Genomic DNA, 69,529 nt, shown 5'->3' with positions numbered 1-69,529 from the left:
AAAATTGCATTTGAAGGGTGTTAGCCTGAGAAATGTGTGTTCAGTTGACAGGAGGGCCTTTGCAGAAGGCAGATTGGGAATTTACCTAAGAGAAAGCAACGTGTAATTTGAGGAATATTATAACTGCTGTCCTCAACTGCCACCTTATGTATTTGTCTCTTTTTGAAGGGTTTTGTATTTTACATTATGAAATCACTGATCCAAGAATGAATCTTACTTCAAGGCAGCACAAACACTCAGCCAAAGAGGAGGATGTTCTGAAGTCACTCTTGCGTGCTTTTGATGGAGAGTTTTTCTGAGGCTAGGTGTGATTCAGAGTAGGGGTTTGCAGTCAGCAAAATCTGAATGCATTTCAGGTAGGGGTCTAAGTTTGGTGGCTTCTCCTTGGTTTTCTGAGAGGGGAAAAAAGCAGAGGCAAGTGCTCCAGCTCTAATCCGGCTCCCTTCTAGCAGCAGTAGCTCTGGTCTGGCTCAGTGAGGGGGCCTGCTTCTCTTCTTTCCTCTGTTCTTCCCTTCCCTCCCCTGGGCTGTGTATCTGATGCCATCCAAGTGTCTGTCTCTCCTCCACTGCTGCTCACTTGAGAAGGAACGAGCTCATGGCAGGAACTCGCTGCTTTCTACACTCAGCTCGGGATTAACTTTTCGTTTCCCACAGTGCTCCTGCCCCGTAGCCTCCTTGGTTCACTGTCCCAGTGCTCACGGCCCAGCATCGTTCCAGTTGCCGTCACTTCCCGTGTTCGGTTTTTCAGAAGTGGGCACTTCCTGTCCACAGCCTTCCAGTCCCTTCTGCGGTTTCATAGGGAGGGGCTGAGGCTGCAAAGCGGATACAGGCATTGTGGTGCGGCTTATGCCTCTGCCTTCCTTTCTCACACCCTCTCCCAAACTACCCCAGCGTCCAGCTCCGGACAGGGGGTTATTCTGCGGGCTGCAGCGTGGCCTCGCAGATTGTCGGCATCGTACAGTGTAGCTCCGCTTCCAGCACACCATTTCTGCGCCTCGCACGGGCAGGCTTCTCGTGCTTCTGAAGAGCTCTTTGGAAAATAGTCTCCTGTCCTTTTGTTTCTCTTTTTTCTCCAGAGGTTTATAGCTTCTGTGAGCTGTGAATAGGGCTGGAGTAGGACTGAGGAATTGGAGACCGTGTAGTTATTCTGAGATTGTTTTCAGTGTTGGAATTTTGTCAGTGATGAGATGGGAGGTCATTAGCCTCTACCTTCCCTGGTTCTTAAAAGGATGTGTTGTCTGGTGTGTCGTGGGGGTGTTTTTTGGAGAACCTTCTCCTTTTTTGAGGCGTTTGTTCCATACTTTGTATAGATTGCCTGATGAGTTGTTTGAGCAATGAGAGGCTGCCTGAATAGACTGCGAGATTCAGCTCTGCTGGCATGAAACTCGTTCAGTAGCAAATTTAGTACCCATCTGTGGTACCGTATATACAGCTTGCTTTAGTTCTGTTTCTTGAATAAACCTTAAAATACTGTGAGAAAATCGATGTTCTAGAATGCAGATATTGCTTTCATAACCGTTCTTCGGTTTGCTACTGTAGATCACCTCTTGATCAAGTCACTGAATATAGTTGTGCTTTTGTAATTGAACCAAAAAACCACATGTATAACTGACACTGCATGCTTAGAACTCCATCAGCTGCAGACTTCAAAGCGTTTCACAAAGTAGCTGCATCTATACTGGGTCTAACATATAACTTGGGACTGATGTTTATGATCAGTGCCCCTGGAAGCAGGCTAACAGCTTATGTCTCTCAGCTACAACTTCCAGTTCTGTCACATACTTCTTAAGGGTGCTCTTTGGCTGCTTGTTGAAACATCTTCTTTTTCAGGGTGTAAAGTGAACCTCCTCAAAATAACATGCTGGCCTGAAAACAGTTGTCTGTCTTATGTTGTCTCTCTCTGTACAGCCTGTTTGTGTGTCCGGGTGAACACAGTCGCATCCAAGTGGTGTGGAAAGGTTGCCAAGTAGCTGTCTTGAAGTTGATGACCCTGCAGCTGTAAAAGTTACTGGCAGGTTTTGGCGCTGTTAGTGAAAACTGATTTAGATTTGGAAAGCAGAAGAAAAGAAAGAGATTAACTCCAGAGACCATGTCAGCTTGGGTTTGTTCTTCAGTGACAGGTTCTTTTCCTCAAAATTGCAGAGAAAGTAGGAGCAGACCCTGCTTATTTCCATCCCAGTTGTGCCTCTGTGCTGTTTGCTGCCTAAACCAGTGTGTGCTACAGCAAGGCTGTATGTCCTGTTTCAGGTGCAATATCAGTACGCGGTACCCAGTGGGAATGTTGAAAGGGCTGTGGGATGTTGCAGCTAATCCATAATGCTTGGCATTGCTCCTCAGGGGAGGTTTGCAATACGAGTTTTCTGAGTTGTGTATGATGAGATGTACAATGAGTCTTTCCTTTTGTGTTTGAAACTGCCGAGGTGGGTTTCTGTGAGCACGGTTCTGGTTAAGCAGTGGGAACTGGAAACTGATTTGGGCCTCACTTCTGCGGGTCCTGCCTTCAGATCAGTAATGAACACGTTTTTATTGCTGCCACCCCTATTATATGTGTCATCCAGTGGAGGAGGTTGTTTTCTGGAGTTCTCGATACAGCAGCTTTTGTATTTCCTTTTAAAAAGCTGTATATTTAATCTAGCTAAAATGTTACAAAAGACTTTCATCACAGGTGAATCTTCCTTCATGTTCTTGTGTGGTTTTATCCATCGACCATTAAGCAAACAGTTTTGTGGCATTCACATTTGTAAGCAGTGAAACCTGGTGTGCTGTCTGTAGGAAACTGAGAGAGATTACAGGCAGTTTCTTACATTGAGGTAAAATGAAGCTGGTTTTATAAATACTTGGTATCAAATATTTGGATTTTTGAGCTGTTTGAATTAGCTTTGTAGTACTGAGGCTTAATCATCTTTACTGTTAGGTGTAAACAGCAGCAGGAAAACTAACCCAGTTCTGCTGCAAGTATTATCTGTTCCTCTGTTTCCTACCACAGAAGTGGGTTTTTTACCCTCAGATTAATGTTCAGGTTGGAAGGGACCTCTAGAGATCATTTAGTTGGTCCAGGCGCCCTGCTCCCATCAGGGTCACCTAGACCAGCTCCAGGGATGGAAACGCCACAACCTGTCTGGGTAAGTTCCAGTGTTTGACCACCCTCACAGAAAAACAAAACAAACAGCAAGGAGCAGGGGGGAAGAAAGAAACCAAACCCACCCAAAACTTCCTTTTTAAGTTTCTTGTGTTTCCAGTTGTGCCTGTTGCCTCTTGTCCGTTCACTGGGCACCACTTGGGTGAGTCAGACCCACTCTTTTTTACTGCTTCCCATCAGGTTTTTATACGCATCGATAAGATTCTTTCCCGCCACCCCCTGTCCTTCTTGAGGCTACAAAATCCTGGCTCACACAGCCTTCCCTTGCATGTCCGATGCTCCAAGCCCTTCATCGGGCTCCAGTATGTCCGTGTTTGCCTTGTACTGGGGAGCCTAGACCTGGGCCCAGCACTCCAGATGTGTCTCACCAGTGCTGAGCAGAGGGAAAGGGTCACGTCCCTCGACCTGCTGGTGCTCTTCCTAATGCAGCCTGGGACACTGTTGGCCGCCTTTGTGGCCGAGGCACGTTGCTGGCTGCTTCACCCAGGACCCCGGGTCCTGTTCTGCAGAGCTGCTTTCCAGACAGTCTGCCTCCAGCCCGCAGTGAGGGACGGGGTTATTCCTCCCCGCGTGAGGACTTTGCATTTCCCCTTGTAGGGCTTCAGGAGATTCCTCTCTGCCCGTTTCTCCGGCCTGCCGAGGTCCTGCTGAATGTCAGCACAACCCTCTGGTGTGTAAGGCACTCCTCCAAATGTTATCATCTGCAGACCTGCTGAGGGTACACCTGTTCGCTGTCCAGGCCGTTAATGAAGGTGTTCAGCAATACTGGCCTCAGTGTTGACCTCTGGAGCACCACTAGTGACTGGCCTCTGTGTTGCATTACCACAAGGCTGCTTCTCCTCACTTCAGTTTCATTTCTCTCTCCGCTGCATAACAGCCAAATCTGGTTTAGAGCTCTCCAGGGTGTGTTTTGTTGTTACCTCTTCCTTTTTTTAACATGCCGTCCTCTGGGGTGAACGTGTACGCGCTGCATTTCATTTCTGATTACAGCAAGGCTTGTTTTGTAGCTTTTAGAAAACTTTTATGTAGATATCTTGGGTATGGTATGACTAAAGTAAAAGTGATAAATCCCGGGGCTGTATTTTCTGATTTTTGATGGTATGTGTTACCTGAACAGAAAACACAGGAATGATCTAAAATAACTGAATATAAGTCATCATTTGACTAAGAAGGTGTTCTGTACCAGAAATACAGTTTTAAATTGTCCCATGTTTTCTTTACTTCAGAAGAGTGGCATATGTTGTGCATAAAGTAATTTAACTTGCCATGGTAATTCAGGTCATTCTTTATTATGTTCTTTTTTAATGGATGCTTCTTAAGGAATTTGTGCATTCACATGTATGTTTGTGAACCTGCAATGCCCATGCAGAGATGGATTTAGTACCTTTACAGTCTAGATTTCTGTTTTGAGTCTGATGCCTGAAACACCCCCAAAACCCACCAACAAAACCGCCCACCATAGGATAGGTGGGAAGAACAGACTAAAGCTCTGCTAAGCATTTAGAGGTTGTGCCAGCATGTCAGGTTTTGGTGAGCTTGTGTTCTTATGCCAGCAGTTGGAAACCTAATCAAGGAAATACATAGTCGTTTTTAACCACGGCTATATTAAAGATGAAAGACTTAAGAACAGAAACCAGTTGTTTTAGACAGTGTAATGGTGGATAGTCCTCACTCCAAAAGAATTCTGTTCTCTATAAAAGGAGGAGTTAAAAGGTGTAGGAAGAGTGATATGTTACGAAGACAGATGGCGTGGCAATATTGTTAGTCGTCCTTTTGAAGTGGGATTTTGTAGGAGGGATTGCCCGAGTGGACAAACAGGAGGAGGGGAGGATGTGTTGAAAGGAAGGCTGGGAGCGGAAAGGGAGATGCAGAGCATGTGAGGTGAGGTGGGGAGGAGGGTGGGGGTGGCTGGAGGAAGAGAGTGCTGAGAGCCAGGGCTGCAGAAAATGCTGACGTGGGAGTTGCAACAACAGGGACCAGTGATCCAAGGTGCTCCCTTTTGGTTTCGCTTGCTTTGGTTCACGGGGCTGACTCATCCCCTGGAATTTCTTATCTCCAGACTTGTGGCTGGAAGTAGGTGAAGTGTTAGGTGAGGTTGATTGCTCTGTGCAGTGGGAGAGGAGAGAAGGAGAACAAAGTCCCCCTGGCTGAGAAGTGTCCAAGAGGTGTTGAACATAGTGAGCACTGTGCAGTTTGTGAGCACGTTTTGTGTTGCCTGCTTTCGTGAAAATTTGGGTGGTTATATTTAGGTTAAGGGATGTGAAAATGTAAATAAAATGGATTCCAAATATCTAGTGTTCATCTTCCCCGTGTATCAGCAGAAATAAACTAAAACCAGCCGGACTTCAAGCCTGACTGCAGGGTGATGCGTGCACAAGAAAATACTTTTGCTGGCGGAGAAAGCTTGGTGGAGCTGCCTAATCTAGGTGCCTATGTGGCAGACTTAAAAAACAGAACAAGACACAAACACAGTGAGAAACAGGTCACTTCTTCAACTGATCATCTCTTCTTTAGGCTCAGGGGGCTTTCTGTAGCCTGTTTGTTTGTCATGTTCTTCAGTTGCTTCCATAAATACCTTACTTGTTTTGTGGGAGCTTGAGTTGTTGAAAGAAAACCTTAGCAACATCTGATTCTTTCCAAGATAGTCTTCGGCTTTTTCAGAATGTCATTCTCTTGTGGAAACCACTAGCAATGTGATATTTTAATTTTATTAATAATCTGGTTTCTGTCAATAGTCATCTGTCTCGTAGTAAACCATTTAATTTCACTGGATGTTTGAATTCTGTAGTTTCTAAAGGTTGAGCGGTTCCATTTTTTCACTTGTAGTACCCTCATGACCAGGGACTTGGTATTTTGATAGCAGAACATTGACGGCGAGAGGCCGAAGCTTATACATTTGACAATAAAATTGTGGAGATAAAATGGTGATGGAAAAGTAACAGTAGATCAGAGTGGCGTTGGCCAAAGACCCTTTAGTAAGAAGTTGGTTTAGGAGAAACCTTGGCGACTAAGATTGCAGCGTAATGCTTTTATTATCTGAAGATAGATAATTTGGTGTAGAAGGGTCAGGAGAAGCACAAGTAATGCTTCAAACTGAGTAGTACAAAACTTTGGCCGTTTTTACAGCTGCTTTGCAGCAGCCATCAGTTGAAACTGGAAGCTTGATCATGCAGTTGAATCTGCACCTGCCTCGAAGGTGGATGGCTGAGTTTTCAAATCCAGTAGCTTGCATTATTTTTCTTTTATGTTTCGTTAATAATCCTAGATGTTTCGTGGTGTGCAATAGTGAACAGGAGTTTCCTAGTGCGAGGGTTTGATGCAGCAGCCGTCACACGGCGTAAATGTTGCTTTCTGAAGCCGTCTGATTTCATTGGGCTTGTTTGGACAAAGGCACGGTGTGGCTATTTGTGAGTGCCTTTAGACTAGAAAGTCACTTAGAATTGTGGGGCAGGGGGAAGCAGAGGGGAAAGCCTGATGTGATTTATTTGCTGAGCTGAGGAGGGCTGGGGGGTGTTTTGGTTCGGGTTTTTTCTTCTGGAGGTCGACTCAGTCTGTTGTCCTCAAATGACTGAGTTCTTTGTTAGCACTAATGGAGGTTTGAGCTGTTCTGGAGCTGAAAGTAGTTTACTGTTTCAGAGTATTTTGTGAGCTGCCTGTGGATGCTGCGATGAGTAACTAAAGAAGGGCAGGGGATTTTCTACCAGTTGTGTGTCCTGAAATACTGCACACACTGAAGCTCTGCAGAGGAATTCTGCTGTTTCAGCTCCTCAAACCAGGGTACTGCTAGCACTAGAGGTAGTGTATTCATGTGAGGATTATGTTCTGGAGTTGTCTGTGTTAACAGAGACCTTGATCCCTGGCTATTGACCAGTAGCAGCCACAATAATAGGATGAATGTGTCAAAAATGTCACATTTAAATATTTTTGTTAGCTTGCCGTTGTTGTAGGAAATCATGTATTAGATCTATCTTTTTGTTTTAAGACAGTTTCTTAATAGTTGAGACATGATTAAAATTTCAAGGGGCAATCCTTCCGTTGGGTGCAAGGAAGTTTGTCAGGAGATGATCTGCCTGGTCTGGCTCCATAACATCGAGAACGTGGTTTTTCAAAAGTATAGAATGATCACAATTCCTATAAAATCAGTGTATGTCTGGCTGCCTCCAGGAGTTCCACCCTTAATCCTTTTTTCCTAGAAATACGCTACAAATGTTTTTAGTTAGAAACAATAATTGGAGCCCTGCATTTTTCTAATGCATAATTGTCAAGGAGAGTTACTTATTTGTAGGAGAGAAGCAGCAGAACCCACGGTCTCATTTGTGAGTCGTGTATGGGCTTAAGTTTTTAGTTCTTCAGGATGGTAACTTTTAAGTGATTGCTGTTGTTCATGCAGTCATAACTTCAGGGTTTTGTCTCCCCCACAACTCCCCAGTTCATGTCCTGAACAGAGTTTTGTACCTCAAGACCTGAAAACCTCCTAATAGCAAGAGTAATCAAAAGGCTTGCCGTGTCAAACCCCTGCCCTTTTAAGCAATATCTCTGTTGTTGGGTGCTTTTACTGGAGTTATTTGAAATTGGATTAAACTCTCGCCAGAGGATGATTCCTTCACGTTGGCCTTTCCAGACTGTGTTCAGATTGAAAGCTGAGAATTGTGTGCAGAACCTTTGCAAAGGCTCTTGATGTTTTTCTTGCTTTTAATTCTACTCCTGCAAAGAAATTGTTTTCAGTGTTTATCGCACATACAGACTGCCTGACTGCATTTGTGTCTGAGTGCCACGTATGCAGTTAGCAAATGATTTTAAAAAATTTAAAATATTTGAGCAATTCTTAATTTGGTATTTTAGATGTGGAATATAGAGCAAGGGATTGGATGACCTGTACAGGGTCGCGAGGGATTTGAAGGGGGGTTCGTCCTCCTTTTCTTGCCTTTAGGTGCCTTAATCACAAGACCATCATTTAAGATAACAGTGTGCAGCAGTGCTTCTAAGAAACCCTCACCAGATCTGTGCCTTTGTGCTGTAACGCCGTGTGCAGATTTGTACAGCTAAACTGATGGGCAATAGACTGGAAACAGGCGCTGTAGAATTGCATTGAAAAGTCATCAAACCAAAGGTGTTATTAAAAGGTTGTATTTTGAGGGGAGCCAAAGATGTCTGTGTTCATCAATTTCAGCTTGATTTCGTTAAAGTTTATGCTTTTTTCATCATGTGTTAAGAACAACTTTGAGTATTCTGTACTGGTAAATGATTTCCAAGACTCACAGCATAGCATTTTGGTTTTTGAAGACTAAAGTTTTGACTGTGCTGTGTCTTGTAATGGTTTTGAACCGTATTCAGATACAAGTCTGCATACGTGCTGGTGCACTTCCACTTTCTGCAAGAACTGTTGGAAGGAGAGTCCCTGACACAGCTTAGCTCACACAGTTCCTTTCTTTTTTAAAAAAAAAAAAAAAAAAAAAGCCAAACAAAGCCAAGCCAAACCCTGGACAGGGAAACTTGGCAGACAGTCATACTGGAAAATAATAAACAGGCCTCTGCCAGGAGTGTTTGAATTTGTTACGTTTGTCTGGTCGGGACTCGTAGCTGCTTAGAAATCTCTGAATAGCAACAGAGGAGGCAGAGGAACAATTTTTCTACAGGCATAGGGTTGAAATGATTCTTATTTGGAAGTCTGCCTTTGTCATCAAAGAGCTAGAAATATAGTGGGGTTTTCTCTTAAAGGTTGTTTTTTGTTTTGGTTTGTTTTTTTTTTCTGAAGAAATGAATATGAAGTTTGCTGGAGCATTCATTTTAGAACAGGACAGTGCAGAAACACCCCGGTGACACTGCTGAATGAGTTTCTGACCAAAGCCACGACAAAATAAATAGCCTGACCTGTGGTTTTAGATCTCAAGGTCTTCTGGTGGTTTCGATGGCAATTCTTTTCTGCTTTTCCTAGAAATAAAGGAATTCTTTGTCTCTTAAAGGGCTAGAGCCCCAGGGATTTGAATGGCCAGCATCTCTGTAGAGTTGCACAAGCCTTAGTCTTACTTTCTGTCAATAGGAGGTTTTCAGGTGGTTGTCCCAGCCCCAACCATCGCTATTAATACTATGCTGTGGCGGTCACCTGTGTGAGAAGTTCCTGTTGGTTTGTGCTTTGCTCTCAATGCACTTTGTGTTTATTTTACTTTTGATATACTCAAGTTAATTGGCCAGGACTTGCAATAATCAGTCAAGTGTTGGCCTTAACTATGCAAAATACTTTTAAAGCACAGATTTTTATTCCTGGTTACAGTCTGTTTATTTCAGTTGTCCCAAGTGTTGGAATGACCACTGGAAGAGTAAGTGTTGACTGAAGAGCAGTCTGATGGTTAGGGTGTGAGAGTTCAGATTTTGGTTTTTCCATCAATTTCTACTGAGGCTTTGGAAAATGCTTCTAATATCGATAAAAATGTCAAATGAAGTAAAGTCCTAATTTATACTTTGGCGCAGTGCTGCACTCGTAATCTGATCTGAATGATTTGAATCTACTTTATAGCATTTTCCCTTCTTGGTCTAATTACAAATGAAAAATAGATCCTTTTCTTCATCGTCCTGAACTTTGCTCTCAACACTTCCAGGTTCTTTTGTTCTGGATGCCTGAACAAGTTTGTGTGTGTCAGTTCTTTCTTAAACTCATTGTTAGTAACCTCATCGTTATTGTTCAAAGGATTGAATGAAACCTTTCTCTCAAAAGGACCGGGAGCCAGGACAGCAAAATAATAAAATTGTCTAGAACAAAAGTGATGCCATTAGTACTGGAAATAAAATGCAAACACTTCCAAATCTGAAACACGAGAACGGGAATAGTTGTGCTCTGTGATACTGGTGTTCACAGAGAGTTTTCCAGTCTCAAACTAGAACCTCTAGTTAAGTAGTACTCTGACTGCTTTACAAAACTGAGTGCGTCCTGACAACCTTTTTATTTTGAGTGAGAGACAGTTGCAACTTTATAGTTCAACAGCCCCAAAACATTTTACTAGTTAGTGATCTTTGTGGACTGTGAGTTCACTGCAGCGATAACTGTCCAACCGACCTTGGGGACAAAAAACTTGGAGGTATGATTTGTCAGTGTACTTCTGAACTTGTACAACTTCTTGATCTGTCTCCTGACACTGGATGATTAGCATGAAGTTGTTGCACGGCTTCAGAAAGACAGCCTGTCTTTTCAGTTCTTGGAAATGTCAGTGATAGTTTCTGAGGAAGACTTAAGTGCTCTTTTGAGGTGTGTCTTCACTAAGCAATGAGCAGTAGGGCTGTTGCAAAGTGTATCACACCGTTGACGTTAACACCCTGCGTGCTTTCGGATCTGGTCACGTCCAGTGACTTTAGGAAAAGTCATAGCTTGGCGTTCAAGTGCATTCCTTACTCAAGCTTGTCATGACGGGGCACGTAAGCTGACATAATGTGCCGGTAAAAGCTCTTAGAGCATCTCACTACAAAAAGTAGAATATACCACTAGAGGCACATGGCTGAACAAAACCAGTATGGAAGGTGCAGAATCACTGAATGGTGTTTTACAAGGTTCACCTGGGTCTTCAGATTTGGTTGTTAATCTTTGGAGTTCTCCATAGGGTAACCAGCTGCAAGGGTATCTAAACACACGGGTATAAAGCAAAGTCTGTTTTGAAAGAGATCGAGACAGTCACTTCTCTGACAATGAACAGGAAAATATATTCAGTAGCTTCTAGTCCTCTCTTTTTTTCTTTTAGGGCTAGCTTCTACTATGCCAGTAGCTGTAGCATGGGAAAACAATGGTTTGGGCAGATTACCATGTGTGTATTCTGCCATCAGCGGAAAAAAAAGACCTAATTAATGCTTATTTCTGTAAGCCCTTGGGTAAAAAGCAATAAAACCACTACAGAAAACCAACTAGTAGGGAATAAACTGGCTTCAAATGTTTACTTTGTAATAGCTTCATCAAAAGTTATATTCATATGCATAAAATGCATAAAACTACCTCTCATGGCTAATCTATAGTGTTATCCCCAAGTTTTACCTGTTACTGTGATAAGGAGACTTTGTCCTGTTCACTTACAAAGTGTACAGTGTCCTGGGAGTTAAACGGATTGTATTTGGTTTAGTTTTATCCCCTCTCCATTGCACCTTCCTTTGGCGACTATTTAGTCCAAAAAGTCTCCAGTGTGTTTTATGGTTTTTGGTTTTTTCCAGATCTGTACTACACCGGCTTTTGTACAGAAACCCTTAGTCCCCATGGACCTTTGAGTAACACAGTGAGATGTCTGTGTTTTGTTTGGATGTTGTTATTTCAGGTGTCAGGTTGTACTGAGGAGCTTAATGAAGTCCTCTGGGTATCTTAAATGTGGGAAGTCCTCTGTTCTTTATTAAAGCTCTGTTATTAAATATGGAGCCTTTAAACAGATAACAGATAAAAAGCGAGGACTGACTTTGATCCGACTAAATGATGATGATGGTGGTTATTATTTTTTTTCTCAGTGCATTGGAAATGCAAGTTCTCTTCCATTCTTTAAGCAGTCCTGTTGCTTTTGATGATCCATTCCACTCAAAGGCTTAATACAGTAAGATTTGAAATATTTGTAGTGAACTTGTGTAGCTATTTGATTCCTTTTTCTGAACATGGTGATCAGTAGCCATAAATTTTCACAACCTGAATCAATGAAGTTCTGTTGGTGGAACTTTGTGTGCAGATTTGTGTAATATATGCTGTTCCTTGCCATCTTCAATTTAAGCAGGATTTTGTGTAAAGCCCAACTTCTTAGAATAATAGCAGCAATCCCAGGGGACATAAAAGAAAGTATCTTGGGAACAGAGGTAGACCTGTGTTTTTGATTTTGTTTTCAAATGAGAACCAGTTCTGTAGTTGTAGTTGCCAGGAAACATTCAACACCAAAACCAAGTCAATCCAGTAACACACTGTCTGCTTGAGCTGTCAGAGAGCTTAAAACAATAGCTCTGAGGTATGAACTGACCCATTCTTAAAATTGTGCCAGTAGTGATCATAGAATCATGGAATCATTAGGCTGGAGTAGACCTCTAAGATCATCAAGTCCAACCGTTGACCTAACACCACCATGCCCACTAAACCATGTCTAGAAGCACTACATCAACACGTTTTTTGAACACCTCCAAGGCTGGTGACTCCACCACTTCCCTGGGCAGCCTGTCCCAATGCTGGATAACCCTTTCGGTAAAGAAATTTATCCTGATGTCCAATCTAAACCTCCCTGGCGCAACATAGAAGAATCATTTTGGCTGGAAAAGACCTTTAAGATCATCAGGTCCAACCGTTATCCTAACACTACCAAGCCCGCCACTAAACCAGGACCCTGAGCACCACATGGGTGCGTCTTTGAACACCTCCAGGGATAGTGACTCCACCACCTCCCTGGGCAGCCTGTTCCAATGTCTGACCACTCTTTCAGTAAAGAAAATTTTCCTCATGTCCAACCTAAACCTCCCCTGGCACAACTTGAGGACATTTCCTCTTGTCCTATGGCTTGTCACTTGGGACAAGAGACCGACCCCACCTCACTCCAGCCTCCTTTCAGGCAGTTGCAGAGAGCAGTAAGGTCTCCCCTCAGCCTCCTCCAGACTAAACCACCCCAGTTCCCTCAGCTGCTCCCCATCAGACCCGCTCTCCAGAGCCCTCACCAGCTTCGCTGCCCTTCTCTGGACACGCTCCAGCACCTCCGTGTCTGTCTTGTCCTGAGGGGCCCAAAACCGCACCCAGCATTCGAGGGGTGGCCTCACCAGTGCCCAGTACAGGGGCACGATCACCTCCCTGCTCCTGCTGGCCACCCCGTGGCTGACACAGGCCAGGATGCTGTTGGCCGCCTTGCCCACCTGGGCACACTGCCGGCTCACGTTCAGCCGCCTGTCGACCAGCACCCCCAGGTCCCTCTCTGCCGGGCAGCTTCCCAGCCACTCCTCCCCAGCCTGTAGCGCTGCTGGGGGTTGTTGTGGCCGAAGTGCAGGACCCGGCACTTGACCTTGTTGCAACTCGTGGAACTGGCCTTGGCCCAGTGATCCAGCCTGTCCAGATCCCTCTGTAGAGCTTCCCTGCCCTCGAGCAGATCGACACTCCCACCCAACGTGGTGTCATCTGCAAGCTCCCTGCGGGAGCACTCGATCCCCTCATCCAGCTCATCCATCAAGATGTGACACCAGAGCGGTCCCAATGCTGAGCCCTGGGGGACACCCCTTGTGACCGGCCGCCAGCTGGATTGAACTCCCTTCACCACCACTCTCTGTGCTTGGCCATCCAGCCAGTTTTTAGCCCAGCTTGGAGCGATGATCGGAAATGTCCGAGTACTTTACTGTGTCACTGTTCATTGAGATAGAAAGTAGGACCATATCTATATACATCTTGCATTCTGAAAAATGTAGAGCCCTGACAGGCTGATAGAGTCAATAAAATGAGTAAAAGAACAGGTGTAGGTGGATATTAAACTAAACAGCTGCAAAGTCTTAGATTTGGAATTGTTTTTTCTGAAGTAAGTATTGTAAAACTTTAGACTTACTGCTATAATTATTGTCAATTCAGGATGCTTCAGTTGCAGGGCGTACACATGTTAATTGGTGATGTTTAATAATATTTATTGCCTTGAAGAAAAACTACCTTCACTTACCTTTTCTTTTGCTTCTTTGTTGTTGGGCTTAAGGTTAACTGTGATTGGATGGCTTGAACACTTGTCAGAATACCTTTGTGTAGAAACTGAAGTCAAATAAAAAAATCCAAAGCCAACTGAAAGACTAGACGAGGTCATAGGCTTTGAGCAGGGAGGTTGGACTAGATGGTCTCCAGAAGCTCCTTCCAACCTCGACTGTTCTGTCAATCTGTTCTGTGACAGAATAACTGCATTTAATAAACCTGCCTTAACATAGGTTTATCCCAGTAATTTGTATTTCAGACTTTGTTCCTTGTTTTGTTGAAATTTTTTAACTCATTCTGTTTGTGATAGGTAGAGACACGGACAATTTAAAGTGTCAAAATCCAATGCGAATTTTATTATATTAGCAAGCGAACAAGAGCAAAGGCAGCGCTGGGCGGCCGGGGAGTCTGCGCTCCGCCAACGGCTCGCGCCTTCCCGCCTCGTGTAAGCACATTATATACAGTCTCATTTCCTGCATTCGCGATGTTGCAATCAGGGCGATACTCTGCGCATGTTCCTTCTGTTGCTGGGGGGTCTTTCTCTGCCTCCTGGTGGTCGTAAGGATGAAGGCTGAAGGTCTTCCTCGTTGCCCTGTGGGTGAACTTATGCAAGAATGTGATTACTCAACCCCCTCAGCTGCGGGTCCTGTTTACTTTGCCAGATGTCCTTCAGTTGGGCTATCAAGCCTTGGGGGCACATAAATCTTCCCTCCATACCTTCCCATACAGGTTTAATGAACAAAACACAATATGCTACCTAGTACAATCCCCCCTTTGTCTTTTGTCCATTATTTTGTTCATTGAACCGTTGTAGCTCTTGAGCACTCAAAACAAGGGTTTCTGCCAAATTGGGCTCATCGGATACCGATTCGTACTTCGCTCGAACAAGCATCAGGTGAGCGGCTTCTAAACGGTTCTTAACTATCGCGATAACTTTATTAAAAATACAAGGTCCAAATGCAAGCGTTAAAGTGAGCAGTATTAATGGTCCCGCCAATGTTGACAATGAAGTAGTAAGCCAAGGAGAATGGTTAAACCGTGATTCGTACCAACTTTGTTGGGATTCTCGCTCTCTCCTTCGTTGTTCCAACCCCTTTCTTAGCTCAGCCATTGTGTCCCGTACTATTCTGGTATGATCTGCATATACACAGCACTCTTCCTTTAAAGCTGCACACAATCCCCCTTGCTGCAAGAATAATAAATCCAAGCCGCGTCTATTCTGAAGCACCACTTCTGATAGTGATCTTAGTGATTTTTCCAATGCGTCTATCGATTTTTCTATTCTGCTGAAATCCTCATCCACTGCTACTCTAAGTGACTTAAATTCAGCTTGTTGATTAATAGAGAGGTTATCCCTGTGGTCGCTCTGGTTCCTCCAATTGTAAGGAGAGCGGCTATGGTCAGAGCTGTAAACGGTTCCCTCCTAGCAAGATGGTGCTCGGGGGTGGTTTGATAATTGTAGACAAACTCATTTGAGTGATATACAATTTTTGGAATTATTGCTACTTGTATGCAATAATCTTTGCTTTTATTAACATTTCGGAGGCTCAAGCAAGGTGTTACTCCGATGCTTGAGCACACCCATTTTGTGTTTGCCGCTGGTATTAACCAATCCGCAGGAGCTTCCTTTTTGAGTGAAATACTTACATTACACAAATGTTGTTTTGTGGGTGGAATTGTCCCAACGCACCGTCCTTTTCCCGTTACTTGTTCCAAGGTGAGACCTTGGACCTGATCCTTTCCTTTTTCTCCATAAACATTGTGCAGGGTTTGTCCCATTTACCTGCCTAGCCTTGGATGTAATTCCTACAGCCTCGTAAAAGGGCAATTTAATGCTATAACATAGCCAGCAGGAGCTGGTTATTTGCGGGTTAGTCTTATTTAGTATTCGGTAGCTAGCTTGCATCACTTTCCATAGGGTATTTCCTTCTAAGTTTTCTTCTTCTGAGATAGTTATACCAGAGTGAGTATTATTACCAGTAAACTGGGTATCATTGCTAGTTTCAGTATCATTCGCGGGTCCCAGAGTTTGTTCATGTGTGAGCACGGGATTTGGTCCAATTGGTTCCGGATCATTTGGAATGGTCTCTTTTTTTATTAGTATCAGTCCTCCTCTATCAGTTCCCGGTTCTCAATAACGCATTCCCCAAGTTTTTCCCACAAACCATGTAGGGTTCTGGTCTTGAGAAATATTCATGTATACAAACTGGCAATTTCCAGACAATAGTATACCACCAGAACTATCACGCTGAGGGGGTGCACATCCCACTGGTCCCCATGTTACTGTAATAAACTTGTCATTCCCTCCCCTGGGAGCCCAGTTCGATGCTATGGTTTCACAACCCCAGTATGTGCAATAATAATGTCCTGGTGAATTACAATAGGTCCTTCCTGGATTTGAACTAGGGCAAAAATAAAACCCTTTTAGGTTTAAGCATGGTTATATTGGCACGAGTTGGCACAACGTGGGAGTAAAACTGGGAGGTCCAGAGACTATTTTTGTCTGTACTACAGCTTGGTCTTCCCATCTAAACAGGGTCCATTTAAAAGGTTCCTGCGCGTACGGCTCACAAACAGGGATGCATAATACTACCCAGATTGCCCCTATAAATACGTATCGGGAAAAGTGGTGGTTTTTGTAATATACCAATTGCTTATTCCTACCCCGATTTGATACCCGTCCCCGATTTTTGTCGTTTGCACTCCAGGGCTTCGCCTTTTCGCTACCATCCTTGAGGCAGGATCTCAAGCACTGCTTTACGGTCCCAATCGTTGGGTTCATTCCTCCACAGTTTTTTACTCCTCTGCCTCGCTCATCGACTCGGTTGCTTCGAGCCACGAGGGGTACCATCTTCTCGGCAGCAGGGGTATTCTTCAGGAGGACTCGGGCTTACTTTAGCCGCTTGCCTCAGGATGTATGAACTCCAGTTGGTATCTTTAACTTGGGGTGCGTTGCACTTCACCCCTTTCAGGAACTTCCGGCACTGCCCTCTTACTATTTCAGCGACAAAAGGAATTGGTTCATTCGAATGGTAACAATAATTTTCGGGCCGAATTCCTTTAGCAAATATCTCCCACCATTCCTCTGATTCAAGAATAATCTCTCCCTGTGATTCTTTTAATTTTAATGCCAATTCTGTGAGTTCCCTTTCCCACTCCCAGCAGATCCGGCAGACACTCTTTGGGGTCTGCCGTTTCGGCAATGGGCCCACCACCGTTCCCGACACACCTTACGCACAAAGCACACGAATGGGTAACAGTTAATATACCACACTTGATTTCAGCATCTACGTGCCCATCTTCAATCAGAATTGGATTCTCACTATATTCAATTTTAAAGGTGTTCATTCAGGTCCTTTGAAATTTTATTTTTAGGTCCCCGGGTACACTGGTCACTTGCCACTGTTGATTCTTTACGGGTCCTTTGATTCGGCTGGCGTGAGTCCACCCTCTTTCAGCTGTTCGTATGGAGGTTTCTGTAGTAAGTAAAACAGGATATCCCACTATGGGGTTAGTAAGGTCTCTTTACTTTCAGGTCCCAGCTGGCTCAGTAAAATATACGGATTTGCCACAACTGGGAACCTTGCAAGTGTTCTTTTGTTAATTTCCCGTAGGTCATGGACTAATCTATAGGACCCATCGATTTTCTTTACGGGTAAGATGGGTGTATTGAAGGGAGACATGCATGGTTCCAGTAGCCTTGGTTTAATTAATCTTTCAATCTCTGGTTTCAACCCCATCCTGCCTTCTCGTGAGATTGGGTATTGTTTTATTTTTATTGGAATTTCCAGATCCTTGATAGTTACAGTGAAGGGTGGGATATCTAATTTGCCCACTGTCTCCGGAGTGTACCAAACCTCGGGGTTAATTTTTACTTCATCCTCACTCCTAAGGGGACATAATTTTACTTGCAACTCATTATTTTTAACTTCCAAATTAATGCCCAGTGTGATGATCATATCTCGTCCCAATAGGTTATAATCTGCTTCTGGGACCAACAATAGGGATCCCACCACAAATTTAGATTCCATTTCAAAAAGAACGTCTTTTATTACTGGAACCCCGAAAGGCTCTCCTTTTGCTCCAATTACTTGCATTGTCTCCGGGGACAAGTGACATCCCCGGGGTAACTCTTGTACTGTGGACCTCTCGGCCCCGGAGTCCACAAGGAACTTGATTTCCTGTTGCTGGGGACTTACTTTAATTTTTATCAAGGGCTCGGTCTTACGTCTAGCCCCCAGCAAATAGAGCCCCTGACACCCCTAATCCTCCTTGAATATTTTCTCATCCTGCAGCCGCTTTCTGCATTCCCTTCTCATATGACCCTTCCTCCCACAATAATAACACCCTACGTCCTTTCTCCTTGTTCCTTCCACCCCGGGTCTTGGGTCCGTTTTGTGAGTCGATCTAATCCCACCTCCACATTGTCCTTCCCGAGCCACTGCTACCATCACCTTTGCCTGCTTCTTAAACCTCTCGTCTTTCCTTCTGACAAACACCTTCTGTGCCTCCCTCAATAGCCCGTCCAAACCTCTGTTCTGCCAATCATCTATCTTCTCAGTTTTTCTTTTAATATCTTCCCATGCGTTTGCTACAAATTGCATTTTCAGCAGGGCCTGCCCCTCCTGAGTGTCTACATTCAGACTGGAATACATTTGGAGACTCTTTCGTAGTCTCTCTAACCATTTAGTGGGCGACTCATCTGCTTCTTGATATTCCTTGAAAGCTTTATTAATTCTTCCTCTCTATTCTTCCTCCCTCGGTAGTCACCCCCCTTTTCTTTTAAAGGGTATAAATTTACCCTAGTGTCGGCCACCATCCACAGACTGGCATATTCACTTTCTTCCAAATTAAATGGTTCCTTTGAGTTAACATAAATGTTTAGCGCCTGACCTATCCAATCCTCAAATGATCCAAAAACAGGCCAATACAGATGGTCTCCTCGAATCTGTTTTCCGCCCCAGACCTCTATGCAATAATGGATCATTTTTACCTTATCCTTTCCCTGCCTAGAGGGAAAGTTATCCCAGTGTTTCAACATCAGCCCTAGGGGACTATCGGGCGGTATTTGGGGCAATTTCACATGGGGCCCCTCTCCCATGGGCTCAAAGGGCTTGCTTTTCCTTTGTCCCATCTTCTGAGGCACTCACACACACACCCCAACCGCTCCCCTCGTTTGTGGCTCGCTCCCTCGCGGGCTACGAGAAACGCACTACTAGAGGGTCCGCACTCACTTCGCCCTGGCAGGACGTCTCATACACCGTGCCCCAGGATACCCAACCCAAACCGAACGGATTCCCGGCCTATACTCACGCGTCCTGCGTCTTCGTTCGGAGCTTCGTGCACAAAGATTACAGGGTTACCGGTTCTCCTTTGCTCAGTGTTCAATTTAGGTTCGTCGGTCGAGACAGAAGCGACCTGAGGGCTGCAGGGGCCGCCGGATGGCGGGGCGCCTCCCCAATGCAGCTGCAGGCCACAATCTAGTCGCGATCCGAGTCACGGCACCAAATTGTGATAGGTAGAGACACGGACAATTTACAGTGTCAAAATCCAATGCGAATTTTATTATATTAGCAAGCGAACAAGAGCAAAGGCAGCGCTGGGCGGCCGGGGAGTCTGCGCTCCACCAACGGCTCGCGCCTTCCCGCCTCGTGTAAGCACATTATATACAGCCTCATTTCCTGCATTCGCGATGTCGCAATCAGGGCGATACTCTGCGCATGTTCCTTCTGTTGCTGGGGGGTCTTTCTCTGCCTCCTGGTGGTCGTAAGGATGAAGGCTGAAGGTCTTCCTCGTTGCCCTGTGGGTGAACTTATGCAAGAATGTGACTACTCAACCCCCTCAGCTGCGGGTCTTGTTTACTTTGCCGGATGTCCTTCGGTTGGGCTATCAAGCCTTGGGGGCACATAAATCTTCCCTCCATACCTTCCCATACAGGTTTAATGAGCAAAGCACAATATGTTACTTATTACACCGACCATCCACCTTCAGGTCTCTGCTGATAACAGCAAAGGAAGAGGTAGATACTGGGGCAATTTGAGAGAGGACCCCCTCCCCAAAAGGAAGGCAATCCTAAATACACCCCAAGCTTTAGGGAGCCAGCCCAGAACAGCCGAAAATAAAGTTAAAATGAACTCTTTCGCATTCCGCCAGCCCCCAGCCGGCAGCACACCGAGCGCCTCGGGGCTCCGGTGGGAAGGGAAGACAAAGAGCGGGATAAAAGAAAATGGATGCATCCCCGGGGTGCTGGGCAGCGTCCCGGGTGCCTCGTCCCCGCAGCTCCCCCCGCCCGGACTCCAGCCCTCGGCGCCGTTACCTGCTGCCCCGCACCGGGGCTGGCGCCGCCAGGGCGGCCGGGACGCCGCGGGCCCCCCCCGGGCCCGGCGGGCTGAGGTAGTGCGGGCCGAGCGCCCCCCCCACAGCCCCCCCCATCTCCACGAGCCGAGGTGGTGCGGCCCGCGTTCCCCCCCCCCCCCCCTCCACGGGCTGAGGTGGTGCGGCCCGGAGCGCTCACGTGACCGGGTGTTGCTGCGTCGCCTGGCAACGGGAACACGGGAACATGGCGCAGACGGCGGCGGGTGAGTGCGGGGCTGGGCCGCGGCCGGGCCTTGAACCGCCCGGCCCTCGGCTGCCCGGCCTCCCCGGCCCCGCGGGTGCCCGTGCCCAGCCCCGCGGCGGCCTGCAGCTGGCAGGCCCCGGGGAGCCGGGCTGGTTCTCACTCTTCCCTCCGCTCTGGTTGCAGGCACAGGCCATCCCCAGCCCAGCAATATGGAGGAGGCCGCCGGTGGCGCAGCAGAGGGCTCTGGGGTGGAATCCGGCTCCGCTGCGCGGGATATCGTCCGAGTTCCGTCGCCTCTTGCTGTGGAGGTGATTTCCTTCAGAACGTTCGCGGGGCAGCATGACGTTCCTACGCTCTCCTTGCAGAGTGATGGCTTCATGGAAGCAGTTTCAATAGGGAGAAGTAAAACAAGGGAGCGGTTGTTGAAGTCTTGCCCTGCCTATTAAAAAAACAAAGTTAAATGTAGTTGTAGTTCTGTGTGTCAGCAGCGTCCTGAAGCACGTGCTTCTCACTCAGCTCCCAGATGGCTGTAGGCATGTTAAACGGGAGGTTGCCCCCATCTCACAGACACACGTATGGGGGCTGTGTTCGAGGTTGGTGGTGATAAGTTTTCTTTGTCTGTTGGTACTGCACGATATTTGAATTTGGCAAATGATGGTACGGGATAAAACAGTGTCTCTTTAAAAAGAAGATAATAGTTTGGCTACGTGTAGCACCAGCTGGAGGACTAAAATCCCTAAGGGCATTTTTTTAAAAAATAGACGTGAGCCAGAGACACATCTGAAATTAAAAGTGGTGTGTAGAATTTTTGTCAGGATCTTTACCGTCTTCATGCTGCCTGGGTGACTGTTTTTGTGAACGAGATTAAACTTCAAAATTAAACTCCCATGACAAAAAGCAGTTGTTACAGCACCGTAGCATGAGCATTAAACCAAATGCACAACCTGCTGTAACGCTGCTATTCTGCTTTTTGCCTGTGTGTGTGCTAGGCAGTAGAGGCGGAGAATGGGAGCGACAGTGAAGAAGAAGGGTCCGTTCCTCTGCAGGACCAAAAAGAGACATTTCCCCCAGCAGAAAGAGGAGCTACAGAGCTGTTTGTTAGTTCTGCAGAGGTGAGACACTAACAACACACACAATCTTATTCACAGAAGGCATGGCCGGTATTTGTAACTTCAAATTCTCCTGGGGCGGTTTTGTTGCTGCCAACACAAACCCGACCAGAACTGAACAGAGAGAAGCTAACTGGTCAGGCACAAAGTCTACAAAAGCTGTGACAGAGCTGGAGAGGTTCCTCTGTTGTGCTGCATGTGGGTAAAGGTGGTTTTTTGATTGGCAGAGGCACAGCTTTGCCAGTGTATCTGTGGGCTGAGTTTAGAACAAGGCCCTCTTGCCTATTCTGTGTCTGCATCGTTCTTGTCTCGCGATGACAGAAATAAGCAGATTGTCAGGGCAGACTGAAAAGCTGTTTCAGGTGGTGGATTTTACGTTTCAGGAAAAATCCCCTGAGACTTTCTTGGACAAAGTCGAATTAGACAGTTGTCCTCCTGCGTTGAGTGACATGGAGCAGCCAGTAACCGAGAGAGAAAACCCTCCCCTTCCTTCAGGAGCTCCTCAGCAGGTGTCTGCGTGGTCAGCGGAGCGGAACAGCTGCACAGAGTCAGGTATCCTTCAGTCCCTTGCTAACAGTACAACACTCCATACCACCTGTCAAGCGCAGTTTCTAGTTTTCTCCCTTTCTCGTCATTGTTAGTCCAACTGGAGGCACAACGCTTTGAAATCTAAGCATTTTCTTTGTCTTCTTCTCTTTTTTTTTTTTTTTTTTCTTGGGGGGTGGGGTCCAGGTGACATTGGAGAACCCATTTCTCTCTGCTCAGAGACTGCCTTTGAGCAGTTGGATCAGCTCACCAGTGAGCATGGTGACCAAAGGCGGGAACAGGCATGCCAGCAGCGTGGAGCTGAGGGGCACAAAATGAGTGGAAGAAGTGAAGAAACCGTAGAAGAAACAGAGCTGGTTGTCTTGGATCTAGAACATGTGAGAAGTCCTCAAATCTTGTCGTTCTTCTTCGCAGACCTGCTGTTTTTATTTGTATGAAATACACAAGGTAGATTGTCAGCAGCGGCTCAGCCATAGGCTGAAACCACGTGTTTAAAACAGGCTTTTGCAGAAGTACTGACTCCTGAGCGTGTCTGCTCCCTCAGGGTTAACCCCAAACGGGAGGCTCAGGAGGGAGCCGTGTAGTGGGTAAATCTGGTACTCCTCAGTGCTCCTGAAAGAGAAGTACTGTCAGCAAGAGCGAGGGGATGGGCTCTCAGAGGCAGCTCTTCTGATGTGTTTCTGACTTTCAGATATCCTCAGTAGTGGCTTTCTGCTGTCAACAAATAGCCACTATGTAACTCCTCTCACTCGTTACAGTGAGCGTAGCTAAAGTAAGAATGCAAGGGTCTGTGGCAGAAAATACGCTGTGTTATTTAACAGCGGGGGTAGCAGTAAGGTTTCTTCATAATTTCTTTACACAAGTACGTTGACTTGTATCAATGTCATACTTCTTGACAGCCTCTGATGAGAAGATTCCAGGCTGCCCTGAAGAGTCACCTCACTAAGCAGATGGAAAAAGTGAGCCTAGAGCTTCAGGAACTGGTACGTGGCATTCTTACTTTGCCGTCCCGCAGCAGCCCACCCCTGCCCGAGCTGAAGCCAGGTAACTGGTTTCCTCTTGTGTTTGCAGAGGGCAGCAGCGAAGAAAGGGCAAGCAGAGAGGGAAGAGCTTGGGCTGGTTCTTTACGGAGCGCAGCAGCAGCTGGCCCGCCTGCAGCTGGAACTGGAGAAGAGCCACGACCGCCGTTCTCAGGTGGCCACAGCACGTCAGCAGCTGGAGGAGGAGCTGGGGGGCCTCAGGCTTACTTACAAGCAAATGTGTCAGAACACACACGATGAACGCCAGAAAGGTGACCGAGGCAGCCCTTGCCAGGTTTCCTGGCTCTAGTACTGTGTGGAGAAAGGGATTTATTTGAATCCAAGGCAAGCATTGGATTGAAAAATACAGTAACATTGATCAGGAATAAGGCACTCGCTGAAACCTTTCACAGGTATTCCTGGTTGTTTCTAAGACCGTGTGGCTACCTTGTACTTCTGAGAAGGTCTTTAGGACTAAAACTGTTCCGGGCAGATGGGCTGCTCTGTGACTTAGAAGGAGGAAGATCCTGTCGCTCTGTTACGTTTGCCTGTGTCTCTGTAAGGGTGTGACGAGATCGCAAAGGTCGTGGGTCGTGAGGGGCACCCGGGAGCCTGAGAGTGCCATCCGTGTGGGAACCCGTCCCAGCCAAAGAAATGGACTTGACTCATGCTGGTTGTGCTGCAGGCCTGTGGGTAGGGGACAGGGAAACAACTGTGATGGCGAGGGTAGCTCAGCGTAGGATAAACTGCCTAGAAAGGTTTGGCAGGTTGCTGAAAAAAATAGAGAAGCATTCAACAGACTGAGAAAGAGACAGTTCCGTTTTGGGGCAGAGGAGTGGAGTCACAGCCTCCTGAGGCCGCCCCTTCTTTGATCTCCTGGGCTTCTGAGTGCTGGGAAGCAATGAATTGCTTACCAAGATATTAGCTGTGCTTGTGGAGCTGTACTCCAAAGCTGATGCAAATTCACATTTCAGGGGGGCTGATTTGGCTGGTAAGTGTGCGAATTTAGCTTTGGGTGCTTCTGTGTTTCTTTCCCTTTTACCTCTGTTTAAAGTGTGTCTTACAAACATACTTTCCTGTAAATATTTTTCCCCCTGCCTCCCCAGTCTCTGCAATGCAGATCCAGCTTGAAAACCTGGCCTTGCCCCTCTTCTACATGCAGAACATGGCCCATATGCACCATAATATTTTACTAATGAAACGGTCGACAAAGAGGGCTGAGCTGGAGAAGGCCCAAGCTGACGTGGAAAAGAAAAAACAGGTATCAAGTAAAACTCTCTTCTTTCAAATAAATAAATGAATTCAGGTGACGGCTAGCGGCGAGTCTCGGAGGACGTGCTGCCTTGGCAGAAGGAAGGCTGTAGTGAATATACAGACACCATGGAAGGTGCGTGGGGATATTTTCCCCAAATAATTGAAAATGAGAAGAATCCCCACCACCAAGATAGTGGCATGTACTGAACAGAATTTTTTTATGAGCCTTATAATAGGAAGTAGTAATCAGTAGTGATCACTCTTCACGCAGGCAACGGGGGTGTGGGGGCAGAAAGATATTTAGCAAAGAAGTATCGTATGTTGAAGTCTGGAGAATTGCTCTGAGTCCCAAGGAAGAGCGAACTTGGAAGGTGAACTGAGCGGTCGGTGTGCTGGAGCTCCCTCTGCTGCCTCCTGCTTGCAGCAGGACACCAACTAATTACTGTTGATGCAGAATTGTGGGCAAACGGTTGAGATGGAATGGGTTTAGATGGTTTTTAACAAAGGATTTTAAACCATAAATTATCAAGATTCCCAGCTGCTGGAGAGGTGGCGCAATGTAACCCATGCTGGCAGGGATGAATGCTGCTTCAGATCTGAAGGACCAATTTCCTACTGTGGGTGGAACGATAAAAACCAGCAAAGAAGGTTTTGTTCTCTTCAAAATTGTCACTGCTGCATTCAGGAGTCATTTGGATAGGAATGGAAGAGTTTCAGTAGGAATCAAAGCTAACTGAATTCATTTTCAGCCCAAGTTATTGCTGTAGAATTTAGTTGGTTAAGCCTGAGATTATGTTACTCATCCTGAGCTGTTTGGCTCTGCCTCTCTAGGATCTTCTGGTAGACCGCTTGACCCGGAAAGCCTACGAGCTGCAGGAACAGATTGCTCTGTTCGAAGCTCAGTTTGTGGCTCAGGCAGAGGACACAAAAGTAACTCGGCAAGCAGCAAATGAGGTAGGAGAATGTGTTTTTTTTCGCTTCTGGTTAATATTTCCCTCTGGAAGGACCGACCCCGTTGGCTCATGCTCACGTGGTAGCTACAGTGTAGGACAGAGTTGTATGATCAGTTCCTGTTTGGAGGAATGAAGACTTTTTTGTTTTGTTTTGTTTTGTTTTGTTTTTCCCTTTGTCCTCAAGAATTGCCTATAAATCACTTCCTCCTCCACCCTCTCTGCATTTTTTTCCTTGCAGACCTATGCTCTGTGGTCGGGGGTGACCATAAACCAGAGGCACGTTAGCTGAAGCTGTTCCTGCCCAGCGTATTATGAACACACACCAAAAAAAGGCATTGTAACGTGAATTTGGTTTCCCAGCCTAGTATAGATTTATCCTGTCTACAAATCCTCTCTCCCCCAGGCTTGTATGGAGGTTCAGGCTATTAACATGGAGAAAAAGCGACTGATGAACCACTGGAATAGCAGCTTGGCGGGAATGAAGCAGAGAGATGAGGCCTATATCGCCACCCAAGCGCTGCTGAGGTACGGTATCTGAGAACAGTCCCAGGAGAGACCTCACACGGGTTGGACGAGAGGGATGCTGAAAGGGACAGTGCGTCTCCAGTTTATTGCTGCGCATGCAGGATATGTCAAGCAGAACAAGTTTGCTGCTCTGAAGCACGTAGTAAGGTTAAAGGATAGGAAGCACAGTTCTTTGTCACTATTCTGTATCCAAAACACAACTCTCCCCCAAAATGTGTGGGGTTTTTAAAACTGTTTAGAGTTTTTCTGTTCATATTTTAGTCCTTTAGAAGAGTTCCTTCACCTTTGCAACATCTCTCAATCCAAAGAGCTAGACTTCAAGAGGGATTTTACCTGTCGCTCTCAGTTAGGGTTTTGTGATGCCTTCAGAAATCATCAGGAAAACCGTCCTGTTGTTGCCAAAGGAAGCGCTTATTTGCTCTGGAGTCAGCCTGGCTGATTCCCTGCAATGTGCTTTTATGGTGGCATCCTGGTAAGAGTGGGGGGTGGGGACAGGACTGAAAGCGGGAATTAATTTTCCTACGTACGTTTGCTTTTCAGTCTTCTGTCTCCATCCATCTTCTGATGACTCTGCACTGTCACAGCAGGGTGGCCTTTGTAAAGATCTTCCTCCTTGGTCTGTTGTCGCTGCAGTAGCGTGTTTGAAAAGAGGAATTTGTAGATGACTGTTCAGCGCGTGAGTCTACCCCTGTGGTGATTTTCCATCCTCTTTGCCTCTCCAGCAAGTACAGACATGACCTCAAGTCCCTAGAAACGGACATCCATGGCTGTAGGAAGTCAATCAGGAAGGAGGAGGAGAAGAATGAGTTGCTTGTCGCCATCCTGAGCCGTTCACAGAACGATGCCAACATGACAAAGAAGCTGATTGCCCAGTGCCTTTCCAGGCAGGAGGCCTTGAAGGTGGAATCTGGCACCTACGCTCGCGTTCTCCACGAGACAGAGCAGGCCCTCAACAGGACCAGGATGGTGAGGAGAGTTACTTGGAAGAAGAACCTTTCAAATCAGACACAGATGTTTAATCCCCTTCCCCAAACAGTTGTAGTGACCCTGTCTCCTGTCTTTCCTGCGTTTAGGATCAAGCTGCTTGTCTGAATCAGTTGCTGTCCGTCAGTAAGGACATAGAGAAAGGAACTGATGCCAAAGTGCAGATGGAGAACGAAATCATGGCAAAGCTTCAGGACCAGATGGTGTCCAGCAAAGCCACAAAGCACTTCTCGCAGCTGGCTGCAAAGCTCCGTAGGAGAAAAACAGACCTGGTGTGTTATCTCTTCCGTTTGGGAGGGCGGGGGAAGGAAACCGCCCTGAGCGGTGTTTCTCAAGTGTGTTTCGTCCGCGCCTTCGTTCTGCTTTTCAGACCTGAAGTTGAAGGTCTGCTGAGTTTGTGACTTCAGTTTGGTTCTTCCAGTGCTCTTAGTGCGGGATTCTGGTGTACGCGAGAGGGTTTGGCCAAAAAGGCCTTGACACATAATGTACTATTCTTTCTTTGCTTAAAAAATGGGACAGAACGATGAATTCTGGGAGTTTTTACCATAAAGTAGTACCAGTTCTTATGTATTGGAGGAAGACAGTGGATGTGTAGTACTGCTGTACTCCACATTGAACTAACCTGTATCTCTGTCCGGCATCATGGAATGCGATACAGGCCTGCTCTCGTTCCTGAGTGAGGATTACAGCCCAAGGAACAATCGAACCAGACCCACAGTTCTTTGTGGCACGATCAGTTGCTCTCTTTGGGAGTGTGTAACTGGAACAGATAGAAAAACTAGAAGATCCAGCGTAGTGTTTGTGGTGTTGAGTTGTGTGGGCTGGCACTAACAAGGCACCCACACCTCTGTATTTCTGCGGGTTACTTCAGCCTGGCCCTGGGATTTTTAAATCGGGGGCATTATCTTGAGCAAGAGGAAGAGTTCCAGGGCTGGCTTCCGTTGTGAGAGAGGGGCCCCCCGCCCCCTTCCCACAGGCACACCAACAAGTGGACACTCGCGTTGTCTCCCATCAGCACCTGCGGTGCACGGCTGGATGTAGCCAGAGAGTCGTGGCTGCTGGCGGCGCGGGGGCAGCAGAAGTCATCCGGCTGCATTCGCGCTGCGCTCAACAGGCACCCGCCTTTCTGGCTGCTGCGGTGGTGGTTCGGTGAGGGACGTGTTTGTCGGGTGTGGTGGAGAATGTCCTGCTCCGGTGAGCCGGGCAGCTGGAGACACCCAGGCAGGGCAGGTAACTGCAGAGGTGATGAGCGCGGCCTCTTAAAGGCTTTGGGATGTTTGGGCTCCTTCATGCTCTTCAGCAGCCTTATGGCAGAGGTAAATGTTGGTATCTCCGTCAGGAGATGGAGAAACAAAGGTACAGAGCGGGTAAGTGGCTGGCTCGCAGCTTGTGGCACAGACCTGGGAGGAGAATCTAAATCCCCTGACTCCTGTGCCTCGGGAAGCGGGCGTTCCAAATCAATGGGCTGCTGCTGCTGACAGTAATTTGTTTTCTGTCTGTTGGCGTTCCTAGGAGCTGCATTTTTCCAAGGTTGAGAATGATGTGGCCCAGGTTATTCTGAATGCAACTCATACCAGCTGCAGGCTGACAGTTCTCCAAAACACACTTTGTCAGCTGGACAAGGAAGTAAAAAATACCCGTGACCTGATCAGCTGCAGGGAAAGCGAGATTGCAAGGTGCAGTCTCCTGACCGAGAACAGGCAAGCGGTGCTCAGCCAGTACAACAAGAGGTTGGAGAAGATTCTTGCGCGGCAGGGGGTATGTACATTCCCATTTCAGTCCCAGGCTTGATTTTATTCTTTGTGGTGACCACAGGTGCCCCTGATAAATGTAACTGTGTAAGTGCTGAGTAGTTAAAACTTTCAGGCATCAGTATAGAGGTTTAAAAGCTGCACTAGTTAATGTAAATGTTTACGTCTGTCAAACAGCTCTTAGTGCACGGGGGGGGGGGGGGAGGAGCTGGCGTGAGGGAATTGTGAAATGAGGGTGTGCCCAGCACAGATTTCTGCAGGGAGTTGTCTGCGCCCGATGAAAACGTTGAATGACATCAATACTCTGGGAGTAACTAGGGTCTCATCAGAAAACCTGCAAATACTGACAAGGGGCGAATGGAGCAGGCGGGGTGATGTAGATCACTTGGTGCTTGGCCCCATTCAGCTGATACCCAGGTCTGCCCCTGGCACCGTGAGCTGCAAGACCTTTATAGAGCCCAATGCAAGAATGAGTGCTGTGGCAGACTCTTGGACACCCAGATGTGCCTGTTGTAGGAGCTTAGGAGGCCCCTCTCGCCCCAGAGCCTGAGAGCTGTTCGGGCTTCCCTTGCATTTGTTCCCGTGAGGTCAGGAATGATTGGTCCCATCCAGCTCCTGGGAAATAGAGGCACAAAGGAAGTAACAGTATAGCGGAAGTATTCGGTAGGCATCTCAGCAGCTGGACCGGCCTTCTGCAAAAAGTGCTTCAGCAGCTTCTGCCTGATTAATCCCCAACCTTGCCCTCATCCAGGGTCAAGAACTGGGGCCACTGGAAATGGAGATCAACAAGCTGTCCAAGCAGATAGAAGAATATCACTCTGAGGTGATGACGCTACAAAAGCACTGGCTCAGTCAGCAGCAAGAGCTGGTCAAGTTAACACACCAACGGGAGGAACAAGTAGCCTCCCTGGATATGTTAAAGAAACGGATCACAGTAATGCAGCAGAAGAAAGTGCGCAGGGAAAGTAGGTCATTCCCCAACTCTTTTTAAAACGTTCAGCTGTGAATGGAGGAAAAAGGGAGCGAGGGCTTACGGACGGGTGAGCCAGACCTTCACCAGAGAATGCGCCGTGCTCCTACGTCCGTGTGAGCAGTAACGCAGGCGGCCCCAGCACTGCTCTGGGGCTACGAGCCAGGCACCTCTGCTGCTCTGCCTGGCGTTATTCCCTGTCCCGACTGATCCCGCTGCCTTAACGGGCACAACCGAACCAAAGTGGCCGTGTCACGTGCTACACTTCTTAAATAACGTTTGCAAGTAGTTGGTGGGTAAATGTCCCCACCACGATGGCGCTTCCCTTGGCTCAAACCAGCTCTTTTCCACAGCAGTCTCCTTCAAAACCGTATTTGGGTTTTGGGCTTGTGGAAAAACGGTTTGGCTGGGTACGTGGGACGCAGGTGGCTCTGCAGGCAGCGTTGTCTGGTCTGATGGCAGTCTGTCACGCCTTGCCTGTGTTCCACCTGCTGCTTGTGGGAATTTTAAGACTTTTTTTTTTTTTTCTGTTCACCTGTAGATGAAATTCAGCAGGAAACAAAAGAGCAGAAGGACATTGAACGTCACATGAGGAACATGTCCAATGACTTGATAAAGCTGAATGTGTTGATCCACAAGAACAGCAGCAGCTTCGAGGAGCTGCAATATGGCAACACGATCACCGAGAACGAGTTTGTGCGCTCTCTCAAGGTACAGACATCTCATTTCCAGGTCTCAGCCTCCCGTGCAGATCGGAGGCAGACAGTGACCATGTAAATCTTTCTTAGTCTGACCACGTTGTGTTGTCTGACAATGTTATGCTTCCCAAACCCAGGCAGCAGAAAAAGAGTCGGTTAAGATGCAGGAGAAGCACAGTCAGCTGACTGAGGAGAAGGAAAGAGTCCTAAACAGCCTGGTGGAAGCAGAGTAGGTACCAGAGAGGTTCTTGCTTTGTGCCACCCTCTTTGAATGTAGGTGTCCATGTCACCTTTCCACTCTGCTCATCGAACTGAACCTGCAACAGCAAATGTGCTTCTGTCCTTCTCGGAGAAGATGAAAGGAGTTTCATGGATTTTTGGGCGCAGAAGCTGAAAGGTGCTTTAGCTGTCTCTGCAAGCAGCGAGAGCCGTGAGGATGTCGGCTTTAACAGTTCCAGCAGGCTCGTGCTGGACGTTGCTGAGATCTGTATGGGGTGACTCTGCCTGCGCTCTCCTCCGCCAGTAACTCGGAGCGAGCGTGCTGCGCTGGGCAGCTCACTGGGGTCCACCAGCCCCCGGCAGCCTGGGCACACTTGTTGTTAGTCACCGTGCCACCACCGTGCCACGTTGTGGATGGCGGAGCTCCCTGTCTGGTTCCACGCTGCTCCTGGCTGCCCTTTTACGTGTCCCACGTGCAAACCCTCAGGTTCTGCTGAACCTTCAGCTCCATGTTCAGGACTGAGCTCGGGAGCGTGCTGCCACGCGTGCACAGGGAGCGAGCGTCCTCTCGGGCACTGACAAAGGTGCCGCTTTCCCTTTCTGTCACTGAAGGCATCAAATCCTGCTGTGGGAGAAGAAGATCCAGCTGACGAGAGAGATGCATGCGGCGGTGGAGTCTGAGTCAGGGCACGGCGAGATCCACGCCATGAGAACAGAGATTCACAGGATGCAGGTGAGCCCCGGGGGAGGAGCACTGGGGAGGGGAAGCTGCACACGATGGATTCAGCTTCGGCGTTGCTGAAGGCAGGAGATGAGAAACGGGCTGGGGAAGCAGCATTGCCAGGCCACAGCAATGTTGGAAATCGTACACCCTCCAGCTGGGCTGAATGAAATACATCCAGCGTGCGTGCTCTTCGTGCCTTCCTTGCGCCTGCCGTGTAACGGGCTGCAGCAGAGTCTAGAGACACCTGAGAAATCTATTTAAAACATAATATGTTTGCCACCTTATGCCGTGACCCCAATTTATAAGCAAAGGAATGTTGATGACTAAATATTGCATCATCTTAATCACTGGTTAGGGAAGCCTTCTGTCTTCTGGCAAAGCAACTCTTCCCTTTTGTTCCCAGGTTACTTTACTCTTCTGCTTTTCCTATTGCTAAGGAGTTCCAGTGAAACCTTTTGAAGATTACTTTAGACGAGTTGATAATCCAGCCCTTTGCTTTCCAGATCCACACAGGGCAAGCCGGGTTTGGGTTTAGAGCAAATTTGGCTTGCCAACGCTCACGTGTCACGTATGTCTGGTTTATGTGGAGGGGATGTGCCGCACAGGATCGGTTCGGTGCCGTTTGTGAACATTTGTTACTTTCAGCCTATTTCATATCTTGACACACGGCAGGTCCGCTATGGCCAGCTGATGAAGCAGCAGGAGAAGATGATTCGTGATATGGAGGCATCTGTTTCTCGCAGAGAGGTGATAGCGCTTCGTGGAGAGGGTCAGAACAAAAGAGACAAGAAGCTTGTCCCCAAGAGCGTCTTCCACTGCAAGAAACAGGAGCTGAGAAAGAAGATCAGCAAAGCCCAGAAGGTGAGCGAGCAGAGCAGGGCTGCAGGAGTTCACCGAGGCTGTAAGGAGCACCAGGGTGGGCTGAGCGCAGACACGCGGGGTGTCGGGACACAGACGGGACAGGCTTTGGAGGCTCCTTAAAAAACCCCACAGGAGAGTTCTGGGGAGATGGCTGGGAGTGCAGCTGGACGAAGAACCACACTCTGCCCTTTCCTTCTCTTCCGTTTGCCAGAACGTTCAGGACTGCAACGCAACCCTCCTGGAGCTGGAGAGCGCCCAGGCGTCCCTCGGTGCCGCCTTCTCAGAAAAGCAGCGAGAACTGCGCAGGCTGGAGGCTGAGTGCGACGGCCTCGGTGCAGACGCAGAAGCTCGTCGGAACAGGAAGCGACGGGTGAGCGGCTCCGCTCCCTGGAGCTCGCAAGCCCAATGGGACCGGCTGCTTTCTCCTGGTGCCAGCTCCCCGTCTCCTGTCTCGCCACCATCCTGAACTGAGTGTGCTTGGCATTTTAGCGGCACTTTAAGTTAACTGAGCACACCTTGAGGGCTCATGGGGGTCCTGAATTGGGGCTGCAGTTGTACTCTTAGCGAGGCAGCATTCACCTGGAGACATCAGCCTGCAGGACATGGTTTGTGTCTTGAAAATACCCGGTCACAGCTCTCCTCTGTGAGCACTTTCTGGCTGCTCATATGTTACAGATTTGAGAGCCAGCTGAAGGTCTTGAATGGCCTCCTGCAAAAGTTGTAAGTTGGTCAAACTCTGTCCTGGCGAGGGTTGCCCTGTGCATGCAGGTATTTCTCTGGTTTATGGAATTCTGTGATGAACATTTAATTTTTATTTTTTTTTTTCCTATTGGCTGACGTGTAGATGTGGTGCTTAGGGACACGGTTTAATGGTGGACTTGGCAGCGTTAGGTTCATGGTTGGACTCAATGATCTTAAAGGTCTCTTCCAACCTAACCACTTCTCTGGCTGTACGCGTTAGCAGCTGTTCTGCCGGTACAAGAGGGACTTCATAGCCCTGTCCCTCTTCAGAAGCCCTTCCCTTTCAGAATGTGATGGTTCCAGTACCGGTGACAAAAGTCACCTGCCTTTCTTAGTGCTTTTCTCTCTGCGGCCTGCTGTCAAAGCAATTTCTGTTGTTGCTTTCCTCAGAACCTTTTGGAGATCGTGTCCTACCAGACTCGCCGGAAGCACCTGCAGGCGCTGAAGGAAGGGACGTACACTCCCCTGTGCCGCACGGAGCAAGCCTGGAGAAATGAGCACCAGAAACTGCGCCACCGGCTCCAGACCATCGATGCCATCATCCAGCAGATCCAGCAGGACCATCCCCAGCACTACCGGACTCTCCAGTGGCTCAGACAGTGCTTGGGCTCCAGGCTGGGCTCGCAGGAAGCCTGACTGCCACGAACCCCATCCATGTAACCCTCAGCTCTTGTTCTGCTGGAGCCTGCAGGCTTTGTAAATAAACAAATATCTAAAAAATAAGTCTGTGTAGCAGGTAGTGGTCACCAAAGCTGTAGCAGTGCAAATGATTTTTCTTTCCTTGGCTGCACAAGGGTGGCTTCATCCCTCCCCCTGGCCTGGGGCGCTGGGGGCAGCCGCCCCCTTCCCCTCCGGGCCCCCCCTCTCTCACCGCCTTTCCCTGCAGCTCCGGGAGGCGGAAGGCCCCGGCCCCGGCGGGGGAAGGCGCCCGCCCGCTCCCGGGGCCGGTCCCGCCCCGCAGACGCCTCCGTGATGTGAGGCCGGTCCCGCCGCGCCTGCTGGGAGGCCGGGCCGGGCCGGCGGGGCCATGGCGGGGCCGGGGCTCCTGGCCGCGCTGCTGCTGCTGGCGCTGCTGGGCTCCGCCGCGGCGGGCAGCCCCGGGGCCGCCGGCTGCCAGGTGCCCCCGGGCGAACGCTTCGACTGCGGCCCCGAGCGGCTGCTGTCGCGGGCGGACTGCGAGGAGCGGGGCTGCTGCTACGCACCCGCCGGCTCCGGCTCCAGCCCCGGCCCGCCCTGGTGCTTCTTCCCCAGCGGCTACCGGAGCTACCAGGCGGAGAACCTGACGGCCACCGCCACCGGCTCCGCCACCCGGCTCCGCCGCGTCGCCGCCAGCTTCCTGCCGGGGGCCGTGGGCAGCTTGCGGCTGGACGTGGCGCTGGAGACCCCCACCCACCTCCGCTTCACGGTGCGAGCCGGCCCCGGGACCGGTGCCCCGGTGCTCCGGACCCCCCCGCTGACATCCCCCCCCTCCCTTCTGTCCCCGCAGCTGCGGGACCCAGCCCAGCAGCGGTACGAGGTGCCCCTGGCCACGCCGCGGGCGAGCGGCCGAGCCGCCTCCCCGCTCTACGGGCTGCAGATCAACCAGGTCCTGTAAGTGCCCGTCCTGCCCCGAGCCTTCCCGAAGGGATTCGGTCTGGAAGCGGGTCCTGGCCCCAACCCCAGCGGTGCGTGGGACGGAGCAGGGATGCGGCAGGGTATGGCGGTGACAGCAGCGGGGTGGCGGTCAGCGGCTGCGGGGGCTTTGCTTTGAGCCCCTCTGTGGTTCGGTGCCTGGGAAGGGAAGCAGGAGTCCCAGAGATCAGTCGAAACCCGGCTGCTGGGCACCGCTGGGGCTGTTTGCCGGAGTCTCCCTTTCTCTCCGGCAGGCTGAACACCACCGTCGCGCCCCTCTTCTTCGCAGACCAGTTCCTGCAGATCTCCACCTCTTTGCCCTCCCATTTCATTTCTGGGCTGGGGGAGCACCAGACGCCGCTGGTCCTCGACACGGCGTGGACCAGGGTCACCCTCTGGAATCGGGATATGGCGCCTGTGGTACGGAGCGGGGCTGAGGGAGAGGGAGGTGGCTCATCTGCGCCTGTGGGGGTGGCCCTGCAACCTCTGACATCTTGTTTGGGGCTGGGGAAAGGCATCCATGGCTGTGGAGCTCTGGAACCTGGCCTCAGCCCTGGGCAAGCCCGGGGGACCGTTGTCCCCAAGTCAGGCTTTGTCCCCCCTGGGGCTCTTGTTTGGCTCAGAAGCCGCTTTCCCTTACACGGTCCAGGGCTCTTGTTTGGGGCAGAGCTCTGCTGACTCAGGCAGTGTCTGGGGCTGCAAGCCCTGGCTTTGCACCCCGAGCCGTGACGGTGCTTCTGGCCAGTGGCAGGCAGGTGGGTGGGTGGGTGCTGTGCTGGGGCCTCCAACGGAGCCTCACCCGCACTGCGCTGTGCTCTACTCCAGCCCCAGGTCAACCTCTACGGCTCCCACCCTTTCTACCTGGTGATGGAGGACAGCGGTTTGGCTCACGGCGTCTTTCTGCTGAACAGCAACGTGATGGGTGAGTCCCACGGAGGTGCTGGGCATGGGCTTGGCCCACGTCCCCATCCTCAGCTTGTTCCTCCGGCGCTCGTGCTTCGCCAGATGAGCTCCTGCAGCCCAGCCCGGCCCTGACCTGGCGCACGACGGGCGGGATCCTGGACTTCTACGTCTTCCTGGGCCCTGACCCCAAGAGCGTGGTGCGGCAGTACCTGGATGTCATCGGTAGGGCCGAGCCACGGGCAGGGGGCACGGGTGCTCCTGGGATGGCTCTGCCGGGATGCTGCGTGGCCCGTCTGAGGTGAGGGCTGGGGCTGCCCCTGAGGTGAGTGAGGCCCTTGGGTGGGTGACGGGGTGTCTTCTGCCTGCTGGCTGCTCGGGGGTGGTGGGTGGGAGCTCCAAGCTGGAGCCGGGCCGGCTGGGGCATCCCCGGGAGTGACCTGAGAGCTGGGCAGGGGAAGGAGAAGGAGACAGACCCCCCAGCACAGGCACTGGGCACCCCGACTCCCAGAGCCCCCCTGAGCTGCCTCAGCCCCGCTTACCCCCTGCAGCTGCCCCGTCCCCAGTCCCTCCCCTGAGGCCAGTCCTGCAGCCCCAGGCTGCCCCACGGCCTGTCCTGGCAGCGGCGAGCGGGGCCTCGGGCAGGCCCAGGGCTCTGTTAACCCAGGGGCCTTCAGCAGCAGTGCGGGGAAGGAGCGGGGTCTGCAGGAGCGGCTGCAGCAGGAGGGGCTCCGGCCTGGGGCCGGCTGAGACAGTCAGGGTTCTTTCCCTCTGCCAGAGGCCGTGCCAGGGGCTCGGTTGTCTGTTCCTGCCCTGGGGATGTCGTCAGCTGCATCCAGCTCAGGCTGGAGCTGAAGAGATGGGCAAAAGGAAAAGCGGCTGGAGAAGGACACGAAGGGGATCCAGCTGCGAGCTGCCCCCAGCTGCAGACAAGAGACAGCCGGCCTCTCCGCGTGAGGAAGGGTCCCTGTGAGTAGTCCTCAGCAGAGCTGGTCAGCAACATGCACCGCGGGGTCTGTGTGCGTAACCAAAGCACGGCACAGCCGTGTAGTGTGTGTGTGTGTGTGTGCGCACGTGAGGCTGTGTATGTAGGAAGCCTCATATTGTAAGAGCTGAGAGAGGCAGAGACAGAAGTGTCTGAACAGTAAGATCCTCCCAGCAGCACCAAGAGCGGGAACTGCAGTGAGTCCTGGGCCCTTGGGGCCGTGTCACCCCTCTTCTGCATCCGGGTCCCTCCCTGTGCCTGTGCCCTCCCTCCTTCCATCACTGGCGTCACTCTTTTGCTTCCCTGTACCTTTCTTCTTCTGTCTGTTCTCGTACCCTGCTCCCTGTTCGTCCCTCTCTGGTTTCCAAGCCCCTCTCTTGTTCTGCTATTCTACCTGCCCCTTTGGTTTTTCTTGCTCTCCCTCTGTCCTGCTCCCTGCCCCTCTTTGTTCCTTCCTCTGTCTCTGTCCTGCAGCACGTGGCTGCTTTTTCGTTCACTGCCTCTTTGTCCCGATCTGCATCCCTCCTTGTTTTTCACAATCTCTCTGGCTTCTTGCCTGACCTGCTTTTCCTTTCTCTGCCTGTATGTCCCACTCCCTGCCCCTGTCCTCCTCTCTCTCCTTCATAGAATCCTAGAATGTATTGGGTTGGAAGGGACCTCTAAAGGCCGTCTAGTCCAAGCCCCCTACAACAAGCAGGGACATCTCTAACGAGGTCGGGTTGCTTAGAGCCCCGTCAGGCCTGACCTTGAATGTTTGCAGGGATGGGGCTTCCGGTACCTCTCTGGGCAACCTGTTCCAGTGACCCACCACCCTCATATTAAAGAACTTTTTCCTCATGTCCAACCTAAATCTACCCTTTTGTAGCTCAAAACCATTACCTCTCGTCCTATCGCTACAAACCCTCGCAAATTGTTCTTCCCCTGCCTTCTTAGAGTGTGGGAGCGTAGCTCGCTGAAAACAGGCATGGAATGCTAGAGGGCCTGCACAGGGAAAACTCTGTTGAACAGTTTGTCTAAACTAATATAGTAGGCCTCAAGGACGCTTCGACCTTGAGGGTCAGAATAGAAGAATTAGAAGCTAACATCCGTATGAGGCGGAATTAATAGTAAAGTGATAGGTAGAAGTAGATGACTGATGTATGCATAGCACAACTAGAGTTTATGAAAAACTGCAAGTCATGATGACTTTGGAAAATTATGCTATATAAGAAAGTGCATCTGCACAATAAAACGAGTTTCCTGATATAACTCATATTGAGTCTTTTGTGGATTCTCCAACTCCCGTCTCCGCAAGTGGCGCCCGAACAGGGACCCGAAGAATGAGCAGGACTCACGTTTGGGGAAATTAAGGAAAAAGCTCACCTCTGCAGCAGAGTTGGAGCTCGGGGGAGAAAAGGAAAAAAGAAAACAGGTGGCCCGTCACGGAAAGCTGGAGAAAACAGGCGGCCCATCAGGGAAAGCCGGAAAAAAGAAAACAGGCGGCCCGTCACGGAAAGCTGGGAGAAAAAAAAAAAAAAAAAAAAAAGAAACTTGACACTGCGGTAAGATAATAGAAAAAGAAGTAACTTTATCACTATTGGAAAGCTTTCTGGGAAAGCTGGGTGTAAATATTGGAAAAAAGACTTTAATATCTCTTTATACTTTGGGATATGTAAAAGGACATTTCTCGGACTCAAGCACATTGTTTGATGTGTCCGAGTGGCGTAGATGTGGGGACTCGTTATGGGATGCGGTTATTGATAAGGACCGAACGGCAGAAAGGCTGGGGGCGCCGTGGCGGGAAGTAACTAACTGTTTGAAAAAGTATAAAATGGAACTATTGGTGGCGGCTGCTGCCGTGAGACGACTTAATGCGGTCGAGAGTTTGTCGGTATTTACGAAACCCCAGATGTCTCCCGGGTCTGAGGTCTTCCCACTTGCGCCGCCATTTCCCGCCCCCCCCGATGGGCAGTACCCTGCAGGGGGGTCGAGCACACCGCCGGAGGAAAAGCGGTGACTCACATGGCTACCAGGCAGGAGGAGAGAAAAGGAAGGTGCGCGCCTCGTCGTGAAACGACTACGGAATCTCACCCCGATCAGACACAGAGCGCGAGTTCGGGGGCTAGTGGGGCCTCCGCGGGGACTGCACCCTCGGAGGAGGAGGTGCGCCATAACGGCGCCGACCCGATCGCAGTAACGAGGGACTCGGCGGAGAACGCAGAAAAACTACAAGAGGGCGTGGGCAAAGGAAAGGGACAAGTACGTGAACCGGTAGAATCCTGCCTTTATCCCCGATGTCACAACGACCCGCCTACAGGAAGACTCTCTTTCTCCAGGGATCATGTCCAAACAAAAGCAGAAAGAGGAACTGTTTGATGAAGTCCTACAGCAACTCATAAACAAACTATCGGAACTCAATACCGCAGCGGACAGCAACAAGAAGAATCCAGAAAACGCTGCGACTCATAATCCTTTTGCTGTACCGTCATCACTATCAGTGCCTTTGTCGCAAATGCCTGTGCCAACTACTTCATTGTCAAATACACTATTAAATGAACAAGAAGCAGGACGAAGATGGAAAGGAGTTATTCGTGATGCCCTAATTGAAGGAAATTTTCTTCCTTCTGCCTTTCCTATCGTTACAGATCAGGCAGGAGGTAGAAAATGGGAACCATTTGACTGGAAAATCCTTGAAAAAGCACGTTTAGCAGAATCACAATATGGGCTTCAATCTAATTATACTCAGCAATTATTACAATCTATTTTTACAGCAGGTGTTTTGTTACCACTTGATTCACAACAGATTGCTAACATTCTTTTGTCCCCTTCTCAGCAGCTTATGTTCTCCAAGGCCTGGCAACAACTCTGTGACCAGGAGGCTGCATGACCAAGGCAGCAAGGGGATCCATTGTATGGGGTACAAGCACAAATGCTAACAGGCCAAGGTCCTTTTGAGAGCGTGGTTTTACAACAAGGTTTTATAGGAGAGGTATTACAATTGTCACAGCGGTTAGCTTACCAAGCAATAATTTCAATCAGGGAACCAGGAACGGTATATTCCTTTGCCACTATTAAGCAGGGTCCACAAGAAAGTTTTCCTTCTTTTATTGATTGTTTATATCAGGTTATTAGAAGTCATCCAGATTTGGATGAGGGAATAAAGGAAAAGGGTTTTAAAATGTTTGCCTTTGAGAATGCTAATGATACAACAAAAAGAGCTTTAAGTACCCTACCCAGAGATGCACAAGTAGCTGATATGCTTAAAGTTATAGAACGCATCAATGGTATCGCGTTCTTACTTGCTGCTGTTGTATACAGTGCTGTTCAACTCCTCATAGATAGAAAGGAGAGAGGCAAGCAAAAGAGATGTTTCAATTACGGGACAATGGGTCACTTTATGAGCCAATGTAAACTCATTTCAGTCCCTCTGTAAATCAAACCTCCGCAGTTACACGGCGTACCAAATTCTAATCGCGCTGTAGGAGCCAAGCAGTCCATGCCAAATAAAAACTGAGATCTCAAACACCCTAGCAGCCTTCTTCCACTGGATTCCCAGAGGAGCTTTTCCCACCACTGGAGTTCCAGAGGACAAGAGCTACCTCCCTACCACTGGACCTTCGGAGGAAGACCAGACTCTTTTACCTGATTGCTGCTTCCACAGAACTACATCCATCACTTCAGGAGGACTGCAGCCAGCATCTTATCGGACTGCTACTGCCACCCTAACAGGGGGTCAGGTTGTATTCCTGACTCTGTCAGTGTAAACCAGTGGGTTGTTTGTTTTTTCCCTGCCTTGTGTTATATATATATATATATTAGTAAAGAACTGTTATTCCTATTCCCCATATCTTTGCCTGAAGGCCCGTTAATTTCAAAATTATAATAATTTGGAGGGAAGGGGGTTGCACTTTCCATTTCAAGGGAGGCTCCTGCCTTCCTCCACAGACACCTGTCTTTCAAACCAAGACAGATTTTGGCGCCCAACGTGGGGCCCGAGGGCATCGAGAGAAAAAGGAATAACAGTTCTTGTGCGTTGGATATAGATTCCTCGTTAGGTGGCATCATGTGAGCTAGCTTATCCTGGTTCGTGTGGCATGTGGTGGTGGCTGTATTTCTCCCATTTGCAGGCCCTTGTCTAAACATGGGTCCTATAACTAAGGCTACTGTGACTGTTATCCAGTTTGTTTTATGGATTAATAAGGTGAGGAATTCATGGCTTATTAACATCCTCTGGAAGGCGGGCACATGGATTCAGAGCTATCACACACTGACTATATGTTTTTGGGGTTACTGCTGCCTTCGGAGGCGTGGCGACCTGGCTCAGGAACGGCACGGCGGCCTTCCCCGGGCCGCTTGGGCCATCAGCTCACTCACACCAATGTGGTGGACGGTAAATGGCGTTTATTGCTGGGTGACATGGCGTTATATAGCTTAGGTTTATGACCTCATTTACGTCTGCTTACATCATAAACTAGGCACTATTGGCTGTCAGGAGGGGGGGCCCCTATGTTTCCGTACAGCACGATATCTTCCGGCCGCCAGATCCTAACTATCTACATTTCCCCCCTCCCTATGGATAATTAAATTCATTAAATATAACAACCATTAAAGAATAAAAACCATCTTAAGATATATATCAATAACTTGGATAGAAAATATAAGGTAATCTAGAAAAGAAGTAATTGGGGGATAATCGGGGGTAACGGGGTGTAATTGGGAATAGCAAAAAAAAACATTCTTAAAGGAGTTGGCGTTCTATCAACATGATGTTAACATTCTCTAGCTGGCTCTTAACGAACGACGTTGCTTACGGGGTTTGGCGTAACGGGGTTTGGCGTTGGGGTCAGAAGAATCAAACGCGTTGGGGTTTGGTGTTGGGGTCAGAAGAAGCAAATGTGTTGGAGATTAGCGTTGGGGTTTGGCGTTGGGGTCAGAAGAAGCAAACGCGTTGGGGTTTGGCGTTGGGGTCAGAAGAAGCAAACGCGTTGGGGTTTGGCGTTGGGGTTTGGTGTTGGGTTTGGCTTTGGGGTTTGGCGTTGGCGTATGGCCTTGGGGTCAGAAGACGCGAACACGTTGGGGTTTGGCGCTGGAGTTTCGCGTTGGGGTCAGAAGACACAAACGCGTTGAGGTTAGGCATTAGGTTTTCGCGTTGGGGTCAGAAGAGGCAAACGCGTTGGTGTTTGGCATTGGGGTTTGGCGTTCGGGTTTGGCGATGGGGTTTGGCGTTGTGGTCAGAAGATGCAAATGCGTAGGGGTTTGGCCTTGGGGTTTGGCGTTGGGGTCAGAAGAAGCAAACGTGTTGGGATTTGGCGTTGGGGTCAGAAGAGGGAAACGCGTTGGGGTTTGGCGTTGGGGGTTGGCGCTGGGTTTTGGCGCTGGGGTTTGGCGTTGGGTTCAGAAGACGCAAACGCGTTGGGGTTTGGCGTTGGGGTCAGAAGACGCAAACGCGTTGGGGTTTGGCATTGGGGTTTGGCGCTGGGGTTTGGCGTTGGGGTCAGAAGAAGCAATCGCATTGGGGTTTGGCGTTCGAGTTTGGCGTTGGGGTCAGAAGACTCAAACGGTTTGGGGTTTGGCGTTGGGGTTTGGCGTTGGGGTCAGAAGACGCAAACGGGTTGGGTTTGGCGTTGGGGTCAGGAGACGCAAACTCGTTGGGGTTTGGCGCTGGAGTTTGGCGTTGAGGTCAGAAGACTCAAACGGTTTGGGGTTTGGCGTTGGGGTTTGGCGTTGGGGTCAGAAGACGCAAACGGGTTGGGTTTGGCGTTGGGGTCAGAAGACGCAAACGCGTTGGGGTTTGGCGTTGGGGTTTGGCGCTGGGGTTTGGCGTTGGGGTCAGAAGACGCAAACACGTTGTGGTTTGGCGTTGGGGTTTGGCGTTGGGGTCAGAAGACGCAAACGGGTTGGGTTTGGCGTTGGGGTCAGGAGACACAAACGCGTTGGGGTTTGGCGTTGGCGTATGGCCTTGGGGTCAGAAGACGCGAACACGTTGGGGTTTGGCGCTGGAGTTTCGCGTTGGGGTCAGAAGACGCAAACGCGTTGAGGTTAGGCATTAGGTTTCGCGTTGGGGTCAGAAGAGGCAAACGCGTTGGTGTTTGGCATTGGGGTTTGGCATTCGGGTTTGGCGATGGGGTTTGGCGTTGTGGTCAGAAGATGCAAACGCGTAGGGGTTTGGCCTTGGGGTTTGGCGTTGGGGTCAGAAGAAGCAAACGTGTTGGGATTTGGCGTTGGGGTCAGAAGAGGGAAACGCGTTGGGGTTTGGCGTTGGGGTTTGGCGTTGGGGTCAGAAGAAGCAAATGTGTTGGGGTTTGGCGTTGGGGTTTGGCGTTGGGGTCAGAAGAAGCAAATGCGTTGGGGTTTGGCATTGGGGTTTGGCGTTGGGTTTGGCTTTGGGGTTTGGCGTTGGGGTCAGAAGAAGCAAGCGCGTTGGAGATTAGCGTTGGGGTTTGGCGTTGGGGCAGAAGAAGCAAACGCGTTGGGGTTTGGTGCTAGGGTTTGGCGTTGTGGTCAGAAGACGCAAACGCATTGTGGTTTGGCGTTGGGGTTTGGCGCTGGGGTCAGAAGACGCAAACGGGTTGGGTTTGGCGTTGAGGTCAGAAGAACTCATCTGTCCAGCTTGTCCACGTGTTAGACCTTGGTTCCAAGTGAACCGCCCTGGATAAAGCTCGCCCGATGTTTTGCAAAATTACGTTCTAATTCCTTGGCATGAGGTCTGTCAGGAAGACTTGCTGATCTGGAATTTGGAGACTGCTGAAAGACAGAGTTGCGGGTGGCTCCTGTCTGCCCAGTTATGTGTTTTCTCCATAATATATTTGTGCACGCAGCTAACATGTCTGTGTTGGAAATGAGGCTCCAAATGTTTCCGTTTAGCCAAGGAATAAGCTGATGGTTCTACTTTTTTTTCCGCTAGTTACCATTTTTATCTAAAACAGAGCAAAAATCAGGACTACCTGTCTTTTAAGGAAGCTGTACTTTAGGGAGCAGTGAGCACTGCAGGGATGCATTTTATGTCAGAATCATTTGAAATAACACAGCTGGACCAAGTTCACTCTTTAAAATAGCCGGTAAAGCTGGTGTTGATGCACAAAGAAGCCAAATGTGCTTTTGCTGATGGACTTCCTACTCACTAGGTCAGCCACTGCAATCAGCTGTCGAGACAGGATCACGTTGATGTTGGAGTAGCTGTGGCTGCATCAGGGTTTTTTTGTAGGTATAGAAACATCATCTCTAACCCTCTGCCAGGGAGGAAAGTGGCACTGGAGGCTGGGCCTTAAAAACTGGGCTCTCTGTGAGCAGTTCTGGGTAAGAAAGAAACAGGTGGAGTCTCGTGTTTCTTGTCTCTCTAGGCGATGGATCTGATAGCGACCAACGGGACACCAGAGCCGCAGAACCGCGAGCAACTGTCTGCTGAGTTTCGGGCCTTTTGGAGCTGCTGCCTGGAGGTGGACGTGGGCAGGCGAGGGTCTGCCAAGGACCTTCTGCAGGTAAAAGGCGAAGCGGCTGCAGGTGAAAGAGCTGCGCTGTGTCCTGGTTTTGTCATCAGCTGAACTCAAAGGCATCAGATGGAGCCCCCTCGCATTAGTCTCCAGTCTCGGTGCTTTTCAGGTGAAAAATCAGTGGAATCATACAGTGGTTTGGGCTGGAAGGGCCCATTAGAGGCCATCTAGTCCAGCCCCCCTGCAGTGAGCAGGGACATCTTTAGCTGCATCAGGTTGTTCAGAGCCGCATCCAGCCTGACCTTGGATGTCTCCAGGGATGGGGCTTCTGCCACCTCTCTGGGCAGCCTGTGCCAGTGTTTCACCACCCTCAGTGTAATAAATTTCTTCCTCATATCTAGTCCGAATCTGGCCTCTTTAGTTTAAAACCGTTAGTCCCTGTCCTATTGTGACAGGCCCTGCTAAAAAGTCTGTCCCCATCTTTCTTATAGGCCCCCTTTCAGCACTGGAAGGGCGCTAGAAGGTCTCCCCAGAGCCTTCTCTTCTCCAGGCTGAACAACCACAACTCGCTCAGCTTGTGCTCACAGGGGAGGTGTTCCATCCCTCCGGTCATTTTTGTGGCCCTATTTTGTGTTCTGGTAGGACGTTCCGTTTTACAGGGTGGCGAAATAACTGCAGTGGAACGATAGCAGGTGCAGAGGCCTGAGATGGCGTCGGGGACTGGTGTATGCCGAGAGATGAGCAGGGAGGAACGCAGTGAAGTCAGTCCCAGCCAAGCGGTCAGAGGTTTGGCAGTGGGAAGGAAGGGGCTGCGGGTGCTCCCTGTGAGCATCAGAGGGGCCCCGGCCCCGGCTTGTCCCTCCTGCCCCACTCTTAAAGGTTTCTGCTGCTGAGCCCCACTTTTAGAGGTTTCTGCCAGCGAAACGGGGACGGCTGAGCAGGACTTGTCACAGCTCCTTCTGTTGCCTGGCATAGTCGAGTAGATGAAAACTGCCGCAGGTTTGGTGCCAGGTTTTGTGGCAGGCAGGGAGTGGCACCATGTGCCCCTTGGCTGTCCCTGCTGTGAAGGTGCCAGATAGCGCAGGAGGGGCAGGGCATGGGGTGGTAGACACTGCTGTCCCTGCAACCCAGAGCTGAGTGCATCAGCGCTCTGACACTTGTCTCCCTGCTCTTCTCTCGACCTCAGAGGCCTTCAGAAGAACACATGGGCCTAAATATTGCTGGGATAAACATTTCCTAGAGGTACCGGAGTTCCTTGAGGAATGGCTTGTGCCCCTCATCTTTTCTGACCACTAGAAGAGCCCGTGTCTGTAGAAAACAGGAACCTAAGTGAGCATTTTGAGGTTCCTGAGAGGAACAAGGCCCTGGGACAGCAAGCAGCATTCCCAGAGCACTGGCAGGGCAAAATTGCCAGCAAGCTGAAGACACCTTGAGAAATGGATTAATCGAATGATGGGCCATGGTGGCCTGTGATAGCAAGGGACTGGACTTGCAGATGCAGGTGCAGGCGGTCCCCTCAGTCCCATTTCTGCATATGCCTGGTAACCAGCAGGATACTGCTTGAGCCCGTGAGTAACTGAGTTTGGAAAGTAATGGTTCATTTCTTTTTTTTTTTTTTTTCCTGTGGGCAGCATCCATTTTTAAAGAAAGCCCAGCCTCTGTCCAGCCTGACGCCTGTGTTCGTTGCAGCAAAGGAAGCGATTCGGAACAGCAGCTGCTAGCACTTCAGGGGGGCTTTCTCCCATGCCAGCTCAGCGCAGGAGTGAGAACCAAAACTCTAACTTAACCCCTAACCCTAACCCAACCCAGTCCCTTGAGTAAAAATGTATGGTTTGTCTTCTTCCTGCTTTCTGGCTCCTTCCTTCATTTTTAAGATGAATGACGGCTTAAGACAGAGAGGTAATGACCGAAAATGCTTTGCTGCCTCATCCGTTTCCAAGGTAAAGCAAACTGAGTTGGAAGATTCTCTTCCTTCTCACCCTGTGAATAAGCTGTACATTCACTTTTAAATTGTCACTTGTTTCTTAGAGACGGAAAGTCCCTTTGACGGTTGGTTAATTTTTGGTACGGTTTGGAATTGGAGAAGGGTCTCCTGCATTCCTAAGCTGCCGACTGCACTGCCTTTTCAGTACATACTCGCTGGTATGTGCCCAGTCGTGGTCCTTCTAGAGGAGGAAGAAAGTGAAACTGCATTTCCAACCAACAGGGAATGAGGGGTGGGACAGGCAAGAGCTCCTGTGGAGAGACAGGCTTTCAGCTGTGACCATACAGTGTTTCGTTCTTGACAGTGTGGTTTGTGTCACTAACTGCAATCTTTTTGCCTGGGTGAGAGTCTCCCTGAGCTGAAAGAGCAGAAAGATCAGTCCGTGTGCTCAGAAAGGGCTCGTCTGATGCAAAGCTGCCAGAGGAACGTGAAGTGAGAGCGGGCCCAGCCTTGCTTGGTGCTGAGCCCCAGCGGAGCCCTCGCAGAGCCCAGAGCAGCCTCAGCATCTGCAGAGCCAGGCGGGAAGAAGGCGCTCGGGGAGGCAAGCAGCAGCAGACCGGCCCTGAATGGGTGAGCTTGGCCTGGGGAGGGAGTCGCTGCCTCCCTTTGGTGCATAAGCTCCAAGAGCCCAGGGCCTGTCACCTGAAGTCCCTGCTTGCGCTGAGGGCTCCCGGGTACTTGGGGCTGGTGTGACACCATTGCAAACGTCAGGCAATAGTGGCAGGTTGTGTTTGGAAAGTCAGGCCCTTTTGCTGCTGCCCGTTGCGTGTGTCATTGGTCCAGCCCAGCCGTAGGCTCAGGGATCGGCTACAGGCACTGCTGCTGCTGCCACGGAGGTCGGGGAGAATGGGGTTGTTGGCCTTCACGGCAGCACAGCCGGTTGCTTAAGAAGCGGGTGCTGATAATGCCGTGGGTAGGGGGGCTGGGGGTTCCCTCGTCTGAGCGGGTGGAAGGGAGCTGCCCGCTGTCCTTCTTCTGAAAAAAACAGGACCAGGCTTTGAGAAAGGAACTCTTGCTGACAGACCACTTGGTCCATCAGACAGAACAATAGGCCCTGGATCTTGGGAAAACTCAAGGTTTGCAATTCCTATGAGAATTTTGTGAAAAACAAGGCCGAAAACCAAAGCCAAACACCAGGGCCAGACCTGGGAAAGCAAAGGAAGGAAAAACTCCATCACTAACGAGAGAAAAAGAAGGATAAACCACTGCCTTTGCTTGCCGTACATGAGCTGCGCGGGGAGGCCCCGGCTGCAGCCGCCGCCTCTGGAGCCCGCGCGGTCCCGGAGCTGCCCGCGCAGCTTGCCGTCCGCGGCTGAGACCGAGTTGGCTCTTCTGCCCCCAAACAGGCGCGTACTGCCTGTAGCGGTGATCTTCCCCGATGTACGTGTTTTGGGAAGGACCTGGTGGCAAACGGCTGTGGAGAGCAGGGTGGCAGTGAACTTCCCAAAGAGGCCGTGATGCCACGCTTGTTTTTTTCCTGCTGGCTGTGAGCAGGCAGCGCTCGGAGGCAGGCGCCGCTGCCTGCCACGGGGCCTGCACGCCCTCGTCCCGCAGGCAGAGTGTTCAGCAGGGGTTTGTCAGGGCTGTCTGATCCCAGCTTCCGCCGCCGCTCCTGCTTGGAAAGCCCTCATGTGGCTGACACCCCCACCTCCACCCCCCCTTGAGAGGCCACCGTGCCCCACGCCCAGAAACGGTGGCTCTGTGACATCAGCCCCGGGGCCAAGGGCATCAGAGGCAGCGAGACTGCTGCGGGCAGTACGTCGGCGGCTGCGCTGGAGGCAACCAGACCTCCTTCTTGCAGCTGACGCTGACACGTGCCGCTGGCAGCAATGAAAGTGCTCGCCCTCCTCGTCCTGCTGGCTGTGTGCCGGCCCGCGCACGGCATGTGGGACAGCTGTGGGTAAGTGGGCCGAGGCTCTGGGAGGGAGCTCGGGCAGCCCTTGACGGGCTTCACTGGAGGGGGCCCGCGTGTCCCCTGTGGCCACCCCACAGCTTCCCAAACCCCCTGTGGGAGCCACAGCTTCTTGCCAGCACCCAGGCTGCTGGCACAACCCATCTACGGGGCTAAAGCGGACAGAGGGCTGGAGGCACAGCCACGGGGTTCCCTGGCCCTGCTGTCCATGCAGCCCCTCGGGGGGAGGGAAGACGGCTGACCTTCAGCCTCAACAGCAGCGCAGCCATCCAGCAGCACACTCACGAGTTTCTTCTTACAGCGGGACCTGTGGTCTCCGGCCCATGGCGGATCCCTCCAGCACGTTGCGCGTCGTGGGTGGCACGGATGCCCAGCCAGGGGCCTGGCCCTGGATCGTCAGCATCCAGAGCCCCTGGGGCCACGTGTGCGGAGGGTCCCTCTTCGGCCCGCAGTGGGTCCTCACAGCAGCCCACTGCTTCAACGCAGCCAGGTAAGGAGGGCCAGGGAAGGGGGCTGTCCCCACAGCACCAGCAGGCGCCCTGTCCGCAGCCCCACGAGCTCCTGCCATCCCGCTGCCTTGCAGTACGCCCGGTGCCGGGGCACTGGCGAGCCCAGCTGAGAGACTGCTCCGCAGAGGGCTGGGCTCGTGCCACCGCTTCCTAGCAGCCTCCAGCTCCACGTTCCTGGTGCCCAAGGCATGCTAGGGCAGTGGCACCCTCCGCAGCGCTGCTTTCCTCCCTGCCTTGGGAAGCAGAAGGCAGGGAACCGCGGGGCTGCTGCAGCACGTGGCTCCGCTCCCTCTGAGCCCTCTCTGCATCTGCCTTCCAGGCGCCTCAGCATGTGGCGCGTGGTGATCGGGGCCACCCACTTGGCTCAGCCGGGCCCTGAGACCCAAGTGCGCAGTATTAATCGGCTGATACGTCACGAACACTACAATTACATCACGGAGAGGAACGACATCGCCTTGCTAGAACTGGACCAGCCTGTCCAGTGCGGCTACTACGTACAGCTGGCCTGCGTGCCCGACGGCTCAGTGAGAGTGTCAGAGCTGACAAACTGCTACGTCAGTGGTTGGGGTGCCACCACGGCAAGATGTGAGTTCCCAAAGAGTACTCGTGTGCCGAGGGCAAGCTCGGCACACTGGGGAGGCGGGCTGGGCTTCCTGGCAGCGGCGGCGGCGAAAGCCAGAGTTGGGCTGCGGGGACGTACGGCCACGGAGAGATGGGCCCGAGCCATTAGCCAAAGCGAGACGGAAGGGCAAGCCCAGCACAAGGCCTCTGAAGGGGCAAAGGCGAGCCCTAGGGAAGGGCTTTGCCCGCACAGGGGAGGAGAAGTGGGAACAGAAGGGCTGCTCCTGAGAACTCCTTTCTGTGCTTCACAGCTGCAGGATCGACTGCTGTCCTGCAGGAGGCCCAGGTCCTCCTCCTCGATGTCAATCTCTGCAACAGCAGCCGCTGGTACAGAGGGGCCATCCACCCCCACAACCTGTGTGCCGGCTATCCGCAGGGCGGCATCGACACCTGCCAGGTAGGAGCGTGCTCCGCGCCAGCCCCCAGCAGCACAGGCAGCCCTGTCGCCAGCGCCCAAACGTCCCCCGGCACGCGCTGCACCTGGCGAGTCGCCCTCCTGCCGCTGGGTCCTCACCGCTGTCGAGGCTTGCCTCCCCTTCCCTGTCTGCAGGCCCTTGCCCAGCACTCCTCTTGTCCCAGAGCCCCGGCACTCTGCCCAGAAAGGCCACCCAGTGCTCTTGCCCCAGCCCAGAGGTCCCGATCCCAGTCCTGGAACGTCCCCCTTCCACACCTCCAGAATCAGCGGGCAGAGAGGAGAGAGCGCCCTACCTTGCAGGCCCACCACCCCCTCCAAGACAACGTCCTGCAGGCTCCAGCACCTGAGCAGAGCCTTTCTGGGCAGTGGGTACAGCTCTGGCAGGTGCCGGGAGAGAGAAGGGGCCAGCCACAGTGCTGACAGGGGCCACCCAACACCACCAGAACCCTCTGACTCTCCTCCGCTCCGCTGCAGGGTGACAGCGGTGGTCCTCTGGTCTGTCAAGACAAACACGCCGACTACTTCTGGCTCGTGGGGGTGACCAGCTGGGGGATAGGCTGCGCGAGAGCCAGGCGGCCCGGTATCTACACCTCCACGCAGTACTTTTACGACTGGATCCAGGTCCAGATGGGACCGCAGCCAGAAGTACGGGCTGCTCCAACGGCGCGGGCATGGAGTCACTTTCTCACCGCCTCCACCCCTGTGCAGAGGCCAAGGCCGATCCCAACACAGTCAGGCACGTTTAGCTCCTGCCCATTCCCACTCCAGAAGCTGGTGGAGTTCTTTACTCGGGTGCAGGAGCTCCTGCAGGCGCTAAGGGGGAAAAAGGCTTGAGCAGCAAGAGGAAGAGGATCCAGTGCAGGCTGCAGAGTAGCACCACCGTTTCCTCCTGGGGCGATGCCCGCTGAGATCCAGAGGCAGCCTCAGTGCCAGTGGCCTGCCCTGTCCTGCCCACGCTCCTCTCAGGGCACACACAACTGCTGCTGTTGACTTAGTTCTTGAAATAAAGTTGACGATTTTCACAGCTAACCCTGCTTCAGTCCAGTCTCCTGTGCAAGGCAAGGACTTCCACGCCCAGCACCTGCAGAACGAGGCTGCAGGCAGACAAGTCGGTCACACGGGCAAGGAGTCACTCCAAAAGCTGAAACCATGCCCGGTCTGAGACGAGGGTGCTCAGAGCCACCGTGGGGTGGAGAAGACTGGCTAGATGGAGGCTAGCAAGAGGAGAGGAGGAAATGATGTGACACGCAGCCAGCGTTGGAGGTATGCCTTAAGGGACGCAAGCCGAAGGTTAGGGCCTGCCGTGAGCCTTCGCTTACTGAACACATTGTGGGAGATGCCTGAGCATGGCAAGAGCTATTGCTGCCTGTAGCAAAGCGAGTGCGAAGCTGACGGGAGTTAGAGTGCCATGAGGAAGAGCCGGATTTCACAGGTAGCTAAGGGGGATTGGTGTGGGAGGTGGCCACACTTGACAGATAACTGAAGGAAGAGCTGGGGTGGTTTGGGGGAGAGCAGTCTGGCAGGGACAGCAGTACCCAGGAAAAAACTGCATCGGTAATGGCGTGGAAGTCCGAGGTGACCCAGCTAACAGCGCCTGAAACACCAAACCTGTGGATGGCTGTGGCAAACCTGGGAGCAAGGGGGAAAAAATACCTGCGGGGAGGTCCCTTGCTTGGGAAGAGACAGGGTCAGAGAAAAGGGGGAGTCAAGGCTTTTGAGGGGCATGTATAGGCATGGAAAAACGAGGGGAGGAGGGGGATCAAGGAGCCAGCCACACAGAGGCAAAGTGCTGGGCGATTGGCTTGTTTGACTGAGCCCTGCAGGTGATCACGGCAGTGCGTCCTACCTCCTCTGGGAGAGCGATTCCCACTCCTTTGTGTGCGGCCCTGCTCTGCACCCAGGGCGCGGGTGGGTCCAGAGGCCTGGCTGCCAGCAAGGGCAGAAGGGAACACAGGCCATGGGGACCCAGCGATGGGATAGAGCGAGTGTCTCGGGCCAGCTACTGGTGGGAGCGCTGTGTGTGTGTGCAATTCACTAGGGCACCTGAAGCTGGACTAGCTCACGAGCAGAGGAGAGAGACCCTTGCAGTTGTGCGGATGGCCTCTGGTTGCAGCCCACCCGCTTTGTTGAGCTGCCCGGTGGTGCCGATCCTGGGGAAGGCTCAAGAAACAGGGCGGCTGCCTGTACCTGCAGGCGGGCAGTGGAGTGTGCACAGCGGGAGCCAGCGGTGGTTTGTGCGGCTGTTGAACGGGTTTGGGCTTTCAATGTGCCCAGCCCGGTACGCCTGGTTCCCTTCTCCTTGCAGGTTGTATTCAGAGCTTTAATGCTATTTTTTAAAAAAAGCAAAAGCAAAAGCAAGCAGCAAACAAAAAACCAGCTGGGCAATTCGACCCCGCAATGGGTTGTCTCCCCCGGCCCTGCCCACCCTGCCAGGCGACATTCACCACCACCAGCAGGGTGCAGGAGCGGGCCCGGGGCAGGGCTTTCACAGGCCGCCCCTATTTTGAGGCTCCTGGCCGTGCAGTTCCTGGGCAGTGCTCAAGCAATGGCAGCAGTTGCCCACAGCCGAAATTTTTGGTCTTACTGTCTTTCTCTCAGGCTCTGGCTCCCTGGTTTCCAGCTGTTCCCTTTCTGCCCTGCAGCCTGTTGCGCTGCTTCTCTTCCTCTTCCTCTTCCTCACTCTGGCTCCTCGTCCCCATCTTTTTTAGCCTCCTGCCTGCCTGCCCCAGCCCCTCGTGCTCCCCCTGCTCCCCCACCCCGGAAGCCATGGCTGCTCGGTCCCTCTCTGCCGCCCTGCCCCACACTCCCCCCTCCCGCTGGCCCTCAGGCTCTGGGGGCTGTTTGCCGCCCTGCTCTGGGCCTGTGCCCCGGGGAGGGGCCATGGGGCCCGCGGGGGCGGGGCCGGGCCGGGGGAAGTGTCCCTGCAGGGGCAGGCAGCAGGAAGAAGCCCCGGGGCATGCTGGGAGCTGTAGTCCTGGGGCAGGGGCTGCTGGGCGGCCATGTTGGTGCTGGGAGGTGCAGGCTCTGCTCCAGCCGTGGCCCGGCTGAGGTGAGGGCTGGGGCTGCCCCTCAGGTGAGTGAGGCCCTTGGGCGGGCGAGGGAGTGTCTCCTGCCTGCTGACTGCCTGGGGGTGGTGGGTGGGAGCTCCAAGCCGGAGCCGGGCCGGCTGGGTCATCCCCGGGAGTGACCTGAGAGCTGGGCAGGGGAAGGAGAAGGAGACAGACCCCCCAGCACAGGCACTGGGCACCCCGACTCCCAGAGCCCCCCTGAGCCACCTCAGCCCCGCTTACCCCCTGCAGCTGCCCCGTCCCCGGCCCCTCCCCTGAGGCCAGTCCCGCAGCCCCAGGCTGCCCCACGGCCTGTCCTGGCAGCGGCGAGCGGGGCCTCGGGCAGGCCCAGGGCTCTGTTAACCCAGGGGCCTTCAGCAGCAGTGCGGGGAAGGAGCGGGGTCTGCAGGAGCGGCTGCAGCAGGAGGGGCTCCGGCCTGGGGCCGGCTGAGACAGTCAGGGTTCTTTCCCTCTGCCAGAGGCCGTGCCAGGGGCTCGGTTGTCTGTTCCTGCCCTGGGGATGTCGTCAGCTGCATCCAGCTCAGGCTGGAGCTGAAGAGATGGGCAAAAGGAAAAGCGGCTGGAGAAGGACACGAAGGGGATCCGGCTGCGAGCTGCCCCCAGCTGCAGACAAGAGACAGCCGGCCTCTCCGCGTGAGGAAGGGTCCCTGTGAGTAGTCCTCAGCAGAGCTGGTCAGCAACATGCACCGCGGGGTCTGTGTGCGTAACCAAAGCACGGCACAGCCGTGTAGTGTGTGTGTGTGTGTGCGCACGTGAAGCTGTGTATGTAGGAAGCCTCATATTGTAAGAGCTGAGAGAGGCAGAGACAGAAGTGTCTGAACAGTAAGATCCTCCCAGCAGCACCAAGAGCGGGAACTGCAGTGAGTCCTGGGCCCTTGGGGCCGTGTCACCCCTCTTCTGCATCCGGGTCCCTCCCTGTGCCTGTGCCCTCCCTCCTTCCATCACTGGCGTCACTCTTTTGCTTCCCTGTACCTTTCTTCTTCTGTCTGTTCTCGTACCCTGCTCCCTATTCGTCCCTCTCTGGTTTCCAAGCCCCTCTCTTGTTCTGCTGTTCTACCTGCCCCTTTGGTTTTTCTTGCTCTCCCTCTGTCCTGCTCCCTGCCCCTCTTTGTTCCTTCCTCTGTCTCTGTCCTGCAGCACGTGGCTGCTTTTTCGTTCACTGCCTCTTTGTCCCGATCTGCATCCCTCCTTGTTTTTCACAATCTCTCTGGCTTCTTGCCTGACCTGCTTTTCCTTTCTCTGCCTGTATGTCCCACTCCCTGCCCCTGTCCTCCTCTCTCTCCTTCATAGAATCCTAGAATGTATTGGGTTGGAAGGGACCTCTAAAGGCCATCTAGTCCAAGCCACCTACAACAAGCAGGGACATCTCTAACGAGGTCGGGTTGCTTAGAGCCCCGTCAGGCCTGACCTTGAATGTTTGCAGGGATGGGGCTTCCGGTACCTCTCTGGGCAACCTGTTCCAGTGACCCACCACCCTCATATTAAAGAACTTTTTCCTCATGTCCAACCTAAATCTACCCTTTTGTAGCTCAAAACCATTACCTCTCGTCCTATCGCTACAAACCCTTGCAAATTGTTCTTCCCCTGCCTTCTTAGAGTGTGGGAGCGTAGCTCGCTGAAAACAGGCATGGAATGCTAGAGGGCCTGCACAGGGAAAACTCTGTTGAACAGTTTGTCTAAACTAATATAGTAGGCCTCAAGGACGCTTCGACCTTGAGGGTCAGAATAGAAGAATTAGAAGCTAACATCCGTATGAGGCGGAATTAATAGTAAAGTGATAGGTAGAAGTAGATGACTGATGTATGTATAGCACAACTAGAGTTTATGAAAAACTGCAAGTCATGATGACTTTGGAAAATTATGCTATATAAGAAAGTGCATCTGCACAATAAAACGAGTTTCCTGATATAACTCATATTGAGTCTTTTGTGGATTCTCCAACTCCCGTCTCCGCAAGTGGCGCCCGAACAGGGACCCGAAGAATGAGCAGGACTCACGTTTGGGGAAATTAAGGAAAAAGCTCACCTCTGCAGCAGAGTTGGAGCTCAGGGGAGAAAAGGAAAAAAGAAAACAGGTGGCCCGTCACGGAAAGCTGGAGAAAACAGGCGGCCCATCAGGGAAAGCTGGAAAAAAGAAAACAGGCGGCCCGTCACGGAAAGCTGGGAGAAAAAAAAAAAAAAAAAAAAAGAAACTTGACACTGCGGTAAGATAATGGAAAAAGAAGTAACTTTATCACTATTGGAAAGCTTTCTGGGAAAGCTGGGTGTAAATATTGGAAAAAAGACTTTAATATCTCTTTATACTTTGGGATATGTAAAAGGACATTTCTCGGACTCAAGCACATTGTTTGATGTGTCCGAGTGGCGTAGATGTGGGGACTCGTTATGGGATGCGGTTATTGATAAGGACCGAACGGCAGAAAGGCTGGGGGCGCCGTGGCGGGAAGTAACTAACTGTTTGAAAAAGTATAAAATGGAACTATTGGTGGCGGCTGCTGCCGTGAGACGACTTAATGCGGTCGAGAGTTCGTCGGTATTTACGAAACCCCAGATGTCTCCCGGGTCTGAGGTCTTCCCACTTGCGCCGCCATTTCCACCCCCCCACACCCCCCCCCCCCCCGATGGGCAGTACCCTGCAGGGGGGTCGAGCACACCGCCGGAGGAAAAGCGGTGACTCACATGGCTACCAGGCAGGAGGAGAGAAAAGGAAGGTGCGCGCCTCGTCGTGAAACGACTACGGAATCTCACCCCGATCAGACACAGAGCGCGAGTTCGGGGGCTAGTGAGGCCTCCGCGGGGACTGCACCCTCGGAGGAAGAGGTGCGCCATAACGGCGCCGACCCGATCGCAGTAACAAGGGACTCGGCGGAGAACGCAGAAAAACTACAAGAGGGCGTGGGCAAAGGAAAGGGACAAGTACGTGAACCGGTAGAATCCCGCCTTTATCCCCGATGTCACAACGACCCGCCTACAGGAAGACTCTCTTTCTCCAGGGATCATGTCAAAACAAAAGCAGAAAGAGGAACTGTTTGATGAAGTCCTACAGCAACTCATAAACAAACTATCGGAACTCAATACCGCAGCGGACAGCAACAAGAAGAATCCAGAAAACGCTGCGACTCATAATCCTTTTGCTGTACCGTCATCACTACCAGTGCCTTTGTCGCAAATGCCTGTGCCAACTACTTCATTGTCAAATACACTATTAAATGAACAAGAAGCAGGACGAAGATGGAAAGGAGTTATTCGTGATGCCCTAATTGAAGGAAATTTTCTTCCTTCTGCCTTTCCTATCGTTACAGATCAGGCAGGAGGTAGAAAATGGGAACCATTTGACTGGAAAATCCTTGAAAAAGCGCGTTTAGCAGAATCACAATATGGGCTTCAATCTAATTATACTCAGCAATTATTACAATCTATTTTTACAGCAGGTGTTTTGTTACCACTTGATTCACAACAGATTGCTAACATTCTTTTGTCCCCTTCTCAGCAGCTTATGTTCTCCAAGGCCTGGCAACAACTCTGTGACCAGGAGGCTGCATGACCAAGGCAGCAAGGGGATCCATTGTATGGGGTACAAGCACAAATGCTAACAGGCCAAGGTCCTTTTGAGAGCGTGGTTTTACAACAAGGTTTTATAGGAGAGGTATTACAATTGTCACAGCGGTTAGCTTACCAAGCAATAATTTCAATCAGGGAACCAGGAACGGTATATTCCTTTGCCACTATTAAGCAGGGTCCACAAGAAAGTTTTCCTTCTTTTATTGATTGTTTATATCAGGTTATTAGAAGTCATCCAGATTTGGATGAGGGAATAAAGGAAAAGGGTTTTAAAATGTTTGCCTTTGAGAATGCTAATGATACAACAAAAAGAGCTTTAAGTACCCTACCCAGAGATGCACAAGTAGCTGATATGCTTAAAGTTATAGAACGCATCAATGGTATCGCGTTCTTACTTGCTGCTGTTGTATACAGTGCTGTTCAACTCCTCATAGATAGAAAGGAGAGAGGCAAGCAAAAGAGATGTTTCAATTACGGGACAATGGGTCACTTTATGAGCCAATGTAAACTCATTTCAGTCCCTCTGTAAATCAAACCTCCGCAGTTACACGGCGTACCAAATTCTAATCGCGCTGTAGGAGCCAAGCAGTCCATGCCAAATAAAAACTGAGATCTCAAACACCCTAGCAGCCTTCTTCCACTGGATTCCCAGAGGAGCTTTTCCCACCACTGGAGTTCCAGAGGACAAGAGCTACCTCCCTACCACTGGACCTTCGGAGGAAGACCAGACTCTTTTACCTGATTGCTGCTTCCACAGAACTACATCCATCACTTCAGGAGGACTGCAGCCAGCATCTTATCGGACTGCTACTGCCACCCTAACAGGGGGTCAGGTTGTATTCCTGACTCTGTCAGTGTAAACCAGTGGGTTGTTTGTTTTTTCCCTGCCTTGTGTTATATATATATATATATTAGTAAAGAACTGTTATTCCTATTCCCCATATCTTTGCCTGAAGGCCCGTTAATTTCAAAATTATAATAATTTGGAGGGAAGGGGGTTGCACTTTCCATTTCAAGGGAGGCTCCTGCCTTCCTCCACAGACACCTGTCTTTCAAACCAAGACAGATTTTGGCGCCCAACGTGGGGCCCGAGGGCATCGAGAGAAAAAGGAATAACAGTTCTTGTGCGTTGGATATAGATTCCTCGTTAGGTGGCATCATGTGAGCTAGCTTATCCTGGTTCGTGTGGCATGTGGTGGTGGCTGTATTTCTCCCATTTGCAGGCCCTTGTCTAAACATGGGTCCTATAACTAAGGCTACTGTGACTGTTATCCAGTTTGTTTTATGGATTAATAAGGTGAGGAATTCATGGCTTATTAACATCCTCTGGAAGGCGGGCACATGGATTCAGAGCTATCACACACTGACTATATGTTTTTGGGGTTACTGCTGCCTTCGGAGGCGTGGCGACCTGGCTCAGGAACGGCACGGCGGCCTTCCCCGGGCCGCTTGGGCCATCAGCTCACTCACACCAATGTGGTGGACGGTAAATGGCGTTTATTGCTGGGTGACATGGCGTTATATAGCTTAGGTTTATGACCTCATTTACGTCTGCTTACATCATAAACTAGGCACTATTGGCTGTCAGGAGGGGGGGCCCCTATGTTTCCGTACAGCACGATATCTTCCGGCCGCCAGATCCTAACTATCTACATTTCCCCCCTCCCTATGGATAATTAAATTCATTAAATATAACAACCATTAAAGAATAAAAACCATCTTAAGATATATATCAATAACTTGGATAGAAAATATAAGGTAATCTAGAAAAGAAGTAATTGGGGGATAATCGGGGGTAACGGGGTGTAATTGGGAATAGCAAAAAAAAACATTCTTAAAGGAGTTGGCGTTCTATCAACATGATGTTAACATTCTCTAGCTGGCTCTTAACGAACGACGTTGCTTACGGGGTTTGGCGTAACGGGGTTTGGCGTTGGGGTCAGAAGAATCAAACGCGTTGGGGTTTGGTGTTGGGGTCAGAAGAAGCAAATGTGTTGGAGATTAGCGTTGGGGTTTGGCGTTGGGGTCAGAAGAAGCAAACGCGTTGGGGTTTGGCGTTGGGGTTTGGCGTTGGGGTCAGAAGAAGCAAACGCGTTGGGGTTTGGCGTTGGGGTTTGGCGTTGGGTTTGGCTTTGGGGTTTGGCGTTGGCGTATGGCCTTGGGGTCAGAAGACGCGAACACGTTGGGGTTTGGCGCTGGAGTTTCGCGTTGGGGTCAGAAGACGCAAACGCGTTGAGTTTAGGCATTAGGTTTCGCGTTGGGGTCAGAAGAGGCAAACGCGTTGGTGTTTGGCATTGGGGTTTGGCGTTCGGGTTTGGCGATGGGGTTTGGCGTTGTGGTCAGAAGATGCAAACGCGTAGGGGTTTGGCCTTGGGGTTTGGCGTTGGGGTCAGAAGAAGCAAACGTGTTGGGATTTGGCGTTGGGGTCAGAAGAGGGAAACGCGTTGGGGTTTGGCGTTGGGGTTTGGCGCTGGGGTTTGGCGTTGGGTTCAGAAGACACAAACGCGTTGGGGTTTGGCGTTGGGGTTTGGCGTTGGGGTCAGAAGACGCAATCGCATTGGGGTGTGGCGTTCGAGTTTGGCGTTGGGGTCAGAAGACTCAAACACTTTGGGGTTTGGCGTTGGGGTTTGGCGTTGGGGTCAGAAGATGCAAACGCGTTGGGGTTTGGCGTTGGGGTTTGGCGTTCGGGTTTGGCGATGGGGTTTGGCGTTGTGGTCAGAAGATGCAAACGCGTAGGGGTTTGGCCTTGGGGTTTGGCGTTGGGGTCAGAAGAAGCAAACGTGTTGGGATTTGGCGTTGGGGTCAGAAGAGGGAAACGCGTTGGGGTTTGGCGTTGGGGTTTGGCGCTGGGGTTTGGCGTTGGGTTCAGAAGACACAAACGCGTTGGGGTTTGGCGTTGGGGTTTGGCGTTGGGGTCAGAAGACGCAATCGCATTGGGGTGTGGCGTTCGAGTTTGGCGTTGGGGTCAGAAGACTCAAACACTTTGGGGTTTGGCGTTGGGGTTTGGCGTTGGGGTCAGAAGATGCAAACGCGTTGGGGTTTGGCGTTGGGGTTTGGCGCTAGGGTTTGGCGTTGTGGTCAGAAGACGCAAACGCATTGTGGTTTGGCGTTGGGTTTGGCGCTGGGGTCAGAAGATGCAAACGGGTTGGGTTTGGCGTTGAGGTCAGAAGAACTCATCTGTCCAGCTTGTCCACGTGTTAGACCTTGGTTCCAAGTGAACCGCCCTGGATAAAGCTCGCCCGATGTTTTGCAAAATTACGTTCTAATTCCTTGGCATGAGGTCTGTCAGGAAGACTTGCTGATCTGGAATTTGGAGACTGCTGAAAGACAGAGTTGCGGGTGGCTCCTGTCTGCCCAGTTATGTGTTTTCTCCATAATATATTTGTGCACGCAGCTAACATGTCTGTGTTGGAAATGAGGCTCCAAATGTTTCCGTTTAGCCAAGGAATAAGCTGATGGTTCTACTTTTTTTTCCTCTAGTTACCATTTTTATCTAAAACAGAGCGAAAATCGGGACTACTTGTCTTTTAAGGAAGCTGTACTTTAGGGAGCAGTGAGCACTGCAGGGATGCATTTTATGTCAGAATCATTTGAAATAACACAGCTGGACCAAGTTCACTCTTTAAAATAGCTGGTAAAGCTGGTGTTGATGCACAAAGAAGCCAAATGTGCTTTTGCTGATGGACTTCCTACTCACTAGGTCAGCCACTGCAATCAGCTGTCGAGACAAGATCACGTTGATGTTGGAGTAGCTGTGGCTGCATCAGGTTTTTTTTGTAGGTATAGAAACATCATCTCTAACCCTCTGCCAGGGAGGAAAGTGGCACTGGAGGCTGGGCCTTAAAAACTGGGCTCTCTGTGAGCAGTTCTGGGTAAGAAAGAAACAGGTGGAGTCTCGTGTTTCTTGTCTCTCTAGGCGATGGATCTGATAGCGACCAACGGGACACCAGAGCCGCAGAACCGCGAGCAACTGTCTGCTGAGTTTCGGGCCTTTTGGAGCTGCTGCCTGGAGGTGGACGTGGGCAGGCGAGGGTCTGCCAAGGACCTTCTGCAGGTAAAGGGCGAAGCGGCTGCAGGTGAAAGAGCTGCGCTGTGTCATGGTTTTGTCATCAGCTGAACTCAAAGGCATCAGATGGAGCCCTCTCGCGTTAGTCTCCAGTCTCGGTGCTTTTCAGGTGAAAAATCAGTGGAATCATACAGTGGTTTGGGCTGGAAGGGCCCATTAGAGGCCATCTAGTCCAGCCCCCCTGCAGTGAGCAGGGACATCTTTAGCTGCATCAGGTTGCTCAGAGCCGCATCCAGCCTGACCTTGGATGTCTCCAGGGATGGGGCTTCTGCCACCTCTCTGGGCAGCCTGTGCCAGTGTTTCACCACCCTCAGTGTAATAAATTTCTTCCTCATATCTAGTCCGAATCTGGCCTCTTTAGTTTAAAACCGTTAGCCCCTGTCCTATTGCGACAGGCCCTGCTAAAAAGTCTGTCCCCATCTTTCTTATAGGCCCCCTTTCAGCACTGGAAGGGCGCTAGAAGGTCTCCCCGGAGCCTTCTCTTCTCCAGGCTGAACAACCACAACTCGCTCAGCTTGTGCTCACAGGGGAGGTGTCCCATCCCTCCGGTCATTTTTGTGGCCCTATTTTGTGTTCTGGTAGGACGTTCCGTTTTACAGGGTGGCGAAATAACTGCAGTGGAACGATAGCAGGTGCAGAGGCCTGAGATGGCATCGGGGACTGGTGTATGCCGAGAGATGAGCAGGGAGGAACGCAGTGAAGTCAGTCCCAGCCAAGCGGTCAGAGGTTTGGCAGTGGGAAGGAAGGGGCTGCGGGTGCTCCCTGTGAGCATCAGAGGGGCCCCGGCCCCGGCTTGTCCCTCCTGCCCCACTCTTAAAGGTTTCTGCTGCTGAGCCCCACTTTTAGAGGTTTCTGCCAGCAAAACGGGGACGGCTGAGCAGGACTTGTCACAGCTCCTTCTGTTGCCTGGCATAGTCGAGTAGATGAAAACTGCCGCAGGTTTGGTGCCAGGTTTTGTGGCAGGCAGGGAGTGGCACCATGTGCCCCTTGGCTGTCCCTGCTGTGAAGGTGCCAGATAGCGCAGGAGGGGCAGGGCATGGGGTGGTAGACACTGCTGTCCCTGCAACCCAGAGCTGAGTGCATCAGCGCTCTGACACTTGTCTCCCTGCTCTTCTCTCGACCTCAGAGGCCTTCAGAAGAACACATGGGCCTAAATATTGCTGGGATAAACATTTCCTAGAGGTACCGGAGTTCCTTGAGGAATGGCTTGTGCCCCTCATCTTTTCTGACCACTAGAAGAGCCCGTGTCTGTAGAAAACAGGAACCTAAGTGAGCATTTTGAGGTTCCTGAGAGGAACAAGGCCCTGGGACAGCAAGCAGCATTCCCAGAGCACTGGCAGGGCAAAATTGCCAGCAAGCTGAAGACACCTTGAGAAATGGATTAATCGAATGATGGGCCATGGTGGCCTGTGATAGCAAGGGACTGGACTTGCAGATGCAGGTGCAGGCGGTCCCCTCAGTCCCATTTCTGCATATGCCTGGTAACCAGCAGGATACTGCTTGAGCCCGTGAGTAACTGAGTTTGGAAAGTAATGGTTCATTTCTTTTTTTTTTTTTCCTGTGGGCAGCATCCATTTTTAAAGAAAGCCCAGCCTCTGTCCAGCCTGACGCCTGTGTTCGTTGCAGCAAAGGAAGCGATTCGGAACAGCAGCTGCTAGCACTTCAGGGGGGCTTTCTCCCATGCCAGCTCAGCGCAGGAGTGAGAACCAAAACTCTAACTTAACCCCTAACCCTAACCCAACCCAGTCCCTTGAGTAAAAATGTATGGTTTGTCTTCTTCCTGCTTTCTGGCTCCTTCCTTCATTTTTAAGATGAATGACGGCTTAAGACAGAGAGGTAATGACCGAAAATGCTTTGCTGCCTCATCCGTTTCCAAGGTAAAGCAAACTGAGTTGGAAGATTCTCTTCCTTCTCACCCTGTGAATAAGCTGTACATTCACTTTTAAATTGTCACTTGTTTCTTAGAGACGGAAAGTCCCTTTGACGGTTGGTTAATTTTTGGTACGGTTTGGAATTGGAGAAGGGTCTCCTGCATTCCTAAGCTGCCGACTGCACTGCCTTTTCAGTACATACTCGCTGGTATGTGCCCAGTCGTGGTCCTTCTAGAGGAGGAAGAAAGTGAAACTGCATTTCCAACCAACAGGGAATGAGGGGTGGGACAGGCAAGAGCTCCTGTGGAGAGATAGGCTTTCAGCTGTGACCATACAGTGTTTCGTTCTTGACAGTGTGGTTTGTGTCACTAACTGCAATCTTTTTGCCTGGGTGAGAGTCTCCCTGAGCTGAAAGAGCAGAAAGATCAGTCCGTGTGCTCAGAAAGGGCTCGTCTGATGCAAAGCTGCCAGAGGAACGTGAAGTGAGAGCGGGCCCAGCCTTGCTTGGTGCTGAGCCCCAGCGGAGCCCTCGCAGAGCCCAGAGCAGCCTCAGCATCCGCAGAGCCAGGCGGGAAGAAGGCGCTCGGGGAGGCAAGCAGCAGCAGACCGGCCCTGAATGGGTGAGCTTGGCCTGGGGAGGGAGTCGCTGCCTCCCTTTGGTGCATAAGCTCCAAGAGCCCAGGGCCTGTCACCTGAAGTCCCTGCTTGCGCTGAGGGCTCCCGGGTACTTGGGGCTGGTGTGACACCATTGCAAACGTCAGGCAATAGTGGCAGGTTGTGTTTGGAAAGTCAGGCCCTTTTGCTGCTGCCCGTTGCGTGTGTCATTGGTCCAGCCCAGCCGTAGGCTCAGGGATCGGCTACAGGCACTGCTGCTGCTGCCACGGAGGTCGGGGAGAATGGGGTTGTTGGCCTCCACGGCAGCACAGCCGGTTGCTTAAGAAGCGGGTGCTGATAATGCCGTGGGTAGGGGGGCTGGGGGTTCCCTCGTCTGAGCGGGTGGAAGGGAGCTGCCCGCTGTCCTTCTTCTGAAAAAAACAGGACCAGGCTTTGAGAAAGGAACTCTTGCTGACAGACCACTTGGTCCATCAGACAGAACAATAGGCCCTGGATCTTGGGAAAACTCAAGGTTTGCAATTCCTATGAGAATTTTGTGAAAAACAAGGCCGAAAACCAAAGCCAAACACCAGGGCCAGACCTGGGAAAGCAAAGGAAGGAAAAACTCCATCACTAACGAGAGAAAAAGAAGGATAAACCACTGCCTTTGCTTGCCGTACATGAGCTGCGCGGGGAGGCCCCGGCTGCAGCCGCCGCCTCTGGAGCCCGCGCGGTCCCGGAGCTGCCCGCGCAGCTTGCCGTCCGCGGCTGAGACCGAGTTGGCTCTTCTGCCCCCAAACAGGCGCGTACTGCCTGTAGCGGTGATCTTCCCCGATGTACGTGTTTTGGGAAGGACCTGGTGGCAAACGGCTGTGGAGAGCAGGGTGGCAGTGAACTTCCCAAAGAGGCCGTGATGCCACGCTTGTTTTTTTCCTGCTGGCTGTGAGCAGGCAGCGCTCGGAGGCAGGCGCCGCTGCCTGCCACGGGGCCTGCACGCCCTCATCCCGCAGGCAGAGTGTTCAGCAGGGGTTTGTCAGGGCTGTCTGATCCCAGCTTCCGCCGCCGCTCCTGCTTGGAAAGCCCTCATGTGGCTGACACCCCCACCTCCACCCCCCCTTGAGAGGCCACCGTGCCCCACGCCCAGAAACGGCGGCTCTGTGACATCAGCCCCGGGGCCAAGGGCATCAGAGGCAGCGAGACTGCTGCGGGCAGTACGTCGGCGGCTGCGCTGGAGGCAACCAGACCTCCTTCTTGCAGCTGACGCTGACACGTGCCGCTGGCAGCAATGAAAGTGCTCGCCCTCCTCGTCCTGCTGGCCGTGTGCCGGCCCGCGCACGGCATGTGGGACAGCTGTGGGTAAGTGGGCCGAGGCTCTGGGAGGGAGCTCGGGCAGCCCTTGACGGGCTTCACTGGAGGGGGCCCGCGTGTCCCCTGTGGCCACCCCACAGCTTCCCAAACCCCTTGTGGGAGCCACAGCTTCTTGCCAGCACCCAGGCTGCTGGCACAACCCATCTACGGGGCTAAAGCGGACAGAGGGCTGGAGGCACAGCCACGGGGTTCCCTGGCCCTGCTGTCCATGCAGCCCCTCGGGGGGAGGGAAGACGGCTGACCTTCAGCCTCAACAGCAGCGCAGCCATCCAGCAGCACACTCACGAGTTTCTTCTTACAGCGGGACCTGCGGGCTCCGGCCCATGGCGGATCCCTCCAGCACATTGCGCGTCGTGGGTGGCACGGATGCCCAGCCAGGGGCCTGGCCCTGGATCGTCAGCATCCAGAGCCCCTGGGGCCACGTGTGCGGAGGGTCCCTCTTCGGCCCGCAGTGGGTCCTCACAGCAGCCCACTGCTTCAACGCAGCCAGGTAAGGAGGGCCAGGGAAGGGGGCTGTCCCCACAGCACCAGCAGGCGCCCTGTCCGCAGCCCCACGAGCTCCTGCCATCCCGCTGCCTTGCAGTACGCCCGGTGCCGGGGCACTGGCGAGCCCAGCTGAGAGACTGCTCCGCAGAGGGCTGGGCTCGTGCCACCGCTTCCTAGCAGCCTCCAGCTCCACGTTCCTGGTGCCCAAGGCATGCTAGGGCAGTGGCACCCTCCGCAGCGCTGCTTTCCTCCCTGCCTTGGGAAGCAGAAGGCAGGGAACCGCGGGGCTGCTGCAGCACGTGGCTCCGCTCCCTCTGAGCCCTCTCTGCATCTGCCTTCCAGGCGCCTCAGCATGTGGCGCGTGGTGATCGGGGCCACCCACTTGGCTCAGCCGGGCCCTGAGACCCAAGTGCGCAGTATTAATCGGCTGATACGTCACGAACACTACGATTACATCACGGAGAGGAACGACATCGCCTTGCTAGAACTGGACCAGCCTGTCCAGTGCGGCTACTACGTACAGCTGGCCTGCGTGCCCGACGGCTCAGTGAGAGTGTCAGAGCTGACAAACTGCTACGTCAGCGGTTGGGGTGCCACCACGGCAAGATGTGAGTTCCCAAAGAGTACTCGTGTGCCAAGGGCAAGCTCGGCACACTGGGGAGGCGGGCTGGGCTTCCTGGCAGCGGCGGCGGCGAAAGCCAGAGTTGGGCTGCGGGGACGTACGGCCACGGAGAGATGGGCCCGAGCCATTAGCCAAAGCGAGACGGAAGGGCAAGCCCAGCACGAGGCCTCTGCAGGGGCAAAGGCGAGCCCTAGAGAAGGGCTTTGCCCGCACAGGGGAGGAGAAGTGGGAACAGAAGGGCTGCTCCTGAGAACTCCTTTCTGTGCTTCACAGCTGCAGGATCGACTGCTGTCCTGCAGGAGGCCCAGGTCCTCCTCATCGATGTCAATCTCTGCAACAGCAGCCTCTGGTACAGAGGGGCCATCCAACCCCACAACCTGTGTGCCGGCTATCCGCAGGGCGGCATCGACACCTGCCGGGTAGGAGCGTGCTCCGCGCCAGCCCCCAGCAGCACAGGCAGCCCTGTCGCCAGCGCCCAAACGTCCCCCGGCACGCGCTGCACCTGGCGAGTCACCCTCCTGCCACTAGGTCCTCACCGCTGTCGAGGCTTGCCTCCCCTTCCCTGTCTGCAGGCCCTTGCCCAGCACTCCTCTTGTCCCAGAGCCCCGGCACTCTGCCCAGAAAGGCCACCCAGTGCTCTTGCCCCAGCCCAGAGGTCCCGATCCCAGTCCTGGAACGTCCCCCTTCCACACCTCCAGAATCAGCGGGCAGAGAGGAGAGAGCGCCCTGCCTTGCAGGCCCACCACCCCCTCCCAGACAAGGTCCTGCAGGCTCCAGCACCTGAGCAGAGCCTTTCTGGGCAGTGGGTACAGCTCTGGCAGGTGCCGGGAGAGAGAAGGGGCCAGCCACAGTGCTGACAGGGGCCACCCAACACCACCAGAACCCTCTGACTCTCCTCCGCTCCGCTGCAGGGTGACAGCGGTGGTCCTCTGGTCTGTCAAGACAAACACGCCGACTACTTCTGGCTCGTGGGGGTGACCAGCTGGGGGAGAGGCTGCGCGAGAGCCAGGCGGCCCGGTATCTACACCTCCACGCAGTACTTTTACGACTGGATCCAGGTCCAGATGGGACCGCAGCCAGAAGTACGGGCTGCTCCAACGGCGCGGGCATGGAGTCACTTTCTCACCGCCTCCACCCCTGTGCAGAGGCCAAGGCCGATCCCAACACAGTCAGGCACGTTTAGCTCCTGCCCATTCCCACTCCAGAAGCTGGTGGAGTTCTTTACTCGGGTGCAGGAGCTCCTGCAGGTGCTAAGGGGGAAAAAGGCTTGAGCAGCAAGAGGAAGAGGATCCAGTGCAGGCTGCAGAGTAGCACCACCGTTTCCTCCTGGGGCGATGCCCGCTGAGATCCAGAGGCAGCCTCAGTGCCAGTGGCCTGCCCTGTCCTGCCCACGCTCCTCTCAGGGCACACACAACTGCTGCTGTTGACTTAGTTCTTGAAATAAAGTTGACGATTTTCACAGCTAACCCTGCTTCAGTCCAGTCTCCTGTGCAAGGCAAGGACTTCCACGCCCAGCACCTGCAGAACGAGACTGCAGGCAGACAAGTCGGTCACACGGGCAAGGAGTCACTCCAAAAGCTGAAACCATGCCCGGTCTGAGACGAGGGTGCTCAGAGCCACCGTGGGGTGGAGAAGACTGGCTAGATGGAGGCTAGCAAGAGGAGAGGAGGAAATGATGTGACACGCAGCCAGCGTTGGTGGTATGCCTTAAGGGACGCAATCCGAAGGTTAGGGCCTGCCGTGAGCCTTCGCTTACTGAACACATTGTGGGAGATGCCTGAGCATGGCAAGAGCTATTGCTGCCTGTAGCAAAGCGAGTGCGAAGCTGACGGGAGTTAGAGTGCCATGAGGAAGAGCCGGATTTCACAGGTAGTTAAGGGGGATTGGTGTGGGAGGTGGCCACACTTGACAGATAACTGAAGGAAGAGCTGGGGTGGTTTTGGGGAGAGCAGTCTGGCAGGGACAGCAATACCCAGGAAAAAACTGCATCAGTAATGCTGTGGAAGTCCAAGGTGACCCAGCTAACAGCGCCTGAAACACCAAACCTGTGGACAGCTGTGACAAACCTGGGAGCAACGGGGGAAAAATACCTGTGGGGAGGTCCCTTGCTTGGAAGGAGACAGGGGCGGAGAAAGGGGGGCATCAAGGAATTTGAGGGGCATGTATAGGCATGGAAAAAGGAGGGCAGGGGGGATCAAGGAGCCAGTCACACAGAGGTAAACTGCTGGTCGGTTGGCTTGTTTGACTGAGCCCTGCAGGTTATCACTGCAGTGCATCCTACCTCCTCTGGGAGAGCGATTCCCACTCCTTTTGTGTGCGGCCCCGCTCTGCATCCGGGGCGCGGGTGGGTCCAGAGGCCTGGCTGCCGGCAAGGGCAGAAGGGAACACAGGCCACAGGGACCCAGCGGTGGGAAAGAGTGTGTGTCTCGGGCCAGCTACTGGTGGGAGCGCTGTGTGTGTGTGCAATTCACTAGGGCACCTGAAGCTGGACTAGCTCACGAGCAGAGGAGAGAGACCCTTGCAGTCGTGCGGATGGCCTGTGGTTGCAGCCCACCCGCTTTGTTGAGCTGCCCGGTGGTGCCGATCCTGGGGAAGGCTCAAGAAACAGGGCGGCTGCCTGTACCTGCAGGCGGGCAGTGGAGTGTGCACAGCGGGAGCCAGCGGTGGTTTGTGCGGCTGTTGAACGGGTTTGGGCTTTCAATGTGCCCAGCCTGGTACGCCTGGTTCCCTTCTCCTTGCAGGTTGTATTCAGAGCTTTAATGCTATTTTTTTAAAAAAGCAAAAGCAACCAGCAAACAAAAAACCAGCTGGGCAATTTGACCCCGCAATGGGTTGTCTCCCCCGGCCCTGCCCACCCTGCCAGGCGACATTCACCACCACCAGCAGGGTGCAGGAGCAGGCCCGGGGCAGGGCTTTCACAGGCCGCCCCTATTTTGAGGCTCCTGGCCGTGCAGTTCCTGGGCAGTGCTCAAGCAATGGCAGCAGTTGCCCACAGCCGGTATTTTTGGTCTTACTGCCTTTCTCTCAGGCTCTGGCTCCCAGGTTTCCAGCTGTTCCCTTTCTGCCCTGCAGCCTGTTGCGCTGCTTCTCTTCCTCTTCCTCTTCCTCACTCTGGCTCCTCGTCCCCATCTTTTTTAGCCTCCTGCCTGCCTGCCCCGGCCCCTCGTGCTCCCCCTGCTCCCCCACCCCGGAAGCCATGGCTGCTCGGTCCCTCTCTGCCGCCCTGCCCCACACTCCCCCCTCCCGCTGGCCCTCAGGCTCTGGGGGCTGTTTGCCGCCCTGCTCTGGGCCTGTGCCCCGGGGAGGGGCCATGGGGCCCGCGGGGGCGGGGCCGGGCCGGGGGAAGTGTCCCTGCAGGGGCAGGCAGCAGGAAGAAGCCCCGGGGCATGCTGGGAGCTGTAGTCCTGGGGCAGGGGCTGCTGGGCAGCCATGTTGGTGCTGGGAGGTGCAGGCTCTGCTCCAGCCGTGGCCCGGCTGAGGTGAGGGCTGGGGCTGCCCCTCAGGTGAGTGAGGCCCTTGGGCGGGCGAGGGAGTGTCTCCTGCCTGCTGACTGCCTGGGGGTGGTGGGTGGGAGCTCCAAGCCGGAGCCGGGCCGGCTGGGGCATCCCCGGGAGTGACCTGAGAGCTGCGCAGGGGAAGGAGAAGGAGACAGACCCCCCAGCACAGGCACTGGGCACCCCGACTCCCAGAGCCCCCCTGAGCCACCTCAGCCCCGCTTACCCCCTGCAGCTGCCCCGTCCCCAGCCCCTCCCCTGAGGCCAGTCCTGCAGCCCCAGGCTGCCCCACGGCCTGTCCTGGCAGCGGCAAGCGGGGCCTCGGGCAGGCCCAGGGCTCTGTTAACCCAGGGGCCTTCAGCAGCAGTGCGGGGAAGGAGCGGGGTCTGCAGGAGCGGCTGCAGCAGGAGGGGCTCCGGCCTGGGGCCGGCTGAGACAGTCAGGGTTCTTTCCCTCTGCCAGAGGCCGTGCCAGGGGCTCGGTGGTCTGTTCCTGCCCTGGGGATGTCGTCAGCTGCATCCAGCTCAGGCTGGAGCTGAAGAGATGGGCAAAAGGAAAAGCGGCTGGAGAAGGACACGAAGGGGATCCGGCTGCGAGCTGCCCCCAGCTGCAGACAAGAGACAGCCGGCCTCTCCGCGTGAGGAAGGGTCCCTGTGAGTAGTCCTCAGCAGAGCTGGTCAGCAACATGCACCGCGGGGTCTGTGTGCGTAACCAAAGCACAGTACAGCCGTGTAGTGTGTGTGTGTGTGTGTGCGCACGTGAGGCTGTGTATGTAGGAAGCCTCATATTGTAAGAGCTGAGAGAGGCAGAGACAGAAGTGTCTGAACAGTAAGATCCTCCCAGCAGCACCAAGAGTGGGAACTGCAGTGAGTCCTGGGCCCTTGGGGCCGTGTCACCCCTCTTCTGCATCCGGGTCCCTCCCTGTGCCTGTGCCCTCCCTCCTTCCATCACTGGCGTCACTCTTTTGCTTCCCTGTACCTTTCTTCTTCTGTCTGTTCTCGTACCCTGCTCCCTGTTCGTCCCTCTCTGGTTTCCAAGCCCCTCTCTTGTTCTGTTGTTCTACCTGCCCCTTTGGTTTTTCTTGCTCTCCCTCTGTCCTGCTCCCTGCCCCTCTTTGTTCCTTCCTCTGTCTCTGTCCTGCAGCACGTGGCTGCTTTTTCATTCACTGCTTCTTTGTCCCGATCTGCATCCCTCCTTGTTTTTCACAATCTCTCTGGCTTCTTGCCTGACCTGCTTTTCCTTTCTCTGCCTGTACGTCCCACTCCCTGCCCCTGTCCTCCTCTCTCTGCTTCATAGAATCCTAGAATGTATTGGGTTGGAAGGGACCTCTAAAGGCCATCTAGTCCAAGCCCCC

General features: G+C 52.2%; 1 protein-coding gene across 1 annotated transcript; it reads left to right on the top strand.

Annotated features, from left to right (window-relative positions):
* Window positions 1-20,535: 20,535 nt before the first annotated feature.
* LOC147412579 (coiled-coil domain-containing protein 40-like) lies at window positions 20,536-33,417 on the top strand. Its single transcript, XM_086481218.1, has 18 exons — window positions 20,536-20,654; window positions 21,839-22,007; window positions 22,188-22,378; window positions 22,901-22,984; window positions 23,073-23,292; window positions 24,127-24,281; window positions 25,106-25,228; window positions 25,631-25,752; window positions 26,475-26,718; window positions 26,826-27,008; window positions 28,249-28,494; window positions 29,239-29,452; window positions 29,999-30,168; window positions 30,293-30,384; window positions 30,987-31,107; window positions 31,771-31,959; window positions 32,171-32,329; window positions 33,091-33,417. The coding sequence occupies exons 1-18, from the start codon at window positions 20,556-20,558 to the stop codon at window positions 33,334-33,336; spliced, it is 3,027 nt and encodes a 1,008-aa protein (XP_086337344.1). The 5' UTR covers window positions 20,536-20,555; the 3' UTR covers window positions 33,337-33,417.
* Window positions 33,418-69,529: the final 36,112 nt, after the last annotated feature.

This window comes from Leptosomus discolor, unplaced genomic scaffold, assembly GCF_034619465.1.
Source record: "Leptosomus discolor isolate bLepDis1 unplaced genomic scaffold, bLepDis1.hap2 HAP2_SCAFFOLD_33, whole genome shotgun sequence".
NCBI lineage: Eukaryota > Metazoa > Chordata > Aves > Leptosomiformes > Leptosomidae > Leptosomus > Leptosomus discolor.
Note: the sequence above shows the minus strand (reverse complement) of the source record. Positions and strands in the feature narration are given on the sequence as shown.

What these genes read in the sequence shown, in the direction of transcription:
- LOC147412579 (XM_086481218.1), top strand. Translation starts at nt 20,556, where the DNA reads ATGGAGGAGGCCGCCGGTGGCGCAGCAGAGGGCTCTGGGGTGGAATCC. An exon ending in TTGTCTTGGATCTAGAACAT is followed by an intron (nt 22,379 to 22,900) that starts GTGAGAAGTCCT and finishes ACTTCTTGACAG; the next exon opens with CCTCTGATGAGAAGATTCCA. An exon ending in GCCACCCAAGCGCTGCTGAG is followed by an intron (nt 25,753 to 26,474) that starts GTACGGTATCTG and finishes TTGCCTCTCCAG; the next exon opens with CAAGTACAGACATGACCTCA.